The sequence below is a fragment of the Malus sylvestris genome, chromosome 10, assembly GCF_916048215.2.
Source record: "Malus sylvestris chromosome 10, drMalSylv7.2, whole genome shotgun sequence".
Lineage (NCBI taxonomy): Eukaryota > Viridiplantae > Streptophyta > Magnoliopsida > Rosales > Rosaceae > Malus > Malus sylvestris.
This window is the reverse complement of record NC_062269.1, coordinates 1,262,363-1,334,451: the sequence shown is the minus strand read 5'-3', so window position 1 is coordinate 1,334,451 and position 72,089 is coordinate 1,262,363. Positions and strand designations below refer to the sequence as shown.

Below are 72,089 nucleotides of genomic sequence, written 5' to 3'. Positions count from 1 at the left end.
CCGAATTGTTACGGTTTGAATGAACCAAATCCATGACCCTACGATGGAAACAATCGTGCCTTTCCGTATGAACTCAGTTCAAATCATACGTGGGCTGTCAATTTGTTTCCTTATCTGGCCAAAGATACAAACTGTAAACTGATCAAAGCATATTAGGAGAGTCGCATACAGTTTCATTGAGTAACCAACTTTTCAATTTGAAAACTCGTAACTACGTAATTATAATTTCAGAGTTTAATTCCAGACAATTTCCACTCATTCTGATACTCAAGTATTTAATCTTGAATCTAACGTAGACAAAATCGACATAACAAGTATCATATATGTTTATCTAACCGTGTTTTTCAAACCAGATCAATAAAGGGAAGCCACATAGAATCATAACTACTTTTCTCCAAATGTATTTATAGCAGCATACATACATACATACACACACACACACACACATATATATATGCACATCGATCTTAGGAACCTGCAAATGTATTAGAGAAGTGTTTCTTTCTTCCAAATGATGGCTAGACTCATTCAATATCTCATGATGTCAGTTTTTCTACATTATGAGATTTCACACATCCATATCTTCTAATTGTTCCATAAAGTATTTCTATCTTTAGATTGTTGGAGCAATATTAGAAAATACGAGAAATATAAAAGAATTTTGTTGATGCACAAAACCGGAGGTCTTGGTACAACGTAAATCCGACTGTGAATCTACAATGAAATGTAAATAACACAAGATGTATCGTGGTTCACCTCAAGGCTTGGGCTACGTCCACACTGATTGTATTTATTTGAGGGAGAGACAGCTCTGAGAGTGAGAGCGTTGAGAGGGGGTGAGAGGGCCTAGAAATTGGCCTCAGAAAATGGCCTCTCCTAATTGTGAGGGTGAGGGGTCCTTTTATAGAATAAGGACTCCTCACTTATTACATATTTTCCCATTCCTTTATCACATAATTACATTTAAGTCCCCCGAGTATTTGTACGAGATCTAAATACGAGGCCCTAAATATGGTATAAACAAATTCCAATAATAATAATCATAAAGAAATTTCACAACATCAATTATATATGAGATTAATATGAACAACTAGAGATAAAGTTAGAAAAACTGACAAACTTGAAGATTGAGGCTTGCATAAATGCAATGTCCTAAAGATAGAATTTCGCCCCTACTTTTGTGCTTGTAGTTCGATAGGCGTCAATCTCCCAGGATTCAATAATCTATAACCTGAAGTCAAAGCACTTCAATCTTCAGACTCTGGCGAACTTTATATATTCCGTACTCCCAAGACACGACTCGGAATTTGACACACGAAACATGAGAGAAACAAAGTGGGGAAACCCTATTTCTCAAGAGTAAAAATTAACTATAATCTTCTATATTTAATACCAATGGTTTCATGGGTTTATATAGAATCCAATTTCTACTTATTAAATAGATGTAACTTTTCATCTATAAGTATACATCACTTATCAAGGGAATACACCTAAACAACATAACCTTTCTAAGAAATTGGTTAACACTATTTTTCATTCAATTATTAAAATTATATATTACAATATTTCATATTATAATATATAATTTCCAACAGCTATGTAATCATAGTTGGCCTAGCCTAAGAATATGATAACATAATACTTCCATTTTATTGAGCATAAATAGAACAGAATTGGATCCTCTCCGAGGCAACCCCTCGGGATCCTCCTGACTGGTGTTAGTGGGCCGTTGGATTTTTATCCAACGGCTACAAATAAGAGACTCTCTAAAAGTTATAATAATTGTAACCGTTGGATAAAAATCCAACGGCCCAATAACCCAGGTCAAGAGGATCCTGAGGGTATGCCTCGGAGAGGATCCAATTCCAAATAAAACGAGCTTGATTTCTTTTCAAATTGCAAGCGGGAAATCCAATTAATAACTTGTTATAAACTGAAGTTGGGAATCCGGATTAAGCTCCAGGTGAGAGAATTCGATTAGTTTCAATTAAGAGTTGGAGCAATTTCAAGTTGGATTCAGCTCGTGTCTCGGAAAAAATTGGGATGTTATATTGTAAGTTGTTCTTATACAGACCAACTTTCAAGTTAGTTAGGTTCACTATGATAACTCGAGTGGGTAAATTTTGAACCTTCGGCTCGTGTTATGGAGCGACTGCAAAAACCCTTCAATTTTATAGGACCCAATAGCTTAATATGTCTGTACAGTATTGATTTGTTATGTGCTCTGACATGATTATTGATTGGAAGGTTGAAGGCTGTTTGTGAACATGGACTTCCGGAGCTGGAAATTAAATTGAAGAGCTGAAACATGAGGATATAAGTACAGCTAATACTACGGTATACAAAAGAAAGAATAAAAAATTAGATTTTAATCCTTAAAGAAGATGAAGTTTAGAAAAATGTCTTATACAAGATTAAAAATTGATTTTAGTTCTTAGACTGACACACCCCGACCTGAAAAGGTCGAACCATGCTGGCCATCACCATGAGGTGACGTAACCATAATAGTAAGTGACGTAAACGTGATTAAATTTAAAAATAATTGGAACTAATTATACTAAATAGTAAAAGAGTGCGCAATCGTGGGAAGAACCCGCTACAAATATTCAGAGCGTAATAGACAGTGAGACTACATAAGAGTAGTCAAAGCAACTAAGTATACTTATTACACAACAGTGACAAGTTCGTATGTCTAAACAGAAGAGAATGTCAGAACTACCGAGATTCCTCGAGTGCCACAAAGAGTACAGCTATCTAGGTCTTGGAGTGGCGAAAAACAAAGTTGAGTGAGTCAGCAAAACAATGCTTATACGAAATCCTTTATTTTTTTTAATATACTAACCCCTTGCCGTAAACCAAGTATAGTTTCCTTAAAACATACTACATACGTATGTAAACAATAAAATCAACAGCATTATAGTAGTATAGAAATCAGAAATATGCCAAATCATGATGTACCAAATGCCACAATAATATAATCATGTGATAATCAAGTATAGCTAAGTGCTCATCCATCTAGGCTGACACACGAGTTCAAGCAGATAATTTCTGACACAAACATGACTGGGTGTAATCAATATGCTCTAGTACTATGATCATGTGAAGGTTGGTGCAGAAGCACGATCACATACAAGTCAGATTGCCTAATGCAATCTGCCCGACATGACTGACACCTAACTTGGATCCAAGGTGAGTAAACGGTGTGGTGTGAACATACACGTGAAGGACTAGCCCTGGCCCTGGGCCGAGTACTAACACCAGTGCAGCAAAATGAGCATGTACAAATATGTATGAATGTCATGACAGTAATATCTCAACCATATAACAACATTTATTGCAATTATGTCGCAATTATCAATTATTTGGCAATATATACGTAAAGTGATGTATTTATGCAATTCTGGAAACTATAAATACGTATAAATATAAAAATAAACTACCCACTCACAAGTACGTCGCTGGGTCGTAACACCCGAGCCTAGCTTGGCCTCAAACGTCCTCGGGATACGTTTCCCCTATATGCGAAATAACTAAAATATAATTAATTAAAGCACATGTACGGAAAACAAAATAAAACCCTCATAGTTTGCTCAAACCTAGGGTTTAAATATACCATCATGACCTACTCAACGTCACGAACATCCCCAAATTTTTAAAACAGTTTAAAAACACAAATTAAAAAAAATCCAAAAAGTATTGGAAAAGAAAATGGAAAATTGAAAAAAAGAAGCAAAACAAGTAGATGTGCTTAAGCCTTTCAAACTGCTAAGTAGATGTGCTTAAGCCTTTCAAACTGCTCAGCGGTAGTGGGTAGTTTTCTCCTACCCCATAGATTTCCACAATCTAAGTTGGGAGGTTCAACGCTAACCACCTGCATACCACCAGTATTTAGAGATGAATAATCGGAAGGAGGCTAATTTTAGTTTTCAAAAGTTCACTGTGTGGTTTCAGTTTATTCCAAATAGAAAAAGATCAACAAACTCAGTGACAGAAATTCGTAAAAGATTGGAGCTTTCGGAACAAATTCTTCTCCGAAAATTGAAAATTTTCATCGGGTTAGTGATTCATCTTTTTAGTTTTCGTTCTCTTCAACTTTTGTAAATTATGTTCGCTCCCTAAATCCGCCATGGTGCCTTGCAGGCATACAGGGGATTTACTTCACATACGAGATTGGTGGGTACGGGCGTGCCACTACTAGATGCCGCTAGTAGACGGTATTTAAATGATTGAGGTTGCGCCTTTTGACTTCAAATCAAGAGATTGTGCCATTTGAGTGGGAGTTGCTCAAATCAAGGTTCTTTCTTTGCCTTAAAAATAATGACTTTACTTATATGGAGAGATAGAACAATATGTAAATGACAAGGTTGCTCGGAAATGTAAATGACAGAAGAAAAGTGACTAATATTGCAGATTACTTGTAATTTAAATGACTGAAAATGAGTTGTACATGAAAACTATAAAGGAGATCGATACTACAAGTGAGCAGCAGAGCTAATAAACTAGACAAAAGATGGCTTTTGTGAGGGTTGATCCTGAAAATGATGAAGGTTTGGGGGCTGACTACAGCTTCGTGAAGGCAAATCTGGTTTGAGCAGGGTTTGTGCTTGTATTTGTTTGTTTGATTGAGTGTCCTCATCTCTGATTTCTCTTTCTTCTTTTATAGACAGTTTGGTTTGGCCTCCTGTAGCTTTAATCTTGCTCGAATGCAGCTTGAAGGGCAATGACTCATCAGCTTTTTACTTGTACTGCCACTGTAAAGTGCTTTTGGGCTGATTAGTTGGCTAGTCTATACCACTTGGTCTCTAGGTAGGTGAACAAGTGGTTCAAATGATTTGCACCTAGTTGGGAAAAGGCCTTTCTGCCTTCTGGGCTTTTGTTGGGCTTCAGGCTCATTTCCTCCTAGTCTTTCTTTTGGGCCGACTCCCTTTTGAGCCCAAAGTTCAAGTTTTAACCCAAACAGTGCCCTTTTCAATTAATATTCAGGCTGGAATTCCAGGCGCCAATATTGATTGAATAGCCGCATGCATGTATATCTCCTCTCGGAACTTGTGTTTTCTAAATGGGACGAATGCAATCTTGCATCTCTTGCTCTTCTTATGACCTTTGAGCTATCCTCTGAGGTTTCTATAAATTCAGGCTCGAAATTGCTCCTGTCCAGCCAACAGATCCTCTTCAGCCTTCTCTTTTATCTCCCTCAACTGGAAAATGGGTTCTTCCGAATTCAATTGGGGTTTCCTAAAACTCCTTTTTCATGAGAAAAAGGATTTTCATCAAATGTCTACTATCTCCAACACCTTTGGTCAAACAGCCCGCTATCTCCAACACCTTTGGTCAGGCGGTCTCCTTCTGATAGCTTGCCCTCCTGCTCGTTGCTTTTATAAGTCGGGCTTCACCATCATACCTGGTGACGATTCGCATTGAGGGTCCTCTACCATGCTCATCTTGGCGGCACAACCCGATCACCTGATCGGGTTCTATCCATGAAGATAACAGAAAACTGGTTGAGACACCACTGCATCCAAAAGGAACCATACATAATGCACTGAGGCAAAATCTGATGTAAATTTCACCAATTTGTCGAAATGAATAAAACATTATTTTATCAACTTTTTATCTTTTTGTTTTCTTGAATGGTTGATGAACAAACACTGTACTTTGACATCCCGAAACCTGCTTTATCTTGCATCATCTTCAATATAACAGTCTCTAACATCCCATAATGTAGGACAATACCTTTTTAAGAATTTGACATTAATGGGATGTCTCTGCCAATTTCCTTCGAGGTCCGCCAAGTAGTATCCTCCCTTGTCTAATACTCGACTAATCATGAAAGGACACTCCCATGTCGAGCTCCATTTTCCACAGCCCCTAAGCTGAGCCCCTAGAGGGAGGACTGTCTTCCACACTAAATCTCCTTCCTTGAAAGACTTTATCTTTACCTTTTTGTTATAAGCTCGGGCAACAGCTCTCTTTCCTTCCTGAATCTGGTTCAAGGCTTCAATTCGGGCTACATCTAAGTATTCAATCCCTTGACACATGGCTTCGATATACTCCTCACTGTGTAACCCAAATTGATTTTGAATTCTGACAGAACTTACATTGATCTCCATGGGAAGCACTGCATCTTGCCCGAAAGTTAAAGTATAAGGAGTTGTCCCTGTTCCTACCCTCTTAGAGGTTCGGTATGCCCACAGAGTATTCCCCAACTTTTCATGCCACTTTTTCGGACTATCTGTCACCATTCTTTTGATAATGTTTACCAACATCTTGTTACTGGATTCTGCCTGGCCATTTGACTGTGGGTAGTAATGACTGGACTGGATCATTTTTATTTTGTATTTGCTTGCAAACTCTTCAACTTCTTTTGAGATAAAAGATGGCCCACGATCCGTTACTATAGTTTCGGGCACCCTAAATCTGTGCAGAATCTTGGTCTCAATAAAATTCTTGACTACAGCTGAGGTTATGGATTTTACGGCCGATGCCTCTACCCATTTGGTAAAGTAATCCGTTGCTACAATTATGAAAGTATGCCCCTTGCTAGAAGCTAGATAAATTTGCCCGACGAAGTCCATTGCCCATCCTCTGAAGGGCCAAGGCTTGACTATTGGATTTAAAGGTACTGAAGGCACATGTTGTAGTGATCCATGTCTTTGACATTCTTCACAGCCTCGGGCATAGGACTTGCAATCTTTTTCCATGTCGGGCCAGAAATACCCATACCTTCTAAGCAACCACCTCATCTTCGTTCCAGCTTGATGTGCCCCGCATATTCCTTCATGTACCTCGGCCATCACTCTCATAGATTCCTCTTTGCCCAAGCATTTTAATAGTAACCCGTCTGGAGTTTTCCTTAGTAGGTTCTTCGCCCATAAGACATACTTGGTTGCTTGTTGTTTATTCTTCTTGCTTGTGGGTGAAGAAGGATCATTTAAATGATGAATGATAGGCGACCTCCAATCTTCTATCTCGGTTTCTAGAACCATTACATCCAGACTGAATCCTCTTTCTAGGATAGAAGGAAGGTTTCTTCTTTGAATCTCGACATCTACCCCATATTTTTTTCCTGTATTGGCACGCCTGAGGTTAATTGCGCCATCTCGTTGGCCGCTAGGTTGGATCCCCTGGGAACATGATTAACTGATATCTCAGAATCCCAATAACTCAGCAATTGCGTGGCCGCCAAGTAATACCCTGCCATGGTGATATGTCTGCACTTGAAATCCCCATTTAGTAGGTTTATTACTAACTCTGAATCACCAAACACCTCTACCTCTACTGCCCCCAGATCCATCAATATTTCCAAACCAATTATTAAGGCTTCATACTTTGCCCGATTATTGGTGTTCCCTTGGTAATCTAGGAGGAACGAGTAATAATGATAAACCCCTTGGGGGTTCACAATGACAATCCCAGCTTCAAAGGCCTTCTAAGTGTAAGAACCATCAAAATAAAGCTTCCAAGGAGTAATCCAGAGGCCAGTCACTCTTTTTATCTCTTGCTGGACCCACTCATCTTTACCCGAGATATCTTTGCTTGGCGGGATCCAAACACTAGTAACTTCCAGGGTCCCCGGGATATTGATTATCTCATCTTGAAATTCTTGATGCTCCGTCAACATTGGTTTTGACAACATATACTTTATCACATATGTCTTGGCAATGATATGCACGTGATAAGGTAACATGTAATGCCTCGGCTTACTGGCAGTGAAATATAGAGCTAGGCACAATCTTTCCACTGGGGAGTATCTTGTTTCTACCTCGGTCAGAATTCTACTGAGATAGTACACCGCCTGCTCTTTCCCACCTTCATTGTTTTGAGCTAGCAAACTTCCGATTGATTTCTCTGAAGCTGAGATATATAGCTTTAAGGGTTTCCCCTTTGAGGTGGTACCAACACTAGTGGAGAAGTCAAATAGGCTTCGATGCTGTCAAAAGCCCTTTGGTGTGGTGGTCCCCACTCAAAATCTTCTTTATCCTTTAGTCTCAGCAAAGGAGTCAGTGGTTGGATCTTGCCTGCTAAATTGGCAATGAATTTCCTTAAGAAATTAATTTTGCCTAGCAACCTCTGAAGTTGTACTTTATTGGTGGGTGAAGGCGACTTCATTATTGCCTGAGATTTGTTTTTGTCCACTTCTACTCCTCTTTGATGAACCAAAAACCCCAAGAAATTGCCCGCTCTAACTCCAAATGCGCACTTCTTTGGATTCATCTTCAGCTTATGGATCCTCATCCTTGTTAAAGCTTTCCTGAGGTCTATCAGATGCTGCTCTTCTGTTTTGGATTTTACCACGATGTCATCGATGTACACCTCCATGTTCTGGCCAATCAAATCATGAAAGATGGCATTCATTGCCCTTTGGTAGGTTGCACCAGCATTCTTGAGCCCGAATGGCATGACTAGATATTATTATGCCCCCACATGACCGGGACACCTAAAAGCTGTTTTATGTATATCTTCCTGGGCCATCTTTATTTGATTATATCCGGCATTTCCATCCATAAAAGATAAGACTTTATGTTTTGCTACCGCACCTATGGACAGGTCAGCCATGGGCATGGGATATTCATCTTTTGGTGTGGCGCCATTAATATTTCTGTAATCAACACAACATCGCACTGCTTTTGTTATGGCTTTTAAAACGGGTACAATGTTGGCTAACCACTCTACATATTTAGCTGGTCTAATAAATCCAGCTTTTACTAGTCTTTCAATTTCTTCTTTGACCTTCTCTTCTATCTCCTTTGACATCCTTCGTGGTGCTTGCTTAACAGGTTTATACCCCTCCTTGATGGGCATTATGTGTTCCACCAAGGTTGAATCCAAACCTGGCATCTCAGTGTAATGCCAAGCAAAACAATTTTTAAATTCTTGTAAAAGACAGATAATCTTCGTCCGATCATTAGTTTTTAACAAGCCACTGATTTGTATAGGTTTTGGATCTTCTTCTGTCCCCAAATCAATGACTTCCAAAGGATCCTGAACCTCTGGTGGTGGTTTGTCCGGTTCTGCGCACAAAAATTCAACTAACTCTGGGCTTTCGAGCAAGTGGTTTAGCCCATCCAAGTTATATATGCATTCGGCCATTCGTATGGCCATATCCAATTCTTCTCCGTAAAGCTCTTCTCTGCTTCTATCCTGATTAGTCGGAGTTCCTAGTTGCCATTCCTGCTCTTCTTTGTCTAAGAGCTCCCTTTCTTGCTTTCTTCCTTTCCCATACACCAACAGTCTTTTGATCAGGGACCTAACTGCCATTACCTGATCCTTCCTCTTTTGTTCTGTCATTGATGGTGTAGGGGTGTTGGGACGATACAAGGTCTATCCCACTATTCTCTAGTAAGGAGCATTCTTTGTTCTAAAAGCTTTTGGGCCGTCACCTTGGTAGGGCGGCAGTTCTCATCTGCTCCTGAACATTTCAGAATTCCTACGTTGGGATTGTAGAAACTCGCATCCGCAACATTGGCTATGGGGAGAAATGGCCGTGATTTGGCCTCCACCATCTCCCAAAAGCCTAGTCCCTCTGTCCCTGCCTCATGATAAACAGCCACTTGTTGATGTAGAGTGGAGGGTATGGCGAGACTTTGGTGGATCCAGTCCCTTCCAAGTAAGGCTTCATAGGTGGAAGTGCAATCTACCACAAAGAATGCCAACATGATTTGTTTGGACCCCAAATCCACTTCTAAAGGCAATATCCCATGAGTTTTGGTGATAGCGCCCGAGAAGCTTGAAACCGTGAGGTCCGTAGGAATAGGATCTTCTATGCATCTCCCTATTCTTTTCATTTTCTTGGCTAGTAGTACATTAATAACCGCTCCTCCATCAATTAAAATTCTTTTGAAATGCACCCCTTCCAAATGAGCTGCAACATATATTGGCTTAAGATGGTTGGCTAGTAACATGTTTGGACAGCTGAACACCATTTTATCCGTATAGATTCTTAAAGGACCATCTTTGGATGCTTCGAAAGATTCAGCTTTTCCCGACTCTCTTTCTCCAACTATCTCAACACTGACATGGGTCATCATTAGCTCCGTCGTCACATAGTCTCCTTCCATAGTGGCAGGTTGATTAGGCTCGGCACCAAACATGGCAGATAGCACATACGCCATGTTGATATGAAAATTGCTAGGCTCTGGCAGTTCTTCTTTCTTGCTCCTGATCTGTTCCATGAACTCATCTAACCAGGCCATCGCATCTTTTGGAAGCAGTGGTTCTGGTGCCCCCTCCTGTTGATTCATGCCCGAATATGGTGTTTGCTTTAGAACTTCACTGAAAGGATCCACTAATGATAAAGAAGGTGGTTTTCTTTCAGGAGAAACAGTTCCAAAACAAATAGGCTCTATCTTCCATCTGGGAGTTGGCATCATGATCATATCTTCTTGAGCTCTCCTCAATATCCTATATTTCCCAGGGTGTAGGCTTTGCGGTACATGGTTTCCTTCACCTTCTGTTTTACTATTAGCTATCTCCACCTTTTTTTTACTCCTCCAGCGAAACTGACTACTCCCCCCAGATGACATTTTTTCGAACTTTTGATTCTTGGATGCTTCAGACGTCGCGGGGGTCTTTAAAGAATTCATGTAGGCTTTATGCTGCCTCTGGACCCTTCTAACCATGGAGGCTCCCATTTGTTTAATGAGCTGTCCATTTTTTCCAACCACGTACCATTTTCGCCCGAGGCGGGCAGGGTTATCTTTCTTGATAAGATTTGTTATCCTATCATTTCTCTTGACTTCTTTTCCTATATGGCCATATTGAAGATGTTCTACACCCCTCTCTTTTGGTTTTTTGGCATCCTTGTCTTCTGCCTCCTCAGAAGCTTCATGATTACGAAATATCTCTGATAAAGCTCTGGGTTGGGAATCGCTTCCTAACCGCTGAAAAACACTTCGAGAATTATCTTTTCCTGCAGTCCGCCTAGCTTTCTCACGGGCCTTTTTTCTTTCTTCTTTTTCCTTCCTCCTGATCAGCTCATGATCCATGAGGACTCCTGCTGGTGGTATTTCGAGCTCACACTCGCATTGGCATTTACTACAAAGAACCATCCCTTTGATTATAGCTGTTTTTGGATGTTCGGTCAATCTGATCACCCCTTTTGTGGATTTGTCAGCCAGTCTTCCTTCTTCTATTTCCCTTGCGACCTTTTCTTTCCCCTTCTCGGCCCATGCCATACTGATCATATTTACTAGGGCTTCTAAGAAGGGATCTGTATGTTTGCCCACCACTGCTTCCTCTGGCTGGTTGGTTTTAAGTCTCTCTCTTTCCCTATTACCTTTTTCCCCAAGTTGAGGTAAAGATATAGGAATAGTTGGTCTTACAACCAGGTCTGCTTTCCTTCTGAAGCCTGCGGAGGTGCTCTCCAGTTTTTGTAACATTTGCAACAAGGTAGTTTGCAAGTCTTCATCAAAATGTTCTGGAACATCCGCTCTTTTAAAATCTTCAGGTTTTCTTTACATATTTCTTTGGTAAGTAAGATCTGATTAAAGGAGTCCCACTGGGCGTGCCAAAATATGTTCACTCCCTAAATCCGCCATGGTACCTTGCGGGCATAGCGAGGATTTACTTCACATACAAGATTGGTGGGTGCGGGCGTGCCACTACTAGATGCCACTAGTAGACGAGATTTGAATGATTGAGGTTGCGCCTTTTGACTTTAAATCAAGAGATTGTGCCATTTGAGTGGGAGTTGCTCAAATCAAAGTTCTTTCTTTGCCTTAAAAATAATGACTTTACTTATATGGAGAGATAGAACAATGTGTAAATGACAAGGTTGCTCGGAAATGTAAATGACAGAGGAAAATGACTAATATTGCAGATTACTTGTAATTTAAATGACTGAAAATGAGTTGTACATGAAAACTATAAAGGAGATCGATACTACAAGTGAGCAGCAGAGCTAATAAACTAGACAAAAGATGGCTTTTGTGAGGGCTGATCTTGAAAAGGATGAAGGATTGGGGGCTGACTACAGCTTCGTGAAGGCAAATCTGGTTTGAGCAGAGTTTGTGCTTGTATTTGATTGTTTGATTAAGTGTCCTCATCTCTGTCTCTTTCTTCTTTTATAGACAGTTTGGCTTAGCCTCCTGTAGCTTTAATCTTGCCCGAATACAGCTTGGAGGGCAATGACTCACCAGCTTTTTACTTGTACTGCCACTGTAAAGTGCTTTTGGGCTGATTAGCTGGCTGGTCTACACCACTTGGTCTCTAGGTAGGTGAACAAGTGGTTCAAATGATCTGCACCTAGTCGGGAAAAGGCCTTTTCTGCCTTCTGGGCTTTTGTTGGGCTTCGAGCTCCTTTCCTCCTGGTCCTTCTTTTGGGCCGACTCCCTTTTGAGCCCAAAGTTCAAGTTTTAACCCAAACAAATTCAACTTTTGTAAATTCAATCAAAGTTATTTGTTCATCGAATTGGGTTTTCTAGAAATGTTTGATCTCTTTGTTTATGAAGGATATGATTTCAGCTGCAGTTTAAGTTTTTGGATAGATTTCACATTTCAAATCAACTTCTGACCTACTAACCTTGATGGAGGGGAGGGGCAAAGGATGAAGAAAATTTCGGGCAATGAACTTTGACTCTCTGATTCACTGCGGCAACAACATACCACCATCCTCCTTTGATTCCCATGTCACCAGATGCAACATGAAGAGATAAAAGAAAATCGGTGTTTTGAAATTTTGCTGGAGTAATGAATAATTTTGATTACTGTTTTTTTGTGATTCACATGTTCTTTTTTCGTTGTCTACAAATTTTCGTAAATACGGCTAAAGTTTTTAAAACACATCAATTCATGTTACTAACAAAAAAATTCATCGTTTTTAATGGTTGTACAGACTCATTGGTTGCTAACCCATTCGTCGGGGCTCGAAGAAAAGGAAAGTTGAGAAAGTCTATTCTTGCCGTAAAAGTCATGTTGGCAGTGAGCCTTGAAGAAAATGCAAGATGAGAACAGCGTAATAGGTGGCTTTTTGCTTTTGGCACCGACTTATTTTCAAAATTTCCCTTAACCTTAGCATTACCACTTTGCGAATGTGTTTGCATTTTATAATACAAATTCCTATGTTATGCATGTAAATAGTTATAAGAACACTTATCTGATGTTTTCTACCTCATTCAACAACTTAATTACACTCCCACTGTTTTGGTTAGAAGTTGATTAGAAGAGTTTTCATTCCATCGACATCATTTCCGTTACAATTTATGCTGAAAATTACTTCCAAAATGTAATATGAAAGGTTTAGTTGGCATGTTAACTTTGAGAAGCATGAGATGAACGAACATGTCCTGTTTGTACATGATATTTTATTTTTCTGTGTCGTCTTCATCTTCGGTCTCAAAAGTCTTCCTTAACTTCTCTTTATCTATCTCAAATTCATAGCATAGTAATAAAAACATACTGCAAACAGTTTCATTATGCATTAAAATTTAGCAACACAATTCCTTGAGCTCTCAACATTATAAATGAAAAAAAAGGTGTTAATGCAGAAGTCAAAAGATATAAATCACTTTCAATTGATAGAACTAAAAGATCACAAAAAAAAAAAAAAAACAAGGACATAACGTTGATACCTGATAAGAATGTCTGAAGGTTATTCCTGTTAACTTAGCCTGGTCTTCTCTTGGCCGATTCTCCATCAACTCCTCCTTCTTAACCTCAATTATTTCAGTGGGCACCTCATTCCTCCCCCTCTTTTTACTGACTTTAATCTCACTTGCACCAGTAGCGGGGATGGCTGGCACAACAGTTCCTGACCCACCAAACCAATCATTCCAAAATTTCCCCTAACCTTAGCATTGGCACTTTTTTATGTGTTTGCATTTTATGAATGGCCACCTATGTTATACATGCAAATGGTTATCAGAACATTTATATGATGCTTTTTTACCATATCCAACAACTTAATTACACTCCCACTATTTTGGTTGGAAGTTAATTAGAAGAGTTTTCATTCCATCGACATCATTTCCTTTACAATTTATGCTGAAATCACTTGCAAAATGTAATATGATAGGTTTAGTTGGCATGTTAACTTTCAGAAGCATGAGATGAACAACAATGAATGTGCATGATAATTTTTGTATCCTATTGTGTCGTCTTTGTAAACACGAAAATTCCTGCGATGAAACGAGACAAGAAGACATGTACAAAATAATATTTTGTATTAATGATTTTAGGGTTACAATCTCTCTCAAATTTAATCATCTGATTCAATCTCCGTAAGGTGTTGATTTGTGGATGTGCGATTGATCCTAGGGCAGTCGAGGCTTGATCTTGGATGAACAGTTGGAAGTTTCTTCAATGGTCGTTGGGGCTTGATCTTGAAGGTTGAAGGAAGTTTCTTCGATGGCCTTTGGGCTTGATCTTGAAGGTTGATGGATGAACAGATCTTCAAGGGTTTTTGGGCTTGATCTTGAGGAACTGTTGATGAACGGATCTTTAAGGGCCTTTGGGACTTGATCTTAATGAACGGTTGATGAATAGATCTTCAAGAGCTTTTGGGCTTGATCTTGAAGAACGGTTGGATGTGTGGATTTGTTGATGTTGTTGGTCCAAAGGGTCGTTGGGGCTTGATCTTAGGATGAACGGATGATGAACAATGAACACTTTCTTCAAGGGCCGTTGGGACTTGATCTTGAAGGAGGATTTGACGAAGAACGAAGAGAGCTTTCTTGATCCTTCGGGATTTGCTTGAGAGCTTTAGAGTTTCAAAGCTTCAAGGTTTTGGTGTGATGTGAATTAGGCTCCCTATTTATAAAATTCCAAAACTTGATTTTTGGATTTAAATAAGACTTATTATATTAACACCCCACATATTGTTGAATAAACCTCACATACTTAATACACCCCATATTTACTTTTTCAACTAAAAATTATCCTAACACACCCCACATACTTCTCCATAATACCCTCACACTCCACATTCTCAACATACACCCCACATTTTTTAAATCTTATTATATTAAAGTTATGTTAGTCAATGCATCTGTTACCTTAAATAAAACATTATAAAAATTGATCTGAGTTTATATTCTTGCTTATGTGGTTTTCATTATTTTCCATGGAATGATCTTTCGTTTCCTTCTTTTTGTCCAACAGATAGTTTTGCTACTTTGGCTTTCTCCTTTGCTTTCATTTAACATGTTGAACTATCTCTCGGTGGCTCGTGTTAACGTAGGGGACTATGTGTTGGCATCTTGGTTAGGGATGATGATATTCACTTGCTTTGTTTAAATACCAATTTAGCCATGAAGATAATTTTTTTACCATATCTCATAATTTACTAATCTATCTAAATGTCAAATCCAAAAAGTTCAGTGCCCACTACCAATTTAGCCACAAAGATCATTTTTTTACCAGAGACCATTTATACCCTATTGTTCCTAGGTTAAAAATTCGGTTCTGCAATCATGCTTGAATGGTATTGCAACCCCACCCATCCTAAGAAATAAACAGCAAGCATGCTTAAAAAAAATTAGCAAAAGAAAAAAAAAAACCACTAAACTATCTCAAAGAAGATTTGAATATTTCAGAATATATCTTTATCTGTTATGTTGTAGAATACTTAACAGTTAATAAAAAACATAATGACAAGACATTGTGAGTGAGGGTGTGTACAAACTGCAAAATTATAAATAAACTTACGGGTGGTTTTAGGATTTTATTTTTCAAGATTTGGGGTGTAGGAAGAAAATAATTGCTTCTTTTTTTATTTTAGGTTTTTTTGAGAAAAATAGGGTTTAAATAGTCATTTTATACAAGTAATTTAACATTAAATATTAAGTGGGGTGTATTCAATAATTTGTGGGGTATTATTAAAAAAATCCTTTAAATAATCAGATGAAATAAATCATTTCCTGCCAGGTGTTGACACGTGTCCTATTTGATGACATTTCTGATTTATTTCGATTTTTCATTGAGTCACATGCTATGTGTAAAATTTATGTGACACATGAGCGTTGAAATTTTAATTATTGGTCAACATTTATTTCATCGAAATTTCAATGTCTACAGTCTTCATCTTCGGTCTCAAAAGCCTTCCTTAACTTCTCTTCATCTATCTCAAAATCCCTCCTTGCATGTTTCAGCTTTTCAGTACAACTTTTAACTTTTGGATATTTTTTTTGCAGTTTACCACATATTTTTTTAAGTGAGGGTGCGGCTGCGGCTATGGAGAACAGAGAGAGGGAATCGTAACTGTCTTCGGAGGAAGAGGAAGCTACAAAAAGAATTCGTCGATTCTTCGAGAAGAGATCCAGGCCGCCTTTATCTTAGTCATTTGGCCCCAAGTTCAAACTTTGACCTCGCGGGTGCTGTGACCCCATCGAAAAGTTCCTCCCTCTAGATAGTATCGCGACAACCATTCCAGTCCCATTATCAGTATCGCGCTATGGGTTGAATTCAACGATATCTGTAGCAACAACATCACCTTGTAGGTTATGGAGTATGTTGAATCCGTCGCGGAATGAGAGAAGAAAAAGGGAGACAATTTGAAGTTATGAGGCATTGAAGAAGATGACAGAGCATGTGGCTTGAGAGGTGTATGGATCGAGAAAGAACGAGGCATGGGCTAGTGGTTTATGTTGCTGCTAGGCCTAGACATATATATATATATATTTCTTTTTTTTTTTTTAAAGAAATTTTATCTTTTTCTTTTTTTTGTAAATACATAATAACATATGTATTCATTTTTTTTTCGAAGAAACTGTAACTTAATTTTGTACAAAGAAAATTGCAAATTTTTTTTTAACAAAATAAATTTGTTATAAAATTGACCTTCATCAATGAAACTTTAATCAAACCTTTTTTTTTTATGTGACTGAACTCGAAATTGAATGCTCGAGCTGCCTACGTACCCTTCTAAAGAAAGAGATAAAGTCAAAACGTAGTTCAAATACAGATTTTTTTTAGTATTTTTTTTGGTACAGTAAGTAGTTTATGCTCTTGCAGGCCAAAAGCATCTTGGTGCCGTTTGCAATTTCAGCTCGTGCAGGCAAGGAGTATCTTGGTGCTGTTTGCAGTTTCAACTCATGCAGGCAAGGAGCATTTGGTGCCTTTTGCAGTTTCAGCTCGTGCAGGCAAGGAACATCTTGGTGCCGTTTGTAGTTTCAGTGCAGGCAAAGAGCGTTTGTTGTCGCCTTTTAGGCTCGTACGAACAAGGAGCTTTGGTTGTCACCTTTTATGCTCGTGCGAACGAGGAGCTCTGGTGTCACCTTTTAGGCTCGTGCAAACAAAGAGCATTGGTGTCGCCTTTTATGCTCGTGTGGACCAGGAGCGTTGGTGTTGCCTTTTATGCTCTTGCGGACCAGAAGCGTTGTTGCCGTATCCAGTTTAGGCTTGTGCAGGCGAGGAGCTTTGTTTGTCGCCTTTTATGATCGTGCGAACAAGAAGCATTGGTTGTCACCTTTTATGCTCGTGCGGATGAGGAGCTTTGTTGTCACCTTTTAGGCTGGTACGAACGAAGAGCATGTGAATTTGTTAAACGATCTTAGAGAGGCATTCCTTGCAATCTTCATAGCAATAAGTCTTGACCGAGTGATTGAAGAAGTCTTCCGAGAAGAAATCGCGCATCGTGATGGCAACGGGCGATCTTCGTGTTGCAATTTCATCATCCTCAACACTTTCATGTAGTTTTGGAGGTTAACGAGAGTTGTTTTGCCCCCTTTCCGATTGATGAACTTAGGGGGAGACATATGCTTCTTGTGCAATTTCTTTGGATTGACATGAGCCCATCATTCAACTTCACTTGACTTGACTGACATGGTTTTGGAGCATGCCCCCAGCAGTTGAGGTGAAGATTTTGAGTCGAAAGAGCCGGAAGTGATAGTGGTATAGTTTGACTTCACCACATTGTTAAGATCTAGCTCGATAATTCCTTTCTGAGCCAGCTTCATGATGAGATCTTTTAGCACGAAGCACTTTTCCGTTGGATGACTGATAAAGCGGTGGAATTTACAGTACCTTGGACTGTCAGTACGATTCATCTCTTCCGGCCGTCTGCACTCAGGTAGGTCGATCACCTTTATGTCAAGCAAGTCTTTCAACACGACAACCATATCAGAGTCAGGGAATGGATAAGTCTTATCCTCAAGCTCCTTCAAAGTGCGTCTACGCATCTCTTAATCACGAAAAGCTTCGACTTGAATCGCCTTGCCTCGTGTAGAGATTTTGACAGAAGCTGTGTTGACCGTCATTGCTTCCTAGGTAGGTTTCCACGCAGCCTTCTCCACCTTTGGTAAAAAAACTTTATCGTTCTTGTAGTCGGCGATCAGTTCTTTCTGCCCATGATGGGCGATGCTCAACTCCATGTCATGGGTACGGGTGGCTAACTCTTTGAAGGTTCACGGTTTGATGCCTTGAATGATGCAGTGTAATCCTCATTGCATGCCTTGGACACACATCTGGATCGATGAGATCTCCGAGAGTCTATCTTTGCAGTCGAGGCTTAGAGTGCGCCATCGGTCGATGTAGTCCACTACTGGCTCGTCCCCCCATTGTTTCATACTTGTAAGCTTCAGCATGCTTATAGTGCGGTGGGTGCTGTAGAAGCGGTTAAGGAATTCCCTTTCCAATTGCTCCCAACTATTGATGGACTCAGGCTTTAGGTCCGTATACCACTCAAAGGCGTTTCCTTTCAACGAGCGCACAAACTGCTTGGCGAGGTAGTCTCCCTTCGTACCCGCATTGTTGCAAGTTTCAACGAAATGGCGACATGCTGCTTAGGGTTTCTCTTTCCATCAAATTGCATAAACTTTGGTGGTTGATAACCCTTTGGCATCTTCAGGGCGTCAATCTTCTTGGAGTAGGGCTTTGAGTACAACACGAAGGTATGTGAGTTCCCTTCGTACTACGCCTTGATGATGCTGGTGATCATCTCTTACAACTGCTGGATAGAAAGTTATCTCATGAATGCCGCTGCTTGGTATGGCTCCGACTTCTTTTCGACTTTCTCTGCATCAAGCTCCTCTCTCTAACGAATTAACCTTTGGGTTAGGGTTTTCGTCATTCTGCACCTCCAATCGGTTGACGAGTGCAGCGATCTGCAAGTCTTTCTCTTCCGCGATCCTTGTAAGCTTTGCAATTGCTTCGCTCATTTGAGCCAGATGTTCTTCGATTGAGGTAATGGCGATGGTCATGACTTGTACGACCAACAGACGCGGCTTTCCTTCAGACATCCAGGGTGCTGACAAAGAACCCAGTTGGCTGTTTTGGGGTGTCATCTTGTGTGCCTCAGCAACATGCTTCAGTTCCCCCAGCGAGGTCAGGTTGATGATAGGTTCATGTTTTTTATGCTCCCCTTGCTCCCTTAATGGCACAAACTTTGAAGCAGCGTGTTGAGGAGTGGTTATGGTGCCAATGGATGCTCCGTTCGCGGAGGAAGTGCTCAGGCTCCTTCCCTTGGTGGTTGCGAGAACGACTTGTCCTTTGCTTGATGCCATTGCTTTTAGAGGTGCGTTTTGATTTCTTGAACGGAGAAAGAGATGAGAGGTAGAGATAGTCCCATTGGACGTGCCAAATTTGTGAACACAAAAATTCCTACGATGAATGGAACAAGAATACGTGTACAAAATAATATTTTGGGGTTACAATCTCTCTCAAATTTGATCATCTGATTCAATCTCGGTAAGGTGTTGATTTGTGGATGTGCGATTGATTCTAGGGTCGTCAAAGCTTGATCTTGGATGAACGGTTGGAAGTTTCTTCAAGGGCCGTTAAGGCTTGATCTTGAAGGTTGAATGAAGTTTCTTCAAGGGCCTTTGGGCTTGATCTTGAAGGTTGATGGATGAAAGGATCTTTAAGGGCTTTTGGGCTTGATCTTGAAAAACTGTTGATGAACGGATCTTCAAGGGCCTTTGGGGCTTGATCTTGATGAACAGTTGATGAATGGATCTTCAAGGGCTTTTGGGCTTGATCTTGAAGAACGGTTGGATGTGTGAATTTGTTGATGTTGTTGATCCAAATGATCGTTGGGGCTTGATCTTAGGATGAACGGATGATGAACGATGAACACTTTCTTCAAGGGCCGTCGGGGCTTGATCTTGAAGGAGGATTTGACGAAGAACGAAGAGGGTTTTCTTGATCCTTCGGGATTTGCTTGAGAGCTTTAGAGTTTCAAAGCTTCAAGGTTTTGGTGTGATGTGAATTAGGCTTCCTATTTATAGAATTCCAAAACTTGATTTTTGGATTTGAATAATCATATGAAATGAATCATTTCTACCAGGTGTTGACACGTATTCTATTTGATGACATTTCTGATTTATTTCGATTTTTCATTAAGTCACATGCTATGTGTAAAATTTATGTGACACGTGAGCGTTGAAATTTTAATTATTGGTCAACATTTATTTCACCGAAATTTCGATGTCTACAGTCTTCATCTTCTATCTCAAAAGCCTTCCTTAACTTCTCTTCATCGATCTCAAAAGCCCTCCTTGCATGTTTCAGCTTTTCAGTACAGCTTTTAACTTTTGGATATGTTTTTTGCAGTTTACCACATATTTGGCTGAGTGGAAAATAAGTTAGTAATCATGTATGAGTTTAGATTCCTTGAATGCTCAATATTTTAGTTGGAATCAAGTGGTGTGCTTTGTGCCGTGTGATGTGATTCAGAGATAGTTGGAATTGATTCCTTGAATATTTCTCACTTTTCTTTTTCCAATTTTGTAATGGAGTGGTGTGCTGTGTGCCTTCTTAGTTCGATAATTAAGCTACGTACCATTTGGAATTGAGCAAAATAATTGATAGAAACATAAACTAAATCCTTTTCACATATGAAGCAAATCAATAAACAATTAACATATGACATTAAGCTTACATACTCTCATATGACATTAAAGGATTTGATGAAAATATGACCAAGAAGTGAATGCGTCTCATATAACAGCATAACCACGGAAGAATAAATTATTTGATTGAAAATATTTGCAAATTGAACTCTACTGGAGAAGTAATTCATTGTGTTCAAATTTCACTGGGTAAGTTTAGTTTCATATTAATTTTGGCAGTTTATTTGTAGTCGTGCAGAAATCAAGGAGAAGACAATGAGGGGGAGGGAGAAACAGACAGGTAGATATATTGATGAAGACTCTTTCTCTACATCGACTGATTCTTATTGCAGGTAACTTTCAATCTCAGATTCTCCATGATCTCTGCATTCTTTCCAGCAGTTGTCCACCATTAACCAAATTCATTTTTCCTTCTATTTTCATTTATGATTGTTGGTTATTTCCTTTTGAGTGAAAAACTTGGATTTGTTTCTTCTCCATGTAAGTGTCTTTATGTTTCCCTCTGCATTCGTTACATTCCAATTGAGCCCGTTGTTGAGGTTCTTATGCTTACAAGGAAACTCTTGGCTCTGGGGAGTTTTTGTTTATATTAATCCATTTTCCAATTATTTATCATGCTTTTTCCATTACGTTTCAAATCATTTGTATCGGTGCAGGCGGTGGAGATAAATGTGATGTGTGTTGTGTGGGCGGGACAAATTCTTTTTTCATTAGTTTATGACTCTAATTGGGTTTATGCTTTATGTTTTCAATTTTTTCTGCCAAGACTTTCTACTACTTCGACTTCTTTAAATTGTGGCAGATCATGATGCGAGGAGTGGGCCTTTTGCTGCTTCAGGCAAAAAAAGTGAACAGTGCAAAGCTTTCTGAAAGGCTGTAAGAATCTGGACAAATCTTGAGTGTTCTATCAATTAATGGAATTTTCTTCTACATTTGATTTTGCTTTCAATTCTTCTTTTTATTTTAATGAAATTTCTAATCTTCCTTTAATCATGAGTACCTAATCGATTTCCCTTTCTGTTTTTTATCCGCCATTTTCTCTAATTTTGTTGATCAAGATGTGGTCTGCATTTTCTCTTTTCCAGTGTATTTGAGATTCACTAATTCAACCTCAAATGTTTGTTGTATTCATCTCACAAATAGAAGCAATGTGTAGAGCTTCGACTGAAGAGTTTGACAACGAATGCTGTATAGGAAAAATACGCAGGTCTGTCATGGAATTCTTCTACTTTTGATTCATTTTGGTTTTTTTTCCTAACCACCTTTCATAAGTGGAATTTCTTCTCTTCATTTTTCCAGTTTTGTTGAAGTTATTTTCTGTTCATATCTTCATTTCGTTCACAAGTTGATGCATGAAACAATTAATTGGCAGATTGCATCATTTGGTTTCTATTTATGTTGGGTTCTTAATATGGATGAGCTGGTTGTGCTTATAACATATTAGTCAAAATGTTTAATGTAATATGAAGTTATTGTGGTTTTGGCATTCTTTAATTCCCTCCAAATGGAGTTAATTTCAATTATACTGCACAGTTGAGGTTTTTTCTTATTACAACAATTGTCTGCTTAATTTCAAAATTGTTTCTTAAATTTTTTGGCAATTGGCATTTGTACGTCACTTTAGGGTCGATCAAGTGCACAGTGATTGTTTAATTTCAATTGATTTTTTTTTAGTGTGATTTCTTTTAGCTTCTGTTTTCTCTTGGTTGTTTTTACTGCACATTTGGGTTTTTCAATTGCAAGATCATCTACAAATTTGTACAGGAAACAATTATGGGGAGATGGTTGAAATAAACAATGAGATTGATAGCTTTATATTGTAAAATACTACTCCTTATCACATGGATTAAGGTGTAAGTTTATATTGTATTCTGTCATGGTAAATATATACAATACTGTTTGTTAAATGTTAGTAAATGTCACATATCTTCTCATGATTGATGCTTCAAATTTTCATTATGAATCTACGAAAAACATGACAACTTTTTAGGATATGCAAGATAAAGAAAAAGTTCCTCTTTGTACAATACATTTAAAATATATCTTGACAATTACAATAGAAAAAAAAAACTAACATAATACACCTTTAGAGGCGCATAACGTGCGTGCGGAGAGTTTAGTATATATAAAATGAGAAGCCCAAATAAGTGAAGTTTTTAATATTCCAATCATGTCCTTACTTTGATACAGAAAATAATTAACAACTACCCAACAAAATAGGGATAAAATAGTAAATATAGTACCATTTAGAAATCAAACGTGGAAGAGAGAAATTACACCACGTTTGCAAATTTGTTTTTCTCAAACCATTAGATATCCTTGCCGAGGAGGATTGGCGGAGGCCATTCCATTGGTTTATCTCAAACTGCAGATATCCGGAGGCCATTGGTAAAGGCTATAGTTTCAATCTTTGTCCAAAGTGTGCAATTTGGGATGATGGATGATGAATTCCAGATGGTTGCTGTTCGTCTAGAGGAATATCCAGTGAGGAGGTTCCCTGGCCAACGAGCACACAGCTCTCCGAGAGGTTGGCGCCGGTTGATATCGTCTGTCGGGATTCAGCTTATTGGCGGACTGTAAAAGAAGAACAGAGTTAATTCTGAAAGGTGTCTTTGTGGGGCCTTAGGTGTAGGCCTTGAGGCTCACAATCAAAATTAACTTTGAGAATCCAGGCGTGCCACTGTCATCTTTAGCATGACAGATGTAAAAATTTTATGGTGTATATATATATATATATATGCCCGAGCGACCCAGTTAGTTATGAAAGGTGCCTTTGTGGGGCCTTAGGTGTAGGCCTTGAGGCTTCCCATCAAAACTAACCGAATACTTGAACACATCTTGGTTGTTTCATTCTTGCATACGTATCACTCTCGTTATACGTTAATTACACGAGCCCGCGGAGCAGAACGAAGTCAAATAGGTGCCTTTGTCGGGCCTTAGGTAATGGCCTTGAGGCTTCCTATCAGAGTTAATTCTATACTCAAACGTTATGTGGGAATTATGATATAACAGAAGTAAAACTAGAGAATAAGCCAATTACTTGCGCCCCAAGTAACTTCGGACTTCTGGTGAACAAAGATTGTCGTGGATGGGTTAAATCCACATAAAGTTCTTTTTTATGCCTTGAGACCAAGGACTTTTAATTGGTCAATCTTGTCTGGCCGAATAGTTAGAACTTAGAAGTCTTTTAATCATAAACTGGCTAGCAATAACTTGGATGCAGATGGAAACATACATCATAGTACTAGATCTATGAATGAAAGACAACAACAAAGGAGGTCGGGTAAGGCTGATCGTCTTGCAACTTCCTTTCTTTGTGATTTACAGAGTGTTCGAATGCTAGAAGGGGAGATTAGACGATGAATCTGTATGAGGTGATCGATACTACAGCAAGATTTAAACAAGGTAGCAGAGCTTTTACAAAGGATTTCTAGTGAAGGTTGATCCCGAAAGGGATGAAGACTAGGGGCTGACTACAGCTTCGTGAAGGCAAATCTGGTTTGAGCAGAGTTTGTGCTTGTAATTGTTTGTTTGATTGAGTGTCCTTGTCTTTGATTTTTCTTCCTCCTTTTATAGACGATTTGGCTTGGCTGTCTGCAGTGTTAATTTTGCCCGAATGCATCTGAAAGGCAATGACTCATCAACTTTTTACTTGTACTGCCATTGTAAAGTACTTTTGGGCTGATTAGTTGGCTGGTCTACACCACTTGACCCCTAGGTAGGTGAGCAGGTAGTTTAAATGAGCTGCACCTGGTCAGGAAACAAGCCCCTTCTTGCTTCTGGACTTCGGCTGGGCCTTAGACTTTTCCTTCTTCTGAACCTCCTTTTGGGCTTTCTTTTGGGCTAACCTCTTCTTAACCCAAAGTTCAAGTTTTATCCCAAACAGTGCCTCATTCAATTAATATTCAGGCTGGAATTCCAGGCGCCAATATTAATTGAATAGCCGCATGCCTGTATACCTGCTCTCGGAACTTGTGTTTTCCAGATGGGATGAATGCAATCTTGCATCTCTTGCTCTTCTCATGACCTTTGAGCTATCCTCTGAGGTTCCTATAAATTCCAGCTCAAAACTTCTCATGTCCAGCCAACAGATCATCTTCAACATTCTCTTTATCACCCTCAGACGTTTCTGCCTTCTTAGTCTTCTTCTAAACCTGGAAAATAGGTTCATCTGGATTCAATTGGAGGTTCCTAAAACTCATTTTTCGTGAGAAAAAGGATTTTCATCAAATATTTACTATCTCCAACACCTTTGGTCAGACACCCCGCTATCCCCAATACCTTTGGTCAGGCGGTTTTCTCCTGAGGGTTTGCCCTCCTGCTCGTTGCTTTGATAAGTCGAGCTTCACCATCATATCCGGTGATGATCCTTATCGAGGGTCCTCTACCAAGCTCATCTTGGCCGCACAACCCGATCACCTGCCTGACCAAGTTTTATCCATGAAGATACCAAAAACTAGTCGAGACACCAACACAACGTAGAAGGAAAGAAACATGACACATTGAGACTTGCTCCAATGTAATTTATCAATTCGTCGAAATGAATGAAGCATCATTTTAACAACTTTTATCTTTTTGTCTTCTTGAATGGTTGATGAATACACTGCATTCCAACACCTGCTTTATTTCTCATATTCTTCAATATAACAATCCCTAACATCCCATAATGTAGGGCAATACCTTTTTAAGAATTTGACATTGATGGGATGTTTTTGCCAATTTCCTTCAAGATCAGCCAAGTAATATCCTCCCTTGTCTAATACTTGACTAACAATAAAAGGACCTTCCCATGTCGGGCTCCATTTCCCAAAGCCCCTAAGCTGAGCTCCTAGAGGGATGACTGCCTTCCATACTAAATCTCCTTCCTTGAAAGACTTTAGTTTTACCTTTTTGTTATAAGCTCGGGCAACAGCTCTCTTCCCTTCCTGAATCTGGTTCAAGGCCTCAATTTGGGTTACATCTAAATCTTCAATCCTCTGACACATAGCTTCTATGTACTATTCACTATGTAACCCGAATTGATTTTGAATTCTGACAGAACTTACATTGATTTCCATAGGAAGAACCGCATCTTGCCTGAACGTTAAAGCATAAGGAATTGTCCCCGTTCCTGCCCGTTTAGAGGTTCGGTATGCCCACAAAGTATTCCCTAGCATTTCATGCCACTTTTCCGGGCTATCTGTTACCATCATTTTGATAATGTTTATCAAAATCTTGTTGCTGGCTTCGGCTTGACCATTTGACTGAGGGTAGTAAGGACTAGACTAGATCATCTTTATTTTGTATTTGCTTGCAAATTCTTCAACGTCTTTTGATATAAAAGATGGCCCACGATCCGTGACTATGGTTTCGGGCACCCCAAACCTATGCAGAATCTTGGTCTTAATAAACTTCTTGACTGCAGCTGAAGTTATGGTCTTTACAGCTGATGCTTCTACCCATTTGGTGAAATAATTCGTTGCCATAATTATGAAAGTATGCCCTTTGCTAGAAAATGGATAAATCTATCCGATGAAGTCCATTGCCCATCCTCTAAAGGGCTAAGGTTTAACCACCGGATTTAAAGGTACTGAAGGCACATGTTGGAGGGGTCCATGCCTTTGACATTCCTCACAGCCTCGGGTATAAAACTTGCAATCTTTTTCTACGTCAGGCCAGAAATACCCATACCTCCTAATCAACCACCTCATCTTCGTTCCAGCTTGATGTGCCCCATATATCCCTTCATGTACCTCGGCCATTACTCTTATAGATTCTTCTTGACCTAGACATTTCAGTAAGAGCCCATCCGGAGTTTTCCTTAGCAAGTTCTCCTCCCATAAGACATACTTAGTTGCTTGTTGTCTATTTTTCTTGCTTGTGGGTGCAGAAGGATCTTTCAAATGATGAATGATAGGCGATCTCCAGTCTTCCATCTCGGTTTCTAGGACCATTATATCTAGACTGAATCCCCTTTTTAAGATAGAAGGAAGATTTCTTCTTTGAACCTCGACATCTACTCTATGCTTCATTTCCTGGATTGGTACTCACGAGGCTATTTGCGCCATCTCGTTGGCCGCCAGATTAGATTCCCTGGGAACATAATTAACTGATACTTCAGAATCCCAATAGCTCAACAATTGTGTGGTCGCCAAGTAATACCCAGCTATGGTGATATGTCTGCACTTGTATTCTCCATTTAGCTGGTTTATCACTAACTTTGAACCACCAAATACCTTTACCTCCATTGCCCCCAACTCTATTAAGATCTCCAAGCCAATTATTTAAGGCTTTATACTCCGCCTGATTATTGGTATTCCTTTGGTAATCTAGAAGGAATGAATAATAATTGTGAACTCCTTGGGGATTTATGATGACAATCCCTACTCTAGAAGCCTTCTAAGTGTACGAACCATCAAAATAAAGCTTCCAAGGAGTAATCCAGATACCAGTTACCCTTTTCATTTCTTGTTGGACCCATTCTTCTTTGCCCAAGATGCCATTGCCTGGTGGGATCCAAACATTAATTACTTCCAGGATCCCTAGTACATTGACGATTTCATCTTGAGACTCTTGGTGCTCTGCTAAGAAGTCAGCAATTGCTTGGCCTTTGACCGCCCTTTGGGGTACAAGCTGAACTCTGATAATGCTATAATACACTTCCCAATCCTTCATGTTAGCATTGGTTTTGACAATATATACTTTATCACATCTGTTTTGGCATTGATGTGCATATGACAAGGTAACATGTAATGCCTCAACTTACTAGCAGTGAAATACAGAGCTAGGCACAACTTCTCTATAAGGGAGTACCTTGTTTCTACCTCAGTCAAAATTCTACTGAGGTAGTATACTGCCTGCTCCTTTCCGCCTTCATTGTTTTGAGCTAGTAAACTCTCGATTGATTTCTCTGAAGCAGAGATATATAGCTTTAAGGGTTTTCTCCTTTGAGGTGGTACCAACACTGGTGGAGAAGTCAAATAGGCTTTGATGCTGTCAAAAGCCTTTTGGTGTGGTGGTCCCCATTCGAAACTTTCTGTATCCTTCAGTCTCAATAGAGGAGTCAACGGCTGAATTTTGCCTGCTAAATTGCCAATGAACCTCCTTAAGAAATTAATTTTTCCTAGCAGTCTCTGAAGTTGTATTTTGTTGATGGGCGGAAGTGACTCCATTATTGCCCGAGACTTGTTCTTGTCCACTTCTACACCTCTTTGATGAACCAGGAATCCCAAGAAGTTGCCCGCTCTTACTTTAAACGAGCACTTCTTTGGATTCATCTTGAGTTTATGGATTCTCATCCTTGTCAATGCTTGCCTGAGGTCTATTAGATGCTGCTCTTCTGTTTTGGATTTCACCACGATGTCATCGATGTACACCTCCATGTTATAGCCAATCAAATCATGAAAAATAGCATTCATCGCCCTTTGGTAGGTTGCACCAGCATTCTTGAGTCCGAACGGCATGACTAGATATTCATATGCCCCCACATGACCCGGACACCTAAAAGCTGTTTTATGTATATCTTCCTGGGCCATCTTTATCTGATTATATCCGACATTTCCATCCATAAAAGATAAGACTTTATGTTTTGCTACTGCATCTATGGACAGGTCAGCCATGGGCATGGGATATTCATCTTTTGGTGTGGCGCCATTAATGTTTCTGCAATCAACACAACATCGTACTGCTTTTGTTATGGCTTTTAAAACGGGTACAATATTGGCCAACCACTCTATCTATTTGGCAGGCCTAATAAATCCAACTTTCACTAGTCTTTCAATTTCTTCTTTGACCTTTTATTCTATCTCTTTTGACATCCTTCGTGGTGCTTGCTTGACAGGTTTATATCCCTCCTTGATGGGCATTCTGTGTTTCACCAAGGTTGAATCTAAACCTGGCATCTCAGTATAATGCCACGCAAAACAATCTTTAAATTCTTGCAGAAGATAGACAATCTTTGCCCGATAATTAGTTTCTAATAAACCACTGATTTGTATAGGTCTTGGATCTTCTTCTGTCCCTAGATCAATAACTTCCAAAGGATCTTGCACTTCTGGTGGTGGCTTGTCAGGTTCTGTACACAAAAATTCGACTAACTTCGGGCTCTCGGGCAAGTCATCTGGTCCATCCAAATCATATATGCACTCGGCCATTCATATGGCCATCTCCAATTCTTCTCCGCAACGTTCTTCCCTGTTTTCATCCTGGCCGGTTGAAGTTCATGGTTGCCGCTCATGCTCTTCTTTTCCTAAGAGCTCTCTTTCTTGTTTTCTGTCTCTCTCATACACCTACAGTCTTTTGATCAGGGACCTGACTGCTGTTACCTGATCCTTCCTCTTTTGTTCTGTCATTGATAATATTGAGGTGTTGGGACGATACAGGGTCTATCACATTCTTCTCTAGTGAGAAACATGCCTTATTCTAAGAGCTTTTGGGTCGTCACCTTGGTAAGGTAGCCGTTCTTATCTGCTCCTGAACATTGCAAAATTCCTACATTGGGATCGTAGAAATTTGCTTTCGCTACGTTGGCTGTAGGAAGAAATGGTCGTGACTCGGCCTCCACCATCTCCCAAAAGCTTGGTCCCCCTGTTCCTACTTTGTAGTAAACCGCAACTTGTTGATGTAGAGTGGAGGGTATGGCAAGACTTTAGTGGATCCAATCCCTTCCGAGTAATGCTCCATAGGTGGAAGCACAATCCACCACAAAGAATGCCAGCATGATTCGCTTGGATCCCAAGTCCACTTCTAAAGGTAATATCCCATGAGTTTTGGTGATAGCGCCGGAGAAGCTCGAGACCGTGAGATCTGTGGGAATGAAATCTTTTACACCTCTTCCTATCTTCTTCATTTGCTTGGCGGGCAATATGTTAACAGCTGCTCCTCCATCAATCAAAACTCTTTTGAAGGGAACTCCCTCCAAATGAGCTGTAACATATATTGGCTTAAGATGGTTGGCTAGCAACATGTTTGGGCGACTGAACACCATTTTATCAGTATAAATTCTTAACGGACCATTCTGGAATGTCTTGGATGATTCAGTTTTTCCCAATTCTTCCTCTTCGGCTACTTCAATGCTAACATGGGCCATCATTGGTTTTGTTGTCAAATAGTTCCATAGTAGCGGGCTGATCAGGCTAAGCACCAAACATGGCGGATAACACATACGTCATGTTGATATGAAATGTACTAGGCTCTGGAAAGTCTTCTTTCTTGCTCCCGATCTGTTCCATAAATTCGTCTAACCAGGTCATCGCATCTTCTAAGAGTAAAGGTTTTGGTGCTCCCCCCTGTTGATTTATGCCCGAATCTGGTATCTGCTTGGGAACTTCACCGAAAGGATCCAATGATACACCAGGGGGCTTCTTCTCAGGCGAAACAATTCCAAAACAAATAGGCTATGTCCTCAATCCAGGAGTGGGCATCATTATCATATCTTCTTGAGCTCTTCTCAATATCCTGTACTTCCCAGGGTGTAGGCTTTGTGGTACATGGTTTCCCTCACCATTTGTTTTGCTATTAGCCCTCTACACCTCCTTTTTACTCCTCCAATTAAACTGACTACTTCCCCCAGAGGGTGTGTGACATCCCACATCGCCCAGGGGAGTGATCCTTAAATGTATATTCCCATCCCTACCTAGCACGAGGCTTTTTGGGAGCTCACTGGCTTCGGGTTCCATCAGAACTCCGAAGTTAAGCGAGTAGCGCGCGAGAGCAATCCCATGATGGGTGACCCACTGGGAAGTTGCTCGTGAGTTCCCAAAAACAAAACCGTGAGGGCGTGGCCGGGGCCCAAAGCGGACAATATCGTGCTACGGTAGTGGAGCGGGCCCGGGAAGTGGTCCGACCCGGGCCGGGATGTGACGAGGTGTTTTTTCAAACTTTTAATTCTTTGAGGCTTCAGATGTCACGGGAATCTTTAAAGAATTCATATAGGCTTTATGCTGCCTCTGGACCCTTCTGATCATAGAGGCTCCCATTTGTTTGGTGGGTTGGCCATTTTTCCCGACCACGTACCATTTTCGTCCGAGACGGGCAGGGTTCTCCTTTTTGACAGGATTTAATATCCTATCATTTCTTTTATCTTCTCTCCTTGCACGGCCATATTGAGAATGCCTTATCTCCCTTTCTTTTATACCTTTAACCTCCTTATCTTTTGCCTCCTCAGAAGCTTCGTGATTTCGAAACACTTCTGATAAAGCTCTAGGTTGGGAATCCCCTCCTAACCGCTGAAAGACACTTCGAGAAGTTTATCTTCCTGCTGTCCGTCTAGCTTTTTCACATGCCTCTTTTCTTTCTCATTCCTCTTTCCTCCTGATTAGTTCATGATTAATGAGGACTCCTGCTGGCGGTACTTCGAGCTCACACTCGCATTGGCATCTACTGCACAGAACCATTCCTTTGATTATGGCTGCTTTTGGATGTTCGGGCAATTTGATCACCCTTTTTGTGGATCTGTTAGCTGACCTTCCTTCTTCTGTCTCCTTTGCAACCTTCCATTTCCCCTTCTCAGCCCATGCTAAATTAATCATATAAACTGGGGCTTCTGAAAAAAGGTCTGCATGCTTGTTTAGCATTGTTTGGACTTGCACCAGATATAGGTTAGGTGGACTGTTTGTCAAGATCGTCTCTTCATCTAGCTAGCTGGCCTCCAGTTTTTCTCTTTCTTCTTCCCCATCATCTTCCCTCCTAACTAGAGGTAAAGATATAGGAATATTTGGTTTCATAAGGCCTGTTTTCCTTTTGAAGTCTGTGGAGGCGTTTTCCAATCTTTGCAACATCTGCAATAAGGTAGTTTGCAAATCTTCAGGTAGCTCTAACATATTGCTTTAGCAAATAAGATTTGACCAAGTGGTCCCACCGGGCGTGCCAAAACTATGTTCATCTAGACGAATATCCAGTGAGGAGGTTCCCTGGCCAACGAGCACACAGTTCCCCGAGAGATTGGTGCCGATTGATATCGTATGTCGGGCTTCTGCTTATTGGCGGGCTGTAAAAGAAGGACAGAGTTAATTCTGAAAGGTGCCTTTCTGGGGCCTTAGGTGTAGGCCTTGAGGCTCACAATCAAAATTAACTTTGAGAATCCAGGCGTGCCACTGTCATCTTTAGTATGACAGATGTAAAAACCGATGTTAAGTTTTATGGTTATATATATATATGCCCAAACGACCCAGTTAGTTATGAAAGGTGCCTTTGTGGAGCCTTAGGTGTAGGCCTTGAGGCTTCCCATCAAAACTAACTGAATACTTGAACACATCTTGGTTGTTTCATTATTGCATACGTATCACTCTCGTTATACGTTAATTACCCGAGCCCGCAGAGCAGAATGAAGTCAAATAAGTGCCTTTGTCGAGCCTTAGGTATAGGCCTTGAGGCTTCCTATCAGAGTTAATTCTATACTCAAGCGTTCTGTGGGAATTATGATATAACAGAAGTAAAACTAGAGAATAAGCCAATTACTTGCGCCCCAAGTAACTTCGGACTTCTGGTGAACAAAGATTGTCGTGGATGGGTTAAGTCCACATAAAGTTCTTTTTTATGCCTTGAGACCAAAGACTTTTAATTGGTCAATCTTGTCTGCCTGAATGGTTAGAACTTAGAAGTCTTTTAATCATAAACTGGCTAGCAATAACTTGGATGCAGATGGAAACATACATCATAGTACTAGATCTATGAATGAAAGACAACAACAAAGGAGGTCGGGCAAGGTTTCACCTTGTCGGGCAAGGCTGATCGTCTTGCAACTTCCTCTCTTTGTGATTTACAGAGTGTTCGAATGCTAGAATGGGAGATTGGACGATGAATCTATATGAGGTGATCGATACTACAGCAAGATTTAAATAAGGTAGCAGAGCTTTTACAAAGGATTTCTGGTGAAGGTTGATCCCGAAAGGGATGAAGACTAGGGGCTGACTACAGCTTCGTGAAGGCAAATCTGGTTTGAGCAGAGTTTGTGCTTGTATTTGTTTGTTTGATTGAGTGTCCTTGTCTCTGATTTTTCTTCCTCCTTTTATAAACGATTTGGCTTGGCTGTCTGGAGTGTTGATTTTGCCCGAATGCATCTGAAGGGCAATGACTCATCAACTTTTTACTTGTACTGCCATTGTAAAGTACTTTTGGGCTAATTAGTTGGCTGGTCTACACCACTTGACCCTTAGGTAGGTGAGCAGGTAGTTTAAATGAGCTGTACCTGGTCGGGAAACAAGCCCCTTCTTGCTTCTAGACTTCGGCTGGGCCTTGGACTTTTCCTTCTTCTGAACCTCCTTTTGGGCTTTCTTTTGGGCTAACATCTTCTTAACCCAAAGTTCAAGTTTTATCCCAAACAGTTGCGACTTATTATTTAAAGCTACCCTTTGCTTCCTTTTAGTTTTCTTATTTGCATATGTTTTTGTTTGCATTTTGATATATACGTTCTCTACAATTGTTGTTTGTAGTTCGACTGTTTATTTTTACTCTTCAATGTTGGATATATGTAATTCATCAACAGTGATTAATGCATTCGTTACTGTTTTCCACAAAGGGTTTGCACTCTCTCATCCAAACGATAGTGACATTGGTGATTAACTTTAGCAACAAAAATACATTGAAGCCATCACCATGGATCTGGGGATTGGTGGTGATCGGAGATTGAAAACCCTAGAAACTGGATGTTGATGTGTAGGGTTGAGTTGAGGAAAAGTAACGTGAAACCTGAACGGGCAAACGAAAACATTTGGTACTTCAAGTGTAGGTGAGTTTTCTTTTCTCTCTCTCTTTTTTTTTTAGCTGTTCTTCTTCCTTTTCCAGCAAATTTTCTTATAACTATAGGCCACGATTGCTTATAAAGTATTCAAATCATAGGGTTTTGCACAAAAAGAGAGGAGAGACTGACATTTGATGGGTTTCTCTTATTGATTTTTCATTCATTTATCCTTTTTTCTTTGTTTATTAATTTTATTGACACAAGTTTTTTCATTAGGGATAGAAATTTGGGCAATAATATGCTACTGTGCATGTTTGAAGGAACAATATGAGTTTGTCAAACGCTAGCGTGGTCATACAGGTTCGATTTTTCCCAACTGTAATTTTAATTATTCATGTTCTTCACCATCTTGTTTAATTTGCTGCCTTTCTATCTTATCACTTTATTGTGTTCACTTCCAATATCATACTTGGAATCTCAAAGCAGCTTTCCAAATTGAGGAAGAGTAAACATACAGAATATTTGCGTTTAGCTTCTTCTCTATTCTTTAAGTTTGATATATATTTACAAAAGTGGGTTGAAAAACATAAGTAAAATCATGTGTCATAGTTCCCTTCTAAGAGTGTCAATATTAGCATGGATGTTGGCAATGGCCACAGCTCAAGTCGTGGCTTGAACGATGAGGTGAAGAAAATGAGGGAGGAGTGGATGAATAAAGAAGAAAAACACAGGAAGGCTGTGGAGTTGGTTTATGCTGCCAAGCTCGATGATTTGGAGGCTCAAATTAGGTCAGTTTTAATATCAAATTAGCCTTAAAAAAAAAACAAAAAATAAATAAAGAAGAAGAAATACTAAATATATGTTGCTAGGTTTATTTTATAGTTTCCATTTTTTTTTCCTTGCAAGGTTGATTTGGAACATCATGTTTAGCTTCACTCTGTTTGTGTTTTTCTCTTCCAGGTAAGAAGGTTTAAACAAAATTAGTTCAAGACTAATAATATTGACCTCTCCATTATCCCATGGAAATAAAATTTGGGAGGTCAAGAAATGAATAGAGATTGAATTGTTAGGTCATTTTGTCTTATTTATTTGTTAATTTTATACTCATTAACAACATTTGAACGAGTTTTAAGTTTTTTAGTCAAGGTAGAAATTGCTATTTTTTTTTGTAGCTAACTATGATCTCCATGCTTATTATTCTATGTGGGCTGTTACAAAACACTCTACAGAGTGAGCCAATTTTATTTGACCTTGGATTGGTTAAAAGAAGAAGAGCATGTGTTTTTTTGCAATAATCAATTTTCATTGAACTTGGAGAAATACTATTTGACCAACTAGGATTTTAGTTTGTTTGTAACTTAAGTTAAAACTATAGTGACACTATTAATGTCTATGCCCAATGAACAATTATGGTAAATAGCTAACACAATACATCTTTAAGGCGCTTAGCGCCGGTGATTAGAAAAAAGGCATTTTCATATGCGCATGCGGAGAGGCTAGATTTTCCTTTAAAACCCCAACCGCTTCTTGCACTCCTCTCAAAAACCCCATTTCCCACTTCGTGAAGAAACATCTTGCTCTTTCCCCCATCATCTTCTCTCTCTCTCTCTCTCTCTCTGGCCCTTTTTCCTTTTCAGTGTAGTTTCTGGTTCCCTGGGGATTGTCCTCAACTGCGTTCTCTACTTTTCTTTCTTTCGTTTCAAGATTCATTTGAAATGGATCAAAAAACAGTGCATGTTTTCAAGGTTTTGTTCGGAGTCTTAGGTGAGTTTCTGAATTTTTCCTCTCTGGTTTTCGGATTATTTTCTCAATTGGATTCTTTCTTACCAATTTCCTTTGAGATTTGTGCGTTTGTGTTTGTTAATGCTCTGTTTCCTCGTTTTTACAGGAAATGGCACCGCTTTCTTCCTCTTCTTGTCACCCACGTAAGCCCTCTCTCTCTCATTCTTTCATTTGGGTTCTAAAGGTGATGCCTTTTTGCCTAAATTTTCATTTTGTTCAATCGGTTATGATATTTTGATTCTCTGTACATTCTGCATTGTTCAAAAAGCAACAATATCTCCCTCTCTCTCTCTCTCTCTCTCTCTCTCTCTTGCTTTTTGTGGCTAAAGATCATGTCTTTTGTGTCATAAATTGGATTTTGTTAAATGCGTTTATGTATATCTGTTGGATAATAAAAAAGGTTGAATCTTTACAGGGTTTCTTTAATTTTCTGTGCAATTTATAGAGTAATTTTGGTTTTAAAATGTGTAGAATTACATTTAAGAGGATAATGAGGAAGAAATGCACAGAGCAGTTCTCAGGCATTCCCTACGTGATGACTATGCTCAACTGCCTCCTCTACGCTTGGTATGTTGATTTGCTTCTCTCTCTCTCTCTCTCTCTCTCTCTCTCTCAGATTTCTTGTTGCCTTAATCACAATGGTTTTTATAACTAAAAATTGGATTATATAGCAGTTTTACCTCTGTTTCTGCTACTACTGTTTTATGTAATCACAATGCATTTCATCACTAAAATTGGCAATTTTGGTTGAAAAATGGTTTGGATTTGTGCGTAAAATATATGATTCTTGATATTTGGGTCAGAGTAAGCTGTACTATTGTCGTCTGTGTATTACATGTTATACCATGTCTTGTGTGTGACGTAACAGTTTGTACAATTAGTTAATTCTGTGTAATTAATTAATAACTTGGATTAATTTAATTAATGTATTATGTATGATTTGCATTATATTAGGTATGGGCTGCCATTTGTGTCCGCGAACAACTTTCTGGTGTCAACAGTCAATGGGACTGGTGCAGCCATGGAACTCATATATGTGTTGGTCTTCATCATTTTCGCCCCCAAAAGGGAGAGAGCCAAAATTCTTGGTCTCTTCACTGCTGTGCTTGCTCTGTTCTCTGCTGTGGCATCGGTCTCTCTTTTTGCCCTCCACGACAAGACCCGGAAACTCTTCTGTGGCCTCGCTGCTACCGTCTTCGCGATCATCATGTTCAGCTCTCCTTTGTCGATTATGGTAAGTTTACTTGTATTCACTCATAACATTCATTCAATTTTCATGGTTCGGTTAGGTACCGTTTGGTACGTGGGACGAGACAGAACGGAACGGGACGAGGCGTTTCGTCTCACGTTTGGTGCACCTAAAACGGATGGAACACGTTCCACGGGACGAATTTTAGGTGAATTTTTTGTTCAACTCACCTCTTGGAACGACTCGTTCCACATCCGTGGAACACAAAATTATAACATATCCGTCTCCTTCTTTTTCCTCCTTGTTTTCAACCGAGGGCATCTTTGTTCCCTCTCCGTTCCGTCCCGTCCCGTCCCATTTGCGTACCAAACGATACCTTAAGTATGTGGAATTGTTTGGGATTAGTTATGTGTTAATTTGTGTGTAATGCAGAGCACAGTGGTGAGAACTAAGAGTGTTGAGTTTATGCCATTTTTCTTGTCACTTTTCTCCTTCTTGTGTGGAACTTCATGGTTTATCTATGGCCTGCTTGGCCGTGATCCATTTGTTGCTGTAAGTATCCACCTCTTTGAATTTATGTTTGTCTTTTAACCATATATATGAACTTTTCTATTAATTTTCTCAGCATTTTTTCTCGCTAACCTCTTAATTGACTAATACACAAATTGAGATGTGATTCAATTCAAATTGAAAACTAGAACTTGTTAACCCGATAATAATTTAGGTGTGACAAGATGTGCATATCTTTATGACTATCTTCCTTCTCGCATTATCTATCACCCGACAAAAGAGATATAGACATACAATATGATATTCATCCGATTGAACCTAAACTTTTGCGTTAATAGACCTTTCGTCTTATGAATGATCTGATGTGTGGTGCAGATTCCAAATGGGTGTGGGAGTGGCTTAGGGGCACTGCAGCTGATCCTGTACTTCATCTACCGTGACAACAAGGGCAAGGGCAGTGGCACCACGAAGCCCAATGGTGCTGCAACTACTGCTGACGAATCAATTACCATTAATGGCGCCCAAGATGGGCATGTCTAAGAACCCGTCTGCTTCCTACGATGGGTTATTGCCACGTGGCAGTGGCATCTCCAAACTTCCATTTTCCAGTTCTTGTTGTTCTAGTGTTGTACTTGTAGTAGCTTAAATTTCCATCTAATGATGTTTTAATGACAATGCCACTCTGATTAGATGTCCTGATTGAATCAATCATATTACTTAGCTGATTTCTATATTGTTCACAGGTTTAAAGTGTATTTTCTCATGTCAAATATGCGGAGGCTGGGATCTTACAAGTCCCAATCCTATGGATACCAAATAAAATTACTTAGCCTCTCCATTAAGACTCTTGTGTACGGGTGCCCAATATGTCGCAACCACAGTTATGGAAATCATGATAAACCACATAAACTTAAATAAAAAAAATTATTCTAGCTGTTGGAAAAAAATATTTAAATTCTGATAAATTTTAAGATTATTCTTGCCATTGGATTTAAATTTGAACCGTTAGATCTTTTTTTTTTACCGTTAGATTTGATTATATTCGATTTAAGCCGTTGGATTCAATAAATATATAAATATAAAACAAAAAATAAATTGAATGTGGACCGTTGGATTAACCAATGGTCCAATTACCACCACCACCCGATGAAGAAAAGTAGCCGTTGGCTACAAGACAAGACCCACTTTTCACTCTCATCCATGGGTCCCAGCAACTTTTGTGGGCTAAATTTGTGACCTATATTTACCTTCATTTTAAGTTTTAGGTTTTAGGTTTGATTTAGGTTTTGGGTTGGAGTGGATTTGGGGGGGGGAGAAAGGGGAAAATTTAGGTTATAAGCCATCATTGGAGATGGTCTTAAGGGAGAATGTTGCGATCAATGATCAAGGGGTCCATATATATAGCTAGCGAAACTCTTGAACATTTGATAATGAACGGTGAGATTGCCGTGCAGTTTTTTTCATTGTCCAAAACTGGAAAGAGAATGAGAGTGAGAGTGACCTTCGTAATACCAAAGTCTTGGTCGTTGTGGAAAATATAAATGTCTTGGTCTTTTGTGGTTGGCTGGACCTGTCTGTAGACTACACTTTGACTAGAGCAAATGTAACGTGTCTGTAGACTACACTTTGACTTGTAGACTACACTTTGACTAGAGCAAATGTAACGTGTCTGTAGACTACACTTTGACTAGAGCAAATGTAACGTGTTGTTTGAGGTAGAACCAGTTATATGATAATAGATTTAATTAAATCCACTTAGACCGTCTAGACCCCGCCTAGCCGCCTAGGCGCTAGGTCCCAACCCGCCGTCCAACTAGCGCTTAACGTTTTTTAAAACCTTGTTCCCAATAGGGAGAGAGTGGTTTTAGAGGATTGTGTTTTAGAAGACTGTTACGTAGTTGAATCCTGTTTTAGTGATGAAATGATTTTTTTTCTTACAATTTCAATGTTGATAAGACAGTTTAGAACTTAAGATCATAATTCTGAAATCTTATTCAAATATGTGAGATAATAGATAGTGATACCAATATACTTTTCCTCCTGTATTTTGTTTTCTTTTCTTGTTTGTCAAACCTCGTGTCTTTTCTGTCAAAAATGGACTTGAAATACAAGAAATGAATTGCAAGTGTTGCAACAAGAGGTTTATCTTGTGCACATGGTTTCACAAAACCTCCTTAGATTTGAGCAATTACATCACTCTCCTTTTAATACTTTCATGATTGGTTTATCTTCTCAATGAATTCTACTTGTGGTTAATACTACCTCTCATCCTGTGGTAATAGCTACTACAAAAAAACCTTTGTGTGACGAAATAAGTTTTGTCGTGCAAAGTATGATTTTGTCACTCAAAACCTTGCGTGAAGAAATTTTTGTCCCGCAGGGTTCATTACACAAAGCTCGTAAGATAGGGTTTGCACGACGAAAATTAGTCTTCATTGCGCGAAGGTACTTTGTGCGACGAAATATTTAGCAATTTAAAATATAAATAAAAAAGGAAATAATTTTATTTTGCAATTTAAAATATAAATTAAATTAAATAAATAGTGTTTAGGTGACGAAATGTTAATTCGTCACGCAAAGAAAATAACAAAAAAAATAAAGAAAATAATTTAGTTTAACAATATAAAATAAAATAAAAGGCATTTATGCAATGAAATGTTGATTCGCTGCACAAAAAATGTAACGACTTGTTCCCAATTTTACGGTTTTTATAATTTTAATAAGTGAAGAAAGGAGGAATGGAACCGACCAATAAGAAACGAAAGAAAGGAAGGGAAATGAGAGAAGAAGAAGGGGGAGACACGGGTTGGCCCATGTAACCCATCGGACCCGACCCATACCGCCGCCTTCCCGACACTTTTCCGTCGGTTTTTCGACGATCTAAACCTCACCACCATTTGCAAACTAACCCTTATCTTCCCCTCTTCCATTTCCAACCAATTTTTATTGGGTTTGAGCTTGAATTCGAGTAGAACGAAACCTGTGGGTTCCGATGGTGCCACGACGAAATCCGACGATCGTGAAAGTAATGTCGACCATCACCACCATCAAACCACTTTTCCTGAGGCCAGGAACAAAGCCCAGACAGATTTAGGGGCGGTGGTGTTACGGATTGGTCGAATTCAAGAACACTCATTTCAAGGGTTTCCAACGTATCGAGGATGGTTTTCAGGTGTTTCCCGACCAAATTGGACTTGGCCACAGGTATGAAAATGTTCCCCTTACTGAAATTTACTTGTCAGTAACATTTGGTAATTTTTGGAAATAATTGATTTTTCCAGCGAGTCAGGGCGACCAACCGCCACCTACGACAACACGTGGGCCGAGACATCCCCTGACCTTCCTAGGCTAAATTTGAATACCCTGATTCCATTTGTGAAGTCCAATTGACGAATTTCTGTCGTTTGAACCTAGTTCCATTAAGGTCCACCACTTGATTAGAATGGTAGTCGACGATCCGACCGTTGGATTGTCACCAAACTTTAATTGTGAAATCTCATTTCCGGATTTCACTGTTATAATCTACGTATTTGCATTATTGAGATTTTACATTATTTTTCTAAAATTTATATTAATTTATTGAATTTAGATTTCAATTAAATTAGTTACCAAGAGTGAAGTTTAGAAAATAATTATTTAAAATTCATTGACCTTTCGAGGTCACAAGTAACGTTTTTGAATAGATCTTGAAACCACGAACGCATGGGCGAAAGCCGTTTGCGAGTCCGAATTATAACGGTATAGTTATGGACATTTGAAATCATTTACTAAACTATAGTTTTTAATTAATTAAAATCCCACTTTGTGGGAAGGAGGCCCAATGAGAAGATGAGAGCGAAAGGCAAGGGACCATCAGAAAAATGGGAGAGAAGGAGAACTATCGAGAAGGAATGAGGGGAATGGAAGAAAAAAAAAAAAAAAAAAAAGAGGGAAGGACTCTCTGATCTCTGTTCTTTCAGGGAAGGGGGAGGAGTCTCTCTCTCGGTTCACACACTCTCACCTTTCGATTGATGCCGATGCAAATTCAATGGACTCCATGTTGGTCCAATCACTCTGATGCCCTTCAGTTTAGCAAGACTACCAAGAGATTATACATATAAATGGTGAGTAGTATAACAGACGAAATGCCTTAAAATGTGTTTGATATCCATGGGTTAATTTCACATTTCCTACAATATTTGTTGTTCTACGTTTGTGTGTGGTGTATGTTGATCAGATTCAATGATTGAGCATGAGGTTCTTTTACTTCAATTTCTTTTATGGTTTTAGTCGGTGTTGTCGACGCTTGCTTTGAAACTACCATGATATATTTGGAGTTCTTGGTTTTGTTTTGGGTTTTCTACCATTCAATGAACTAGTCTAAACATGAATTAGAGTTGGGTATTTCGGATTGAGTGTGTAGATCAACTTTCTTAATCAAGGGTTTGGTTCAAAAGGTCATTTTCTTGTTAATTTTGAGTCATGTTAGTTTTGGATGTTGTATACATGACTTCTGGACTACTTGGAAGTATTTTGGGATTTGTTATATGAATTGGAAGTGGGCTGTTATGTAAGCTGCAGAAAATTGATTTCTTTGCAAAGAAAACTCAAGTTTCGAGTAGCCTTCTTTGGCTCTTAATTTCTAGGCCTCTATGTGCTCCTTTGGAGAAAAATTTTTGTGTGTTGAAAGCACATATGTTCATGGTCGTAACCCAATTGTTTTCACTCAGATCCGTTGAGTTTTGGTTGATCAAAACCTTATTTAAACTTGGGTCGCAAGCTGCCAAACAGTAGCAGAAAATTGGGTGTCCAGTTTCAAGACTCCGTTTTTCTTTTGGCATAACTTCCTATTTAGAGCTCTGTTTTCTACAAACTTTGTATGCTTTTAAAGTACAAAACACAAGCTTCAAAACCCATATAATATTACATGATTTAGTTTAGTTTTGAATGTTCCAAAGGGAGCCTAAACATGGTCCAGTGGTGCTGTTTTCTGCAGATTTTGTGGAGAAGCAAGAGTACTGTTTTTGCCACACCTAGTTTCTTTCCAGATTCCTTTCTAATCTTCTTTACTACTAATTGAGTGATGGTATTAATATCATTTGTGGATATGACATGGTTTTATAAATGTGTTTTCTACTAAATGTGATTCTTTTATAATTGGTCATCGATCTATTTTTATTAAATGTGATTTAATTCATGGATGAGTATTATTTGTGAAAAAAGTGATTCGAATTGCATATTGAAATGTGAATTATATATATATGCCATAGACCCATGTTAATTAAATGTGAATTCTATTGAAGTGTTATTTTATTTTTGGTCATTGATCTATTTTCATTAAGTATGATTTGACTTGTACATTGGAAATATGGTTTGTATTGTATGATTGGATTGATGTGATGAAATGAGAGGGCTAGTAATGGACCATTAACCCATTGTTATGGGGTTTGTTACTTCGAAACATGTTTCAAATCTCGTGTCATTATTTCATTCTCGTTTCGTTGAGTCTTTGTACCTTGAAGAACTTGATCCATGTATTGTTTCATTAATTGGTGTTACACATTCTACTCCGCGATTCCGTCGAGTGATGGTCCGGAATCGTATCCTGGTCTGGATTCCGTTGAGTGATGGTCCAGAATCCCTTCTACTCCGCGATTCTGTTGAGTAATGGTCCGGAATCGTATCTACTCAAATTTCATTGAGAGATGATCCGGAATCCCTTCTACTCCGCGATTCCGTTGAGTGATGTTCCGGAATCGTATCTAACTTGGGTTTCATTTAGTGGTGGTTATTCATTGATTAAACAATTAAATGCTAAGATCATGTATCTTTTATTCATGATTAATTAATTGATGTGATTGTGGAATGACGTTGGGTATGATTGAGATTATTATGATTAGAGTAATTGATTAATGTGACTTGAGAATAACATTGTGCTTCATTGGTTCTTTGATATGTTACATACTATGATTTGGGGTATTATGTGAAACAGGGTGATTTATATGATGGATGAATTGGAAAGTATATGTGTGAGAATGGGTTACATGCGTGTATGAAAGATGATAATTGTTGTTGACGTAAGGTTGATGTGTAATATGGTGCCTTATGATTTTATGTTAGAAGTATTTTACGGAAAGATTAGAGTTGACGATTGTGGAACTACTAATGGCTTGATCCCTATTGAGGGTACGTAGACAGTCTAACGAGAATGTTAGATGCAGCCATAAAGTAAACGAAAAATTACTTTGCAATTTGATTCTCAAGTTGTGATTTGCCACATTCCGTAGATGGGGTATGTAAGAGATACAAGTATTTGGTGACGTCACGTGTCGATCATGGACGTATGTCGGGATCGGGGCGTGACATTAATACATTATAGTACATAATATTTGAGGATCATAAGAACTTACGGATCGAAAATCCGATGTACAGATCTTCCCGATGTTAGTGCATCATGATGGTATTGGTTGCGTTGTGTGTGGTTATACGTTGATGCATTTTGAGCTCATTATCCTGCACCCTGATGTTAGTGCTCCTGCCTCTGGCCAGGACACAGTTCTTCACGTGATGTTCACCTCCCGCACCGCACGCTCACCTTGGATCCAAGTTTGGTGCACAGCCCTGTCGTACAGATCACAATAGGTGGTTCCGACTCGTAGGTGACTCGCGATTATTCGCACAGCCTGCAAGTGATCGTAGCACTTGAGCGTACTTAATTACACCCAACCTTGTCGTACATACCACAATAGGTGGTTCCGACTAGTGTGCAGGCATACTTGATGAGCTATGGGTTCAATCGTACAGCTCACATTAAGTGACTCTGACTGGCATATTATTTTATATTGATTTACCTGTCTTACATCTTTTGGTGCGGAAATATTATGACATGGCATACTTTAGTTTTTACTGGCCTTATGCATTGGTTTTCATATGTATATATATAGTATTATTTTCTGAAAACTATACGCTTTTACAGCAATGGGTTATAACATTTTCAAAAGGTTTTTTTATTAAAACTTTATTTTCAGTCCCACTTACCCTTGTTTTTCACTCTTCCAGATTTTAGCTGCTGAAAGTTCGTATCGACGAAGATTCTTGGTGAATCTCAGTATAGATGGCTACCTCTGAGGGTATGGTCCTTACCCATACTACTGTACTTTACTTATGCTCTGACGTTGCGTGTGGAATGTGTTCATTCCTACTCACAACACACTCTCGTCTTTAGGCACTTTTAGGTTTAAATTTATTCACATTTTCCACATCACTATACTTTATGGTTTCGTCACCTTTCAGGTATCGGCCAACACAGCTCAATTCGGAGTCCTAGTGGACATTCCAGGTCGAGGTGTGTCAAAAAAAGTAATAAAAATAAAGAAAATAATTTAGTTTAACAGTATAAAATGTAAAATTAAATAAAAAAGAAAATAAATTGGGTTTAGGCGACGAAATACTTAGATTTGTCCCGCAAAGTTTTTATAAAAATAATAAAAAAGTATGAAAATAATTTTATTTTACAATTTAAAATAGAAACAAGAAAATAAATTGGATTTAGGCGACAAAATATTTAGATTTCGTCGCGCAAAGGTTTTAAAAAATTAAAAAAAAAATTTAAATACATTGCACGACGATTTTTAAAATTTCATCGCGCAAGGGTATTTTTAACTAGTCCAAAGTATGCTAATATTCTTACTGTTGCCAATTTGGTTGATCCCACATGTTGTCAATGCTCAAAAGCGTGATGAATGACGAACATCAAAGTTTGGATCACGGAGAAACGTTCAGTCATGTGGTAGTTCGCTTAGTTTAGTTTGTTGCGGTTCATTTTTCATGGCCATGGCATCACATTGCAACTTGAGGTGTTCTCATCACTGAAGTTTGTACATAGATAATGAGCAAAGCACATGAACAATTCTGATCAAATAAAAATAAGAGAGGATTTGGAAATGAAATTATGAGAGAAAATGGGCAGAGAGAGAGATGGGGCCTCCCATTCTCTTTTCATCTTATTTTTATTTCTGCAACTTATAAACATATATAAACATCCTTATAAAAAAACACAGAGAGAGCAGTGCAGAGCACCATCTCCTCTCCCTCCACTTACATCCCCATCTCCTCCCCTAATTACTTTAAATATATTATCTATAAATACTCCCTAACCCTAATTAACTTGGATTAAAAGGTAAGATGATCAAAGATGGAAAAAAAAAAAGGGAGAGAAATTAAACTAAAAAATAAAGGAAGAAAAAGCATTTCCATGTATAATATGGCATCAGATCTTAGAACTATTAACTGCAATCACCATCACCAGAACCAGAACCACCACTAACTCAGAAAATCAACAGCAGCATGACCAATTTTTAGTCAATTGTTTGTTTTTTCACATCACATTGCAACTTGAGGTGTTCTCATCACATTGCAACATCCTTCACAGATACCTTGTGTTTATACTAAACTTCCACAGGAAAACTTTTCTCAATCTTGCATTTGATCTCTCTTAACTTGACAAGGGCAACCACAGGTCTACCAAGAACTCCCTTAGAGCAACTCCACCGAGGCATTTGGCTCGATGGACAAGCGACAGAAATTAGTCAATAGCCCAAGTGATCAGCTCCAGCCCATGCGGGCAATGGGGCTCAGGGGAGGCCCGGTGGACAGGCCAGGCACGAATCCACAGCCCGAGAGCCTGAGGCCCAAGTGATGCATGGCTGACGTCAGCCACGATTTAAAAATATTCGCGTCAGGCTGACGTCCTGGGTCATCTCGTACTCTGTTGCAATCGCCTCCATCGAGCTCCTAGCCGCCACCACGTGTCCGTAATAGACCACCCTCTCACCATCCACCACATCGCAGCTACACAGCAGCGGAATCCACAGCTTCTACCCGATCCAAATCAGACTGGGGGTCGGATATCTTATTCACCGTCACAATTTCCTAGTACGTCACAAGCCTCGAGAATAGGACGGTGGCTATGTGGTCGAGGTCGTCATCGGACTTGACTATGTACTGAGGCCGCTTGTTGGAGACGCCAGTGCCATTGCGGCAGAGGCAGGTGAGGGGACGATGACCTTTTGTCCGGCAGGGACGGGTAAAGCCAGGTCAGTGGCTAGGGGGTAGTTGTTGGTGCCGAGCAGGGTGCGGAAGTGGGTGACGTTGAAGAGGGTTTTGACAAAGAGTAAAATTATTTTAAAAAATAAAAAATACTAATATTTTATTGCCTATTGCCAAGACTATTTAGTGTAGGGATGGAGATGCAAAAGACACTTACTGTTCATTTGAGGCTATTCAATAGTGACTTGCCCTAGGGGGCCTTAGCAACAGTGGAGTTGCTCTTAAGAACCCGGAAACAGGTAATAATAATGAAACGCACAAAAGAGCACAAGATAGACTGTATATTGAGATTAAATACCTGAAATGTTTGTCAAAAATAAAAAATAAACTTAGTGCTTACCTGGAATGCTTCACTTTCTAAGCATATGATTACACCGAAGCTATTACCACTGCATCACATCAAACACAAATTAAAGTTAAATAATTAAGCATGATAAAGAACAGATGACTGGTCACCATGGAATAGCAACTCACTCCAGTAGCACGAGATCATGAAGCTCATATGCCCCAATTCTGGTAATACCAGATGTCACCTCAGAGCTCTCCACAATATCATCAGCAAACACACAGATCTTCAAACAAGAACGAATCATTTAAATTCCACATTACTATTTTACAAGAAAACTATTCCTGAAGTCCATGACTTTGCTCCTGAAAAAACAGAAGATAACAATCCTCACATGTTCTTTCGTTACATCAGATAAGATGATGAGAACATGCTGCTCAACCTTAACAACCATACCAGTTGCACCTTCCTGAGCGCCAGATACAACTTTCAAATGATTCCCAGGTTCAAAGTATTTGCAAAGCTCTTTTTCATTGATGGCAAGTGTTTTCTGGAAAATCAAATCCCAGTAAGAACAAGTAGCCACACCACTAAATCAATAGATCAATAGGAATATTGAAAATTAATTCAGATATCACATCAAAAAAACACCACAATAAGTACTTCTTACTGGGAGTTCTTTCATTTCGGGTCTGATATGAACAGTCTCCTCCTCAACTTTCTCAACCCATCCTTTCAAATTTTTTAGATCTCCCTTGACAACAATAACTGCATCGCTCTTTAGAAAGTGTCCCTTCTTTCTGTTTGAAAATAAAGTTGACAGATTTGCAATATCTCATTACCATTCTCGCTGAGCTTCCGAAATTTTTCAAGTTCGTCAAACGTGGGATGTAGGTTCAGAGTACTAATTGATTTGATTGATACTGCTTTACACAGGAAACCATCTTTAAACATCATGCCATTAATCGTCTGATAATAATCACCAGTCATCCGATCTTGTTTACGATCTCCAAGAATATGCAGTTCCCTGCAAAAAGTTTACAAGGGACAGTGTAAGAAGTTAATCTAACAATACATTGACTGGAGACACCATTGTAAGAAAGTTTTACAGTATTACCTTGCTTCCTCAATATTTAATAAACGTGGAGGAGGAACAAATGCTTTTGTTCTACAACTTCTCTTCCATCCTGTGTCATAAACAAGTCATCTCAAATTACCCTGATCAATGTTATTGGATAATACATGCTTATGGGGAGGTGGAAATATTACCAAAAATGATAATTCCAAGAATCAATTTGATGAAAGCATACCTCAATAAATGGATAAAATAGGAATGAAAATAAAAAGATTACACATGTACACAGAGAAGACTTGGACAGACGCAACAAAAAATATACGACGAACTTTACCATTTTATTTGCAAGAGCTTGTGAATCAATCCTTGGAATTAATTTAACTGTAACTCTCTGCCGCACATTGTCCACATCCGCAACCTATAGAAAATAAGTGTTGCGGTTAAACAAAGTATCACAGGACACTGTAAGAAAAATACCATCCCTACCTGGGCAAGGTCTCCTTTATATGTCCCAATCTTCATTCTGACCCACATATCCCTAGAAAGATCAATAGCCTTGCTTTCAACCGAAAGAACATCAGTCATTTCTCTAATTGGAACAAGCATTATTTTCTGGCCAAATATATTGCGCAGACCTTTGCAAGCCTGAAACCAAAACAAATACAATAATCAAAGACGTAAGAATTTCCCTATGGTGCAAATGTCAAATTTAGCCTTATGTGGATAAATAAACCATCACAAATTTATGCATATACCAACAAAAGCATACCTCCCTCACATGGGCTTCTTTGTCCGCTTCAACGTAGACATAGTTTTTAAGGTGGTCAAGAGCAATAACAGATCTGATCTGCAGTTCAGGTTTATCGATATACTTTTGCATTAAGCAAAACAGCTACCTCCCGCTCACGACCGATCTGGTAAGCATTAGCAAATAAATCATTAGCGTTCCCTCAAAAATTGGAACTACGACCTTAAGATGCTAAGAGAAATAATCATACCGCACATTTCACCATCCACAACTTTGGGTCCCTACCAGAAGGTAAAAGAGCTTGCTGATCCACATCTGTGGTGTCTTCATCATGCTCCCTATGACTTGACTTCCCATACCGCTCTTGAAGATTTCTCTCAATCTCTTCAAGATCTTCTTGCTCATCTTCTTGCATCAACGGCCGATGACGCATCCTTCTACCATCCTCTTCTTCAGGTAGATCAGGTGCATTATCAGCAATAAAGTCTGCACAGAGACAATTTAACAATCATCACCAATACACAGGAACAGAAAGAAAATCACCATGATTTTTTATTTACTCAACATCCCCATCAAATTCAAGTGGAAAATAATCATCATGCACACACACATGAAGAGATAATTACAGCCGTTCTATAAACATTACTTAGAAGGGGAAAAAAACATACAAAGCCTTTTCCCACTAAGTGGGGTCGGCTATATGAATCCTAGAACGCCATTGCACTCGGTTCTGTGTCATGTCCTCCATTAGATCCAAGTACCCTAAGTCTTTTCTTAGAGTCTCTTCCAAAGTTTTCCTAGGTCTTCCTCTACCCCTTCGGCCCTGGACCTATGTCCTGTAGTCGCATCTTCTAACCGGAGCGTCAGTAGGCCTTCTTTGCACATGTCCAAACTCAATTTAATAAAATAATTTAATTATTTAAATTTGAACGGATATCTACATAAACTGTACGGAAGACAAGAATTCCATGGAAAATGACTTAAAACTGAAAGAAAAAAACAAAAAAATGGTTGAATTCAACAGCACTTTCTTATTTTATCTTTGATTCTAACAGGAACATACATAGCATTATTCATTGTGATGAGACACTTGTCCCTCCATTACTCAAGTGAAGGTCACCACCCCACACAACTTATTTACGAACTTCCTAGCAAAAGGACAAGTTTGTTTTCTCATGGTTTCTTGCCAAGTTAACAAACCCCCCAAAACAAAAAACTAAAGAAACGGCCAAAGTTGACCTTTAGCCATCCTTAATCTCTAGACATTTTTTAAATGAAGGCCTATAACCTAATTCTATCGAGACCACGAGTTTCTATACAAATTAAGGGCTACTAGTGTATGCTTCAGCTCTCAGTGTAGAGGAATGGAAATTGGACAAAGAATTCACATGCCTCCTACGAATTGAGTTCCTCCCATAGACCTTCTCGTAGACCTCTTTTATCATAATTCCTAATCTTTCATAATTTTGATAGTGACATTACAAGGCAGTCTTCTAGAGGGTCAAATTTCATAGCATCCCTAACGATATGGCAATTAATTATAAAAAGAAGTATATTACAAGACATAACTCATAAAAAGTCGCAAAGATTATTTAGTGGATATAAGTCCGCAATTACAGGGACCACGAAAAATAACTCCAGCAAAGGAGGCATGAATAGTGCTAAACACATTTCTCCTCATAATGATACCATTTTGCACCTGTACTTGGATATCCGACGAACAAGGAAAATCAGATGACTGTTTATAAGGCCCAAAGACTTCAAATAAACCCATATAACTTTTAAACCTTAACCAAAAGAAAAAGAAGAAACTAGAACTATGAATGAAAACAAATCCCAGCACCAAAATTCAATTTCGTATGGAACAACCGTAGTTCAAACTTATATAAGAAATATCACAAGAACAAAAAGAAGACATTGATCAGTCTTGAAACTTGTAAGAACCTAAGTACAACCATAATCAAAGGATTCCCATAATACTAATACACTACCGTTCCTAAATCAATTACAATTCATTACCAGCATTTGCCGACTAAAATTTCTATAACATTCATTAATGCCAAAATAGCTTATAACCTAAATTCCAACCCAGTCCAAATTCATAACCCTAAATCTCAAAAAAAGCAACAAAATTTCTGTAAAATACCAACAAAATAGTTAATAACTAAACAAAACAAGAGTAGAAGAAGGAACAGTAGAGCGTACCATCATCCCCCTCCTCGTCTTCTTCTTCTTCGTCGGTATCGACCTCGGCCTCAATGTCGAGAAACTGCGACCCAGACACCATAAGCCTCGTCATCCTCATCGTACTCCTCTTCCTCCTCGTCATCGTCCTCCTCTGCTACATCGTCTATGAAATCCGATCTCCTCCGCTTCTGACTGGGCCGCCGTCTTCCTCCTCCTCGTTCCTCCTCCTCTTCCTCCTAGTCATCCTCATCTATAGCTTGGTCCGGGTCGTATTCTTCCTCTTCCTCCATCTCGTCGTCTTATTCGTCTCTGTGACGAGCCATGGTTGTGATGGATTCGGATCAAATTTGGGGGTCCAAGGTTTTGGTAAGAGAGAGTGTGGTGTTGCCAATCGCGCAAATACCAGAAACGTGTTTATATTAGCATCCCTTTCAAATCAAATTCATTAAATTTAAAACCACATCCAAATTCAAATAGGAAACTAATTACATGAACATTGGCTAATTTGCTTCTAATTAATTTCATAATACCACCAACAACAATCTAAGGAAGGTGGGTGATATGAATCATAAAACGTAATTGTGCACAGTTTTGTGCCAATTTTTTTGTTAGCTCAAAGTTCTCTAGTATTTTCTTTAAAGTTCTTTTCTAAGTCTTATTATATTTTCGTATTTATTCTATCATAAATCTATGTCTCATAATTATATCTTCTAACTATAGCATCATAAGTAATCGCTTCAAATTTTTCAATTTGTTTGACTTTTCCCTCCTTTGGTACTCAAAACTAAATCCAAATTCAGCTAAGAAACCATCCTAATCCACATATTTTCAACATTTCATCAAATATATCAAAGAAAAATGTCATGTAAGTAGGTTTTGCACTTTAAAATATGTTTCCATGATTTGTTTCATTCAAATGTGGACATTTGGGTGTTGATTGGTGAATTACTTCATCGTTCTTTTTCTTCTCTTACAATTAGGGGTAAGTACGGTTCGGTTTAGTCTGGTTTCACTCTCAAATTGGAATCGGAAAATATCAATGATTTAGTTCGATGCTATTTTGTTTAAATTTATTACTAAAATCATACGGTTCGGTTCACACTGACTCCAGTTCGATTTATACTTATTTACTATTCTAACCAAAATTATACATAAATTTTTACGAGCACCTTGTTTTCAGTGTGCATATTCATATCAGGTTCATATGCTTGGCAGAGAGAGCAGTGGCCTCCAATTAAATGGGGAGAAAAAGAGATAAGTGTTTCTGCCATCAATATCGGGCCCTTGGTCCTATGATAAATGGATGCTCATGGATTGAATTACGCCCACGAGAAATTTTTAGTTGTGACGGGAATATAAGTGGTACATCACGTGTTTTAATAAGAGCGGTGGGAAATTTTATTTTTTAAGTTATTCACTTTTTCGCACACATATCCTACAATTTGTATAGTGACATGTAGTGTACCACCCCGTATAACGGTCACACTGAAAAATCTCTCTTACGCCCACTCACTAGTCGAAAGCATTTATTTGTTACGTTTTTTAGCATTTTGTATTTGCTTAAAAAGTTATGCCAATTGATTTTAGTGTAGAACTACAATTTTGTTCGGGTATAATGACATGTTAGTCCACGTGTGAAATCTAATGAATACACATGCTCTATACATGATAAGCGTTGTGAGAATACGAACGGTTGCTAACTTAGCAATAGTGTGACAATGATTTCAACTTCATACATCAAATATAACTTATGGCCTAAATATAGGAAGAGTATATAAAAAGAGAATGTTAGCAACTTTTGCACTGACTTTTATATTTGGACTTTTCACATTTTCTAATGACACATGTCATTTTTTTACACAAAATGTTTTTGACTAGAAATTAATGATGTAAAATAGAAAATATAATTTGAAAAATATTAAAGTGTTGCAGTCATATTTAGAATAAGAATGTGATTGTGTAAATCCTAGTAAATATGAGAATGTATCTTATATTCCTATTAGGAGTAGATTACCTATTAAATGTTATAATCCTAAAAGGAAAAGTTTTGACCTGTCCTACAACTATAAATAAAGGCACAAATGGGTGAATCAAACACACCTCACAATTAAATCACTCTCTCTTCTCCCCCAATATTGTCGGCCCATTCTCTCTCTAAACCCTAGATCGTTAAATCCAATATGCCTACAACACGTTATCAGCACCCTCTTGCCAGAAGCTGAGGAATGAACGCATCGTAGGAGGAGGCTATCATCCACCAAATTCAAAGGCTTATTCATTTTCTACTAATCAGGTACGCTTAAAATAAATGAAGATATTTGAAACGTCCACGAAGCATGAAAACACTCTCCATGATGCATGAACCCCTCTATGTATATATATATATATATATATATTGTATATGTTCATATATTTGTTTCATGTTTCGCACAATTAAATTGTTTTGTGGAATATGTGAGTCAAATTATATAAAATAAATTAGAAGTATATTTAGGGTTTCCTAAACCCTAGGGGATTTCGAAAAAACAACAAAGGGGAAAATTACACATTACCATGGCACCTTGCTGACAATCAGGCCATGTGCCTGGTTTGTGTTTTCTCACCACGGGCCTGCAGTCTTATCCACACTTGCGCCCGCAAGCTTTTATGCATGCATGGACCTCGCTATTGCCTCGGCCCGCAGCTGCTTCCACCAGCCCAGTTGGTTGGGTTTTTTTGCCCACGGGCTAGGCTTTGTCCTCGCGGGCAGCCTTGCAGGCCAGCTTTTGCCGAACCTGACATACGCCCCCCTTCGGCCCAGACCAAAAACCTAGCTACAGCTAAGGTTTCCCCTACCCGTAGGCCTTTGAGCCTGCCCCTGTCCCTGGACCTGTGGCTTGCAACCACCCCGAAGGCTGTTTCTAGCAGCCACCCGAGCCCTTTTGCTCACGACACCCAGCCCATTCTTTGGGCTATGCTATTTTTTCGACCCAATAATATTATTTTAACATTATTTAGCTTCTACAATCGACCCCGTATGACCCGATTTATTGAATTAATTAAAAATGACATGCAATCCATTAATCTGATAACGAATCCAAAATTATTGACTTGAATATCACTTTTGGACATTGACGATTCAATAATTTATTTTTATACTTTGAACCGTGACATACTTTCGTAGTAACAAATCTCTCACACTTGAGTTCCCGAAGAACCTCAAATCCACTATATTCAAATTAGTATATTGCATTATGTGTTTCTTGCAGGAACCTCTCATTATGAACTAATTGTTCATAAAACTAAATTGAACATGTAGTTCAAATTTAGTGCATTTGAAACCCAAAGTTTTCATTCAAAACATACCACATGAAACCTGTAGTTTTCATGCATAAATTAAACCAATACATGTCTATAAAACTTGTATGTTCTACGATATATGTTTATGGCTTACCATATGACTACTCACGTTTTTCCCTCTGTTTTAGGGATATATCGAACTTAAACAAGCTAGATTTCTCCGCTTTAGAAGTCTCTGGAAGAAACTATCTGAAGTGGGTTCAAGACGTGAAGCTCCATCTGATTGTAAAATGCATTAGAGCCACCATCGAGGCACCTATCGCCGAAAAACCTGTTGACGAAGCTCAGAATGATACTACAATGATCTTCACATGAAGACATATCCATGATGCACTGCAGAGTGAGTATCTCGTTGAGAAGGACCTACGCACCCTCTGACTTGCTCTGGCCGACTGTTTCGACCACCAGAGTCTGAAGTAAGACACAATTGACAGCATATTCACTTCTAGGACTTTAAGTCTGTGAATGAATACAACTATAAAGTTTGTAGAATCCGTTCACTATTGAAATTTTGCAATGTGGAACTAACCGAATCAAATCTCTTGGAGAAGACCTATTCCACCTTTCATGCCACCAATATTGTCTTGCAGCAACAATATAGGGCATAAAAATTCACCAAGTTTTCTGATTTGATCTCTGTTTTACTTCTCACTGAAAAGCAGAACCAGTTTTTGATGAAGAATCATTAAGCTCAACCCACTGGCTCGAACGCCACGCCTGAAGCGCATGCGACCTATTCTAGTAGCTATAAACAATGAAAGAATCGTCGTTGCCGTGGCAATGGGTGGCAAGCCCAACCACAGGCCCAAGTTAAGCAGAGTGCCACACCTAAAGGAAGAAATGTGACCCAGCAACGTCCACCACTCGACCCTAAGGCCCTAAATTTCAAGAATAATGGCAAAGTTCTCGTTCAACCCACTTCTACTGAACTGGACATGTGCTATCATTGTGGATCAAAGGATCATTGGTCACGCATATGCCAGGCTTCCTCTGAGGTTATTGCCAAGTATCATTCCCGTCGTGAGTCTAACTTTGCACATGTGGATCATCTGGAAGATGCAACTACATCAATGGAGATATCGGATTTTCAGGAGGCGTCAACGTCTATGGATAAATAAATTAGACATGTTTTTAGGATGTTTACCCCTAGTGGCCGAACCCACTAGGAGTGGCTGGCCCTACCCCCCCCTATTTTTCTAGTTTTATGGTTTAATTTTGAACAATTTTTCTAAGTATTTAGAATAATTTGTTTGGTTTTGGTTTGTTTTGAATTATGAATTGTTATTTGAATGAATATTATTTTCTTGAATTGCTTAATTGAATGAATGGACTTATATTTATGCATGTGACCAATTCAATCAATTTATTTCTAGGTATGTCTAGTGGAGAAGTTAATTGTCTAGCAGATAGTGCAATCGCGCGCACCATCTTGAGTGAACGACAATATTTTACTAACTTAATACCCAAGAAAGCTCATTTGACAACTCTCTCAGGCTCATGCAACCTGAAGGCACGTATCATGTTGTCTAATGGTACAATCTTGACCATTAAGGAGACACTCTATTCTCCACGTTTCGGAAGAACGTTGCTGAGTTTTAAAGATATTCAAGATAATCAATATCATATTGAAACCATTGAAGATAATGGTTCTAAATTTCTTTGTATCACTTCATACGAATATGGCCAGAAGTGTATTCATGAAAAGTTGGAACGATTGCCGAGTGGGTTGTACATCACAACCATTCGCGGCATAGAAGCTCACAGCGTGGCCGGCCCTATGCCTAAGTTCCAAGACATTTTGTTGCTTTGGCATGACCGTTTAGGACATCATGAACGTGACATGATGCGCCGTATCCTCAAATCGTCACACGAGCATAAGTTACATCCCTATGTTGGATTTCCACCATGCAAAACGTGTTCTTTAGGGAAGTTGAATACTCAACCCTTATATACAAAGATTATTCACGACCCCCCTAAGTTTCTTCAGAGGATTCAATGGGACATTTGTGGACATATCCAACCAACATGCGAACCATTTAGATACTTTATGGTGTTGGTTGATGCATCGACAAAATGGTCACATGTTTGCTTGTTGTCCATAAGCAACGCCGCGTTTGCTAAACTCCTAGCTCAAATCATTAAGCTAAGGGCTCACCATCCTGATTATCCGATTAAGTCGATTTGACTGGATAACACTAGAGAGTTTACGTCACAAACTTTTAACGATTGTTGCATGTCAGTAGAGATTGATGTGAAACATCTTGTACCCCATGTTTACACCTAAAAAGGCTTGGCAGAAGCTTTCATAAAGCGGCTTCAATTGATAGCTCAGACTTTGGTTATGAGAACCAAACTACCGATATTTTCCTAGGGCTATGCAATATTGCATGCAGCTATATTGGTCCATCTGAGGCCCACCGCTACTCAACCACATTTACCGTTACAATTGGTCACTGGATACGAGCCTAATGTCTCGCATTTACAGGTGTTTGGGTGCACCACTTATGTGCCAAGAGTGTCGCCACTACTTATCAAAATGGGTCTTTAGAGAAAAATGGGAATCTATGTCGATTATGATTCGCCATCAATTGTTCGCTACTTATAACCCTTGATAGGAGATCTTTTTACCGCACGTTTTGCGGATTGTCACTTTGATAAGATAGTCTTCTAGTCGTTAAGGGGAGATAAGCATGCTAATGTTCCCGTAGAACGTCGCGAATTGTTGTGGTATACTCCCACTATGTCTCATTTCGTTCCTACACCACCATACGTGAAGCTTGTTGGCTACAAATGGGTTTTCGTGAGGAAACGTAATGAGAAGAATGAAATAGTACAATACAAAGAACGCCTCATAGGGCAAGGCTTCTCTCAGCGCCCTGTGATTGATTACAAGGAGACGTATTCCTCCGTAATGGATGTTATAATGTTCCGCTACCTAATCAGTTTGGTCGTTTTCGAAAAACTGAATATGCAACTTATGTACGTGGTAATTGCGTATCTCTATAGGGATCTAGATATGAAAATTTACATGAAAGTTCCAGCAGGACTTCCATTGACTGGTTCAAATAGTTCTGAACCACAGAACACTCCCTCAATTAGGTTGAGGAGGTCACTCTATGGATTGAAACAATCTGGGCGGATGTGGTATAACCGTTTGAGTGAATATTTGACAAGTCAGGGTTATGTGAACAACGAATTATGCCCATACGTGTTCATAAAGAAGTCACATTATGGATTTGCAATCGTTGCAGTTTATGTCGATGACATGAACCTCATTGGGACTCCCGCGGAGCTTGAGGAAATTGCTGCACACTTGAAATCAGAATTTGAGATGAAAGATTTTGGGAAAACTCGATACTGTCTCGGCTTGGAGATTGAGCATTGTTCGGATGAAATCCTAGTACATCAATCGAACTACACCTAAAATGTGTTGCGTCGTTTTAATAAGGATAAAGCGAAGCCTTCGAGTACACCCATGGTCGTTTGGACTCTAGTTGTTAAACGATATCCCTTTTGTCCAAATAAGGATAAGGAAGAGATTTTGGAACCCAAAGTTCCTTACTTAAGTGCAATTGGGGCCTTATTTGGCTCAATGCACTAGACCTTACATCTCATTCGCTGTGAATCTTTTGCTGTTAAAGACATTTTCCATTACCTCAATGGTACAACGGATTTGGGCTTGTTCTATACCCACAAATCTTCGAGTGTTGCCGCCCCCTATGGTCATCGGATTGATTCTGACCCACATAGGGTACATTCTCAAACGGGTTATGTCTTTACCGTTGGAGATACCACTATATCTTAGAGGTCTACCAAGCAAACACTAGTTGCGACTTCGTCGAACCATGCTGAGATTTTTGCCCTGCATGAAACATCGCGTGAGTGCTTTTGGCTGAGAAAAGTTATGGGACATATTCGAAGCACTAGTGGTCTTACATCAGTCGTTAACCTTTCTACGACGATCTTTGAAAACAATGCGGCATGTATCAGGCAGTTTAAGAAGGGATACATCAAGGAAGACAACATCAAGCACATAACGCCGAAGTTCTTTTACTCACACTAGCAACAACATCATTAGAACATTGAAGTCAAGCAAATCCGTTCCCAGGACAACCTGGCCGATCTTTTCACCAAGTCATGCCCCAAGTCTACTTTTCAGAAGCTCGTCCAAGGAATCGGTATGCGTAAATTATATGAGTTGAATCGCTTGTAGTTCTCTTATTTAGAAGTTATGTCTAACTTAGGGGGAGTATTTAGAAGCATACTCACATGATTTTAATGTACCATTTTCCTACGATTAGGAGCATTTTTTCCATTGGGTTTTTGCTCCCTAACGAGATTTTAATGAGGCATCCATCCTGTGATGATCATACTCCGCTGAGTCCACTACCTTTGTCTTATTTGATGATTGCTTAAAGACATATGCATACTTCTCACTTTTCTCCTTAATCTATGGGTTTTTCCCATGCCTTGGGTTTTACCATAGCGAGGTTTTTGTGAGTTTTACTACAAATGCATACTTCACTTAAATTTGAGACTCGTGATCACCAGTTGTGCCGATGACTTTATCAACTATTCTACCTTATCTATTAAAGATCCGATGCAATGGTTTGTTGAGTATTTACACACTCAAGGGGGAGTGTTGTAGTCATATTTAGAATAAGAATGTGATTGTGTAAATCCTAGTAGATATGAGAATATATCTTATATTCCTATTAGGAGTAGATTACCTATTAAATGTTGTAATCCTAAAGGGAAAGGTTCTTACCTATCCTACTACTATAAATAAAGGCACAATGAGGTGAATCACACACATCTTACAATTAAATCACTCTCTCTTCTCCCCCATTATTGCCGGCCCCCTCTCTCTCTAAACCCTAGATTATTCAATCAAATAGGCCTACAACATAAAGGTAGTTTTTTATGTAAAAAATTACGCGTGTCATTTGAAAAGGTAAAAAAGTTCAAATATAAAATTTAGTGCAAGGGTTACTAACATTTTTCTATAAAAAAAAAAAAATACAAGAAGAGAAAGCATCAAAGCCAGCCAAGCCAGTACGTGTGTTTTCCATGTCATCATTTAACTGTTTCATTTGAGTACAAACTACATTGAAACTCTAGTAAAGGATAACGTGGCCACACACCTTTTTTTATCTTCCATGTACCTCTTTTCATTTTTGTTATTTGATTTTCATTCGATCCGACAATTGAAAATTAAGAATGGTGTTCAAAAGGTAAAAAAAGTACGTGAATAGCACCACCAAAATAAATTAAATAATACCAGACTTTCTATGATATATAAATGGATCATAGCTTGAGTAACAATCAAAGCCTTACTGATGCAGGACAAAACCAAGGGTATCGAGGAGAGGGGGATAGATAACTTGAGATTCATTCAATCGGGGGCAACGGATCTCGCTCACGTCGCTAATCGTGGATTCGCTCACACGACCAAGCCAAATGCTTGATTGAGGAAGGAGAAATCACTCACTTCAATTGCACAAAGCAAAATATATTTTAATTCATTCAAGTCTTCCTAAACATACATATGGAGTCCTTTAAATAGAGAGATTACAAACACTGGTAGGATGAATACTTATTACTAACCATTATAGTTACTAGAAACCTAATAAAACATAGCTTTGAAATATGAAAAGCCACAAAAAATCAAATTTAATATAAAAACTATATTTAATGTCGTGCATTGCATCACTTACCCTCATAGGAGTCAAATGTGAGAAGTAAATTTTTAATTACCATGAATTCACGACGAAAATAACATGTGTTTCAATGTGTTTATGTTGCTCCTGTTGCCAATTCATTTTCATTTGGTTGAGACTTGAGAGTCAAAAGTTGTTGATCAGATTATGTTTCTCCTGTTGATTCTTTACTTGCATATCTGATGCCGTTGTTGTTGCTTACCATCGTACTTGTGTTCCTCTCAAGCATTGATGCTACGAGCGGTTTCACCAAAAGAAGGCGAGAGGGTCATTTCAGTGCACCTCGCCACTGATGATCACCAATGTTCTAGAATTGGGATGGATTTTCTTCGTGAAGGTGGCAACGCCGTTGATGCATCAGTAGTTGCTGCTCTGTGCTTAGAGGTTGTGCCAGCATCAAGCGGGCTTGGAGCGGAGCTTTCATGCTTGTAAGGCTAGCCAGCGGTGAAGCACAAGCCTTTGATATAAGAGAAACTGCCCCCTGCTTGCTTCTGAGGTTTGTATTTTACGTGCTTTGCTGAATTTCTTTCCTTAATTGACTATCACTTGAGTGAAAACAATCACTATTGCGTAAAACATTGCGATAACAAACATCGCGTATTTAGCTTTTTTTATATTTATTTTAATTTCCAGAATATCGATGTTGGCAAATGAAACTCCGAAATGTAAAGGTGCTCTCTCTGGAGCAATTCTAGGAGAACTAGCGGGTCTTTATGAAACTTGGAAACATGGATGGAAGGGTTTCGTGGGAAAGACTTGTAAGACCTGCTGCTCGTCTGCTCGTTTAGGATTTTTGATTTCACCATAACTCCACATGCAAATGGTTAAGACAAAATCAGGAACCTTGGCAGACGAGGAACTTCGTCATATATTTACATTAAACGGGACTCTTTTGAAGACAGGTGAGACATGCCGTAACATGAAACTGGTAGAGACACTCGGTCAAATTTCAGAGTTTGATCCCATAGCCTTGTATAATTGATCGATTAGATTGAGAGTGGTTGGTGATATTCAGAAGCTTGGAGGAATACTAAGAATGAAGGATCTGTAAAATTATAGAGTTAAGCTGAGGAAGCCTGTATCTGCTGAGACACTAAGTGGAGTCAGATCGATGATCACGACACTAGTCATTTATCTGTCATAGATCCTCAGGAAAATGCCATCTCCATGACTAGTACCGTGAATGGATACTTCGGTGTACATGTACTATCGTCGAGTACTGGAATAGTCTTAAACAATGAAATGGACTTCTCTATACCTAGAAATGATTCTACAAGTCAACCACCAGCACCAACCAATTTTATCAGGCCAGGAAAAAGGCCATTATCGTCCATGACACCTGCTATAGTCCTAAAGGTAATGGATGACCGATGTAAATAGTAGATGGGAGAGAGACAGGGGAAGATACAAGAACTATATATATGAAGGCAATGGAAAATATCAAAGAAAAAAAATTGTTTTTAGGCATATAATTAGATTGATCATGTGCTAGAGAATCAATGGTCGAGAATGCTTAAAAGATAACTCTGTTGTTAAGTTGGAACAAAGTGTTCCACATTACTAGGTCAGATTTATCAATTACACTGAAACTTTCCTCTAGTTAGAATTAAGGTCCATCAGGAAATGAGTTGAAGTCACATTTTAAACCAAAAGCATCACATTGGTTTTGAGATATGTTATTTGACTTTAAACCGAAGTTCCTGAGTACTGTCAAGTTTCTAAACGTTCTAAATATGCAGTTTAAATCATTTTTTTCATTGTCAGTTTATGTCATTTATGCTCAATAAATAACACGTCCCTTGCAGGACTGCTACGTCATAGAATTCGTTGATTTATGACCTCGACCATACCATATAATGCTATGACACTCAAAAGTCGACCAACGTTCGTAGCCTATAGTGTCTTGGAGAGCTGCTGATTACTAGGACTTGAGGGCTGTCTTTTTTTTTCTTTTCTATTTATCTCAGTGTGAACTCCGCCTATGTAAGTTTATCTTACATTGCCAGTCCCAAGTCCGGATAAAGGAGGAGGGGGAGGGCGTCAGGTAGTCGACAGCCGGCACTCCATGATTACGTCGAATCCTTATGAAAATGAATCCAGAACGAAATCGCGCTAAAGCTAGGACGTCACCTGTAAGTGGCGCGCTGTGTGGCCCGAGCACAGTGATAAGTGAGCAAGGGTCGTTGTATCTCCATCGGCACCCGGATGCAGTGTTAAATGAGCAAGGGGGCCATAGAAACTTCTTTTCGAACGACTCCACTCAAAGTTGTTTGGGAGCATATGCTCCTATCAACTTTACACGGGACACACAAAAGAAGTACTTTGATCCTATTAGACGGGGGAGGGTGAAGAAGCTAGGACAGAAGGGTAGAGTTCAAGAGAGCAAAATGCGTTTAGGAACGTGGAATATAGGAACCTTAACGGGAAAATCTATGGAAGTAGTGGAAGTTATGGTGAGGAGAAGGATAAATATTATGTGCCTACAAGAAACTAAGTGGGTTGGTCGTAAGGCAAAGGATCTAGAAAACTCAGGGTTTAAACTTTGGTATTCGGGCACAAATAGAACGAGAAACGGTGTTGGCATCATCGTGGACAAGACCTTGACACAAGATGTTGTAGACGTCAAGAGGGTAGGAGATAGAATCATGGCAATCAAGATTGTAATAGGACAATAACTTATCAATGTAATTAGTGCGTACGCACCTCAAGTAGGGTTGGATACGAGTTCGAAGGAGAAATTTTGGGAAGACCTTGGAGACTTGGTGTAAGGAATTGCTCAGACGGAGAAGTTATTTATATGAGGAGATTTAAATGGACACGTGGGCAGGGAGATAGGCAACTATGGAGGTTTTCATGGTGGCCATGGTTTTGGGGAGAGAAACGAGGATGGGGAAGCTATCTTGGATTTTGCAATGGCATATGATCTCTTCTTAGCCAACACCTTCTTTAAGAAGAGAGAAGAACATGTGATCACCTACAAGAGTGGGTCGTCAAAAACACAAATAGATTTTCTTCTAATGAGGAAAGGGGATCGTATAACTTGTAAGGATTGCAAAGTTATACCAGGAGAGAGCGTGGCTAATCAACATCGCTTGTTGGTGATGGATGTACATATCAAAAGAGTGAGAAAAAAGAACAAGACTTGGAAGTGCCCAAGGACTAGATGGTGGAATCTAAAAGAAGAAAAACAAGCCATTTTCAAAGAGAAAGTAATCACCCAGTATGTGTGGGATAGAGAGGGGGAAGCTAGCCAAATGTGGGATTCCATGGCTAGTTGTATCCGAAAAGTAGCAAAAGAGGTATTAGGAGAGTCCAATGGCTTTGCCCCACACCAAAAGGAATCTTGGTGGTGGAATGAGGAGGTACAAACAAAGGTGAAGGCTAAGAAGGAATGTTGTAAAGCCTTATACAAGGATAAGACCGATGAAAATGGTGAAAGGTATAGAAAAACGAAGCAAGAGGCGAAGAAAGCTGTGAGAGAAGCTAAGTTAACGGCTTATGACGATATGTATAAGCGACTAGATACCAAAGAAGGAGAGTTGGATATCTATAAACTAGCTAGAGCAAGGGAAAAGAAGACAAGGGACCTAAACCAAGTGAGGTGCATCAATGATGAGGATGGAAAGGTTCTTGCTACAGAGAACGCGGTTAAAGACAGATGGAGAGGTTATTTTCATAATCTTTTCAATGAAGGACATGAAATGAGTGCTTCTTTATGGGAGTTGAGTAACTCAGAAGAGTGTAGAAACTACTCTTTTTATCGTTGAATCCGGAAGGAATAAGTGGTTGTAGCTTTGAAGAAGATGAAGCACAGAAAAGCAGTAGGCCCAGACGATATACCAATCGAAGTGTGGAAAGTTTTGGGAGAGACAGGTATAACATGGCTCACTGACCTTTTCAATAGGATTTTGAAAACGAAGAAGATGCCAAATGAGTGGCGAACGAGCACTTTGGTGCCTATCTACAAGAATAAGGGCGACGTACAAAATTGCATGAACTATAGGGGTATTAAGCTAATGAGTCATACAATGAAGCTATGGGAGAGAGTTGATCACTCATATATTTCATGCATTTATACCATCCATTTCTAAAGTCTTTGTGATGTTTTTGTATTAAAATTGTGGCATTTTACCTTATTTTGTGTTAGTATGCAATTAAATTTGTTTTAGGATCAGTTTCATGCAAAATGGACAAAAGGAAAAGAATAACAGAAAAGATGGCAGACAAGAAGAGTGGAAAGAAAAAGAAAAAAAGAAAAAATAAATAAAAAGAAGAGGGAAATAAAGGACACGGGACAGACTGGCAGAGATGAGGACTGACACAAAGAAAGAATAATTAAAAGGCAGAAAACAGGGAGGAGTGGAAGGAAAAGAAAAGAAAAGAATAAAAAAATAATAAAGATTGAAGAAAGCAGAGGACACACGAGAAAGAGAGGAGAAAATAATAACAAAAGAAATGGAAACTGACATAGTGGGATGGACTGACAGAAGGAATAAGGAAAAGAAAAAAAAAAGAATACAAGAAGAGAGGAGGGCAGTGCGAAACGGGGGCAGAAAAATAAAGGACGAGCAGAAGCAGAGGAGGGAGACACGGACTGAGAACCAGGCGCAGAGGAAAGAGGAAGTCAGGAGCAGGAGAAGGCAGTGCACACGGAAAATTTCACATAGACTTGCGACGGGAGAAAAGAAACGGGTGTCTTCTTTCTTAGTTATTTATTTTCTGTTATGAATAATTTCTTATGTATCAAAATAATTATGTGTAACTAATTTATTATGCTAGAGTGAGGCCATGAGCCGCAACATGAATACGTAGATTTATTTTTCAATTGCTTAAGTATTGTTACATGCTTGCTTTGATATTTTCAATCACCGAATTAAACTATCTATGTACCTTGATGCTTGATCACCATTAGGATGCTTAGAAAAGTTATCGGATGCAATTTTGAACGAATGTCACGTTAAAATTGGTTGTGCTTCTTGTGATTGAGGATTGTATTCTCCTAAGGTAAATATCATGCTCTTAGGGATTATATGGTTTAACAAAAGGATTTTCACCAAGATTAATGAATCACTCATGTTTATATTTAATCCAAATGTCATGGATAAGTTGCATGTAGTGGTATGCGTTTTAGCTTGAATGTCACAAGTAAAACATACACAAGGAAAATCCAACCTTCAAAGCATGTGTGTTTTCAATTATTTAAGCAATTGGAATAGTTACGTAGGAGTGTTGTTGGTAAAGGTTGAACTCTAGCATATTGTCAATCTATTTTTCTTCAATCATTTATTTCATCTTAAATTTCCTTATTTACTTGTTTTGTTTAAGTTGAATCATTATCCTTATAAACCAATTCCCATTTTAGATATTTGTTTAAGTCACATCTAGTAATATTTAGTTTCGTCAAATTAGTGTAATTCTTAGAGTTAAATAAGTTAAATACACAAAAACTCGTAAATTGTTTATATCAGTCCCTGAGGAGATCGACCTTGCTTGAACCATTCTATACTACAAACACTTGTTCTCTTGCAAGAATTTTCTATGGTTTAACCCTTTGTTTTACAAGTGGTAAAATCGCTATCAAGAAATTGATGGTACAAAATTGCATGAACTATAGGGGTATTAAGCTAATGAGTCATACAATGAAGCTCTGGGAGAGAGTCATTGAGCATAGATTGAGGCAAGAGACACGGGTTTCGGACAACCAATTCGGGTTCATGCCAGGGCGCTCAACCATGGAGACAATCTATCTCTTACGAAGATTGATGGAAAGATGTAAATATGGGAAAAAGGATTTACACATGGTCTTTATAGATTTGGAAAAAGCGTATGATAGGGTCCCAAGAGACATTCTTTGGAGGATTTTAGAGAAGAAATGAGTACGAGTAGCATATATCCAAGCTATAAAGGATATGTATGAAGGAGCAAAGACTGCCGTAAGAACTCATGAAGGACAAACCGAAAGCTTTCCCATAACTGTAGGATTACATCAAGGCTCATCCTTAAGTCCTTATCTTTTTGCGTTGGTAATGGATGAGTTAACAGGACATATTCAAGATGATATTCCTTGGCGTATGCTTTTCGCAGACGATATAGTGTTGATAGATGAAACTCAGGAAGGGGTAAATGCAAAGCTTCACCTTTGGAGAGAAGTGTTGGAATCTAAAGGTCTTCGCCTAAGCCGATCAAAGACAGAATATATGGAGTGCAAGTTCAGTGCAAATGGAGGCCAAAACGAGTTAGGGGTGAGGATCGGAGATCAAGAAATACCAAAGAGCGACCGTTTTCGTTACCTAGAATCTATCTTGCAAAAGAACGGAGAATTAGATGGAGATCTCAACCATAGAATACAAGCTGGATGGATGAAGTGGAAGAGTGCATCCGGCGTGTTGTGTGACCGCCGTATGCCACTGAAGCTCAAGGGAAAATTTTATAGGTCGGCGATGCTATATGGCACAGAATGTTGGGCGGTGAAGCATCAACACATACACAAAATGGGTGTAGCGGAGATGAGGATGCTTCGTTGGATGTGTGGGCACACGAGAAAGGATAAGATTAGGAATGAGGATATTCGGGCTAAAGTAGGAGTAGTCGAAATTGAAGGAAAGATGAGAGAAAATCGGTTACGGTGGCTTGGACATGTGCAAAGAAGGCCTACTGATGCTCCGATTAGAAGATGCGACTATGGGACAGAGGTTCAGGGCCGAAGGGGTAGAGGAAGACCTAGGAAAACTTTGGAAGAGACTCTAAGAAAAGACTTAAAGTACTTGGATCTAACGGATGACATGACACAGGATCGAGCACAATGGCGTTCTAAGATTCATATAGCCGATCCCACTCAGTGACTTGGATTTTCCAAGTCTCAAACCGAGAAGTTTTCCTCACTCGGGAAATTAAGGGAACACTACCTCAACCTACATGCTCCACTCACAAAGCTTCAACATACAAGCTTCAACAAAAGAAAATTCAAAGAACTTAGCGAAGAAGGCTTTGGTGTATTTAACACAATACGTTGAAATGAAGGAAAGCTTATTTATTGATATCCCCGATAAGTTACAACTATGTACATATACACGAGTCAAAATAAACAAACAAGAGGGAGCCTTCACAAAGGTTGCTTAGGAGAAGTCTCAGCAGTCGGTAGAGCCCCATAAAGAGAAGGCACCGGAGGGGGATCATTCGGAGCCTCAGTACTGGACAGAACCCTAAAAGGATGAGGCATCAAAGGTTGATCATTTGGAGCTTCATTACGCGGTACAGCCCCAGAAGACGAAGGCAATAAATGCCTTTGGAACAAACCCACAAATCTCTGATGATCAAGTAAAACTTGACCATCAAATTCCTTCATCTGGTCAAGCTTCATCTTCATGTTTGTAGCATAGTCATGTGCGAGTCGGTGCAACTGTTTATTCTCATACTTGAGCCCTCTAATCTCCTGTTTGAGACTCATCACTTCAGCCGCCAATGATTCAACTTGGCGGGTTCGAGCAAATAGGCGTTGGGCCATATTAGACACAGAACCTGCACATTGAACACTGAGAGCCAGAGAATCCTTAACAGCCAACTCATCAGACCGTTTGGAAAGTAGTCTGTTATCTTTGGGAGTGAGAAGGTTCCTGGCCACCACCGCAGCGGTCATATCATTCTTCATCACGGAATCCCCAACGATAAGAGGACCAGTAGGGGAGACGAAGGATGGGCGCCATATGTTGTCTGGAGAAGGCGTGGCTGCCTCTTCAACAAGGTTTAAGTCAAAATGACGGTCGGAGGGCCAGACATTTTCAAAGGTGTTGAAGAGAGAAGAGGTCGGACAAATCAAGATCTTAGAAGTGCAAGAATGGAGCTTCTACTGGTGGAGATTCAAGTGTGCTTTGGAACTTAATGCCAGCCTCTATAAAAATCTGCACTCGACGAAGCTTCAGAAATCGAAGAGGCGCCTGCTCAGAAATCGAAGAGGCGTTTGCTTTCTTAAAAGTTGGGCTGCTCAGAGACCACGAGGGTCGATCTCAGAAATCGAAGAGGCGTTTGCTTTCTCAAAAGCTGGGCTGCTCAAAGACCACGAAGGCCGATCTTAGAAATCGAAGAGGCGCTTGCTTTCTCAAAAGTTGGGCTGCTCAGAGACCACAAGGGCCGATCTCAGAAATCGAAGAGGCACCTACTTTTCCAGCCTTGTCAGCACCTGTCACACGCACACTCATCTTTGCGGAAATTATGGGCATTCTGTCGAAGATTTCTGGTGAAGTAGAAAGCACATGAATCTTACTGTTCAATCACCCACTTCCCACACGCAACATTAGCTCATGGGTACCACAAATAACTTTGCCAAAGTTCTTTGACAAAGTTGAGACACGTGAAGCTTGCAGCTCCCACTACATCGCTTTGACCAAGAAGGGTAAAAGAATAGTAAAGAAACAGCACTAACAAAGTTTAGACACATAAATTTTGAAGGTCTAGCTACCATATTATTATCAACAAGGGTAAAGGAACAGTACCACTGCTGGATAATTGGAAAGTCCCTGTGTGTCAACCTCTGTGCTTCGTGGCAAGGTAGACTAGCAAAAATGCCCAACCTTTACTCACATTCGAGAAAACACTCCCAACAAGATTGCTTGCTCCAAAATCGAAGAGGCACCGCCCTCCGAATCTCGAGAGCCAGACTCCCAACATAATTACTTTCTCAAAAATCGAAGAGACACCGCTCTCCGAATCTCAAGAGCCAGACCCCCAGCAGGATTGCTTTCTCAAAAATCGAAGAGTCATCGTTCTCCGAATCTCGAGAGTCAGATCCCCGACATGATTGCTTGTTCGAAAACTGAAGAGGCACCACTTTCCCAACTTCAGGAGCCGGATCTCCTTGGATAAAGCTTGTCTGTAATCTTCACACGCAACATCAGCTTTCCAGATACCATAGACCACTTTTTCAAAGTGCTATAACAGAGTTAAAACATGTGAAGCTGGCAGCTCCCACTACCGTGCTATGACCAAGCAGGGTAAAGGAATAACATTACTACTTGTTGTTAGGGAGACTCCTATATATGTCGACCTCCATCCCCAACGGACAGGCAGACCTGCAAAAATGTTCAACCCTTCCTCATATCTGAGAAGGCACTCCCAACGAAGCATTTCGAAATATTCAGTTTTCTTTCCTCCCGATAATACCTCTACAAACAAGCTATACTAGAGCAAGAATATCTCATATCATCAGGGTTAAAAACAAGAGTATCCCATATCATGCTTTTTTCCTGTCTTTTCCTTTGGCCTTATTCTTACCTGTAAGACAAGGAGAAAGAGAGCAATCAGTCAGCACCTGGAATCAAGCTTCCAGTCAGGAACTGACTGCCTGGAACCCCTTACCTGATTACTTACCTGGCATTGCTCTCGAGTACTCATCTTCAACATCTTATACTTCCAGGGAAGATACCGCATCTGCCTGAGGAACAAATAGGGCAAGTGAGAAGGATACAAGGAAGCATGTGGAAACAAACGTAACAGCACACGTGCCGATACATCCACTACTCTGTCAAAAGCAAAAGTATCCCATATCAGCAGGGTTGAACGTACTCTAGATTTGATGGACTTGTTTTGACCCTCAAATTCTTCAGTCGACCTTATACTCTGGAGGAAACCAGAAAACCCTCCAGCCCAGTTCAAGAATAAGCCTGTGGAAAGTTACTTCTTCAAAAGCAAAAGTATCCCATATCATCTCGTCCCATTTTTCTTCTCTTTATCCTTCATGCTGCCTGCAAGATAGGGAGAATGTGAACAATCAGCCGGAACTCGAAATCAAAGTTCTGATCTGAGACTGATTGCTTGGAGCTCTAATTGCTTACCTTGTCTGTCACCTCTTTCAGCAGATCCCCTAGCTCGGCGACTTGGGGGACTCCTACTATATGGTTTGTATCGCGCTTGACCAAGCCTGAAACTACAAGTAAGCTTCAAGTGAAATTGATACATTACCTTGTGCATCTCGACCAGTTAAAGATACCACCCCTGGATGGAGGAAGAGTACTTCCAGAGAAGATGCCACATCTACCTATGAGACAGATAAGGCAAGTCAAGACGATACCACACTCCGGTACTTAGAAGTTTCGTGATTACGAGATCATTCTCCCACAATATTTCCTAATGTCATTTGTACTAAATCATTCACTTGTACTCACTAAAGGAGAGCTTGAACCTATGTACTTGTGTAAACCCTTCATAATTAATGAGAACTCCTCTATTCCTTGGACGTAGCCAATCTGGGTGAACCACGTACATCTTGTGTTTGCTTTCCTATCTCTTTCCATTTATATACTTATCCATACTAATGACCGGAGCAATCTAGCGAAGATCACAAAAAGCGATCGTTTTCGCTACCTAGGATCTATCTTGCAAGAGAACGGAGAATTAGATGGAGATCTCAACCATAGAATACAAGCTGGATAGATGAAGTGTAAGAGTGCATCCGGCGTGTTGTGTGACCGCCGTAGGCCACTAAAGCTCAAGGAAAAGTTTTATAGGACGACAATAAGGCCAGCGATGTTGTATGACACAGAATGTTGGGCGGTGAAGCATCAACACGTACACAAAATGGGTGTAGCGGAGATGAGGATGCTTCGTGGGATGTGTGGGCACACGAAAAAGGATAAGATTGGGAATGAGGATATCCGAGGTAAAGTAGGAGTAGCCGAAATTGAAGGAAAGATGAGAGAAAATCAGTTACGGTGGTTTGGACATGTGCAAAAAAGGCCTACTGACGCTCCGGTTCGAAGATGTGACTACGGGACAGAGGTTCAGGGCCGAAGGGGTAGAGGAAGACCTAGGAAAACTTTGGAAGAGACCTTAAGAAAAGACTTAGAGTACTTGGATCTAACGGAGGACATGACACAAAACCGAGCGCAATGGCGTTCTAGGATTCATATAGCCGACCCCACTTAGTAGGAAAAGGCTTTGTTGTTGTTGTTGTTGTATTTATCTCAGTGTGCTTGGTCAAGATTGTAGCTATCCTTGATATGCAACTTATTGCCACAGTCCCACTTCAGTTTTTTCTTGCATCGATCTTTCTATGTTAGTTATCGGTTAATCCTACTAATCTGAAGCATTTTTGTCTAAGCAAGCAACTACTACCTAATGTGGTTCATTATTGTGACTGGCAATCACTTTGAAGTTCCTGTTCAAATCAGGAAAGCCCTACGAAACAAGGGCCATGTCCTACATCCCTTTCCTTTTGAAGCTATTTGCCAATTTATAGCTCAACGCATGAAGAATTTGAAGGAAAATGGAGGCACTTGGGAGATTGTGGCAATGAGTGATTCATGAAAAGGTGGTTTTCCTGCTGGTTTCTTAACTGGTGCTATAGAAGTGATAATCCAAGCGGTCCTTTAATAAATGGGTTTTTATCACAAATAATTCTTGAAATTGACGCACCCAATCAAGGTAATTCTTGAAATTGAAAATCATTCAATGTAGTTCCTAAATATGACTGTTGAAAATCAATGTGATTATTCCGTTAAATTTCCGTCAAAACTTCTGATAGTGGCTCACGTGGCATATATGTGGAACCCAGTCTAATTAAATATTCCCAGCTATTCCACATGGTTCTTGCCGAACCATGTCCACAATTGTGAGGTCCGATTCCTCCCTCCGTCTGCAGCGCAACTGCTGCTATGTCCACGACGTCGAGCCTAGGGATGGGCAACAGTTATGGCAGACAGGGCGGTTATTTACCCATAACCGTTTATGCTCATACCCGCATAACCGTTTACTCATTGGGTAATTGCCTAAATGGTTATACCCATATCCATAACCGTTTATAAACGGTTAACCATACCCATAAACGCATACCCATTTAACCGTAACCGTTTAATACCCGTTTACCCATTTACCCTTTTTAACCCATTTATCTTTCTTTTTTTACCATTATCCATTTTTTATCCGTCTACATGTTTTTTTTTTTACCAATTTCAAACCAAATTTTCAGATATGGTCCACGATTACTACAGAGGGAAAATCGGATGCAATCACTACGACGGAAAGTCCACATCTGATTGTTTCATGTATATATATGTGTGTGTGAGTACGGAAAGTCCACATCTGATTGTTTCATAATATATACGTGTGTGTATATACACACACATATATACACACATATACATATACATATATATATATATATATGTGTCTATATATATATATATATATTTAACTGTTTCAACTTGGCAAAACTAGCAACACCACTAAGATGCTGGCTGAATTATTTGTTGGTTTTGGATCAATGATCAACAATGACATGACTTTATGACCAATTTTGTAGCTTCTATCTAGACTTGTAAATGGTATGAAATGTGAAAAATAAGATGCTGGCTGATTTTCTCTCTATTGAAATTTTCGGTTCGATTTTGGGATTTTTTCGGTTAAGTTTGGAATTTTTGGTAATTTTTTCCATCCCTAGAAATCATGGTTTGTGTTAATTTTACATATATAAAATAAATGGGTAAACGGTTACCTGTTTATAACCGCGATTAAACCCATAACCGCCTATTTAAACTTCGCTGGTAAACGGTTATACCCATAACCGTATAACCGTTTATTTATCTAAACAGTTACCCATACCGTAACCATTTAATTTAAATAGGTGGTAACCGCAGTTACCCATATTTGCTCATCCCTAGCTGAGCCCAATTGTGGTGTCGTTAGGCCATCTCCAACCGAAGGGTCCAGATGGCCAGAGGGCCGAAAATAGCCCT

At 39.3% G+C, this 72,089-nt stretch overlaps 1 protein-coding gene and 1 pseudogene across 4 annotated transcripts; one reads left to right on the top strand and one right to left on the bottom strand.

Annotated features, from left to right (window-relative positions):
• Window positions 1-23,237: 23,237 nt before the first annotated feature.
• Window positions 23,238-50,915, bottom strand: LOC126586659 (putative transcription elongation factor SPT5 homolog 1; annotated as a pseudogene).
• Window positions 33,350-37,647, top strand: LOC126586662 (bidirectional sugar transporter SWEET1-like). 4 transcript variants are annotated; one of them, XM_050251585.1, is made up of 9 exons: window positions 33,350-33,489; window positions 33,718-33,801; window positions 34,101-34,229; window positions 34,348-34,401; window positions 35,330-35,366; window positions 35,695-35,790; window positions 36,178-36,457; window positions 36,845-36,964; window positions 37,298-37,647. In XM_050251585.1, the coding sequence occupies exons 6-9, from the start codon at window positions 35,714-35,716 to the stop codon at window positions 37,460-37,462; spliced, it is 642 nt and encodes a 213-aa protein (XP_050107542.1). In that variant the 5' UTR covers window positions 33,350-33,489; window positions 33,718-33,801; window positions 34,101-34,229; window positions 34,348-34,401; window positions 35,330-35,366; window positions 35,695-35,713; the 3' UTR covers window positions 37,463-37,647. The 4 variants fall into 4 exon arrangements, with proteins under 4 accessions (XP_050107542.1, XP_050107540.1, XP_050107541.1 ...); XM_050251583.1 differs by having other exon boundaries at window positions 34,051-34,229; XM_050251584.1 differs by lacking the exons at window positions 34,101-34,229; window positions 34,348-34,401.
• Window positions 50,916-72,089: the final 21,174 nt, after the last annotated feature.

Bases quoted from the DNA above. Each gene is read 5' to 3' on its own strand.
- LOC126586662 (XM_050251582.1), top strand. From the start codon at position 35,157: ATGGATCAAAAAACAGTGCATGTTTTCAAGGTTTTGTTCGGAGTCTTA. The intron at 35,791-36,177 runs GTATGTTGATTT...GCATTATATTAG, and splicing joins AACTGCCTCCTCTACGCTTG to GTATGGGCTGCCATTTGTGT. The intron at 36,965-37,297 runs GTAAGTATCCAC...TGTGTGGTGCAG, and splicing joins GCCGTGATCCATTTGTTGCT to ATTCCAAATGGGTGTGGGAG.